The sequence below is a fragment of the Moschus berezovskii genome, chromosome 16 (genome assembly GCF_049115385.1).
Source record: "Moschus berezovskii isolate FMDL1 chromosome 16, NW_MosBer_1.0, whole genome shotgun sequence".
NCBI lineage: Eukaryota > Metazoa > Chordata > Mammalia > Artiodactyla > Moschidae > Moschus > Moschus berezovskii.
Genome location: NC_142475.1, coordinates 63,235,594 through 63,307,682, shown reverse-complemented (window position 1 = coordinate 63,307,682; position 72,089 = coordinate 63,235,594). Strand labels below are relative to the sequence as shown.

At 43.0% G+C, this 72,089-nt stretch overlaps 1 long non-coding RNA gene across 1 annotated transcript; it reads right to left on the bottom strand.

Moving 5' to 3' along the window:
- Window positions 1-26,293: 26,293 nt before the first annotated feature.
- Window positions 26,294-63,646, bottom strand: LOC129560441 (uncharacterized). Its single transcript, XR_008686765.2, has 4 exons — window positions 63,067-63,646; window positions 29,023-29,167; window positions 27,698-27,848; window positions 26,294-26,649 (listed from the first exon to the last, which is right to left on the bottom strand). It is a non-coding gene; the product is annotated as an uncharacterized LOC129560441 (long non-coding RNA).
- Between the last annotated feature and the right edge of the window lie 8,443 nt (window positions 63,647-72,089).

Here is a 72,089-nt window from a genome sequence, read left to right as displayed (position 1 = left end):
CAACTTTATCCATGTATAATTGACATACGCAAAGTGTATAGTCTGTGTTGAAACATGTATTTACACCCATATAAACGTCTCTACAACCAAGATAATGCTGATAATGAGCATATCAACCACCCTACAGTTTTCCTGTGTCCCTTGACAATCCCTTCCTCCAGCCCCTCTCTGTCTGCCCACTCCACCCTCATCTATCTCTAAGGGAAACAAAGACTTACTTTTTGTTGCTGTACGTTAGTTTCCATCTCTTAGAATTTCATATAAATGGAGTTAATCTTTACACTCTTCTGTGCGTGCGGCTTCTTTCAACCAGCACAATTATATTGATGCATAGATCAGTCATTCATTGAGTATATCAGTCATTTGTTCTTTTTATTGCTATGTGGTATCCACTGTAGGGAAGGATGTATCATGGTACGTGTATCCATTTGCCTGTCGATAGACACATGGGCTGTTGCCCATGTTTGGGTCTTTCAGACAAAGCTGCCGTGAACATTCTTGTACAAGTCTTTGTTGGACATGTGCTTTCATTTCTTTTATGAAAATACCCAGGGATAGAATGGCTGGGTCACATGACAGGTATATGTATTATGTTTTAAAGAGCTGCTAAACACTTTGCTTTCCAAAGTGTTTGTACTATATACATTTCCATCAGTACGGAAGAGAATTCCAAGTACCTCTGCATCCTTTCCACTACTTGCTATGGTCAATCTTTTTCGTTTTAACCATTCAATTATGTGTATAGACTTCTTTTTTTATTGGCATGTAATTGCTTTGAAGAAAGCTGAGTGCCGAAGAATTGATGCTTTTGAACTGTGGTGTTGGAGAAGACTCTTGCGAGTCCTTTGGACTGCAAGGAGATTCAACTAGTCCATCCTAAAGGAGACCAGTCGTGGGTGTTCACTGGAAGGACTGATGCTGAGGCTGAAACTCCAATACTTTGGCCACCTCATGCGAAGAGTTGACTCACTGGAAAAGATCCTGATGCTGGGAGGGATTGGGGGCGGGAGGAGAAGGGGACGACAGAGGATGAGATAGCTGGATGGCATCACTGACTCGAAGCACATGAGTTTGAGTGAACTCCAGGAGTTGGTGATGGACAGAGAGGCCTGGCGTGCTGCGATTCATGGGGTCGCAAAGAGTCGGACACGACTGAGCGACTGAACTGAATTGCTTTATAATATTGCTCGTTTCTACTGTACAGCAATGTGAACCAATTCAAAGTATACATATATCCTTTCCCTCTTGAGTCTCCCTCTCAGCCCTACCCACATCCTACCCCACTAGGTCATCACGGAGCACAGAGCTGAGCTCCCCGTGCTATACAGCAGCCTCCCACTAGCTATCTGCTTTACACATGGCAGAGTGTGTATGTCAGCCCTGCTCTCTGAATTCGCCCACCCACTCCTGCCTGTGTGTGTCCTGATGCTGACTCTTTGCACAGCTCTCCCTTGTCTTGTTCTGCGTTCTAAGAGCTCCAGCCATGCTGTGCTGTTGGACTTCTAGCTTCATCTCAGCTCATTGTGCATGCTGGGCTCTGACAGACTTCCTCCTCCCTGTGCGGAGGTCTGGAAACTTTCTCAAGGTAGAAAGGTGGGGCAATTACAGGGCTCATTTGAGCTAGAAACCAGATTTTTTGCCTCTTTGCCCAATATTCTTCATTTCCACACCATCTTTCAGGTATCATGCCCATTTTCTGATGTCCTTTGTTTAGCAAATCCTTGTTTCATTGTCTGCTTTTTGCTTATTTCAGTTGTAAAAGCAAATCCTATCACTGTTACTTCTATCTGGCTGGAAGTAGAAACCTCTTTTCTAGGGCCTTAAATTCTCTCTGGCTCTCTAAAGAAGCGACTCCAGTTTCTCTTTCACATAGAAGTATCAGTGACTCAAAGTTGCTTAAAGTATTACTGTTTCAGGGCACTTTTTATGTAAGGGAGAGTTCAAATTTTTACATCAAGTGATGATACTCTAAGGATGAAATTTAGGCATCTGTCTATGGGTATGAGATAATTATGTTCCCTCAAGAATACCACCCCAAACATGGTTATGAACAAAACAATACCCGTGAAGAATAAACAAAAGTCAAGAAGCATCTCATGAATTTAATAAAGTCAATTGACATTGATAACTCAATAAAACTTTATTGGGTACCACTTTTTGCCAGGTGCTTTAACAGGCAGTCAGGATCTTAATATGCCTGTCCTGAGTTTATACACTACTGAGTAAAGACTTTCATGAACAATGAATTATAATCATTTTAAGAAGTATAGGATTTGAATAAGTGTCAGGGTGGTTCCCAGGACTGACAGCTGGGAAATCTGCCCCATGGAGTCATTCAGAGACTCTGAGTCAACATCCATCTACATACCATCTCCATCTCATGGCTTCCAAGATCACACTGATCACTATCCCAGGCACCTGGAAGTGAAAGGAGTGTGGAGGAGAGCATCCAAGGAAGGTTCTTAGGGGCCAGACCAGGAAGTGGTGTGAATCATATTTTCTCAGTTTCTGTGGGCTACAGCCTCATTATATGACCAAAACCAACCACAAAGAAGATTGAGATATGTAGTCCTGTGAGCCCAGAAAGAAGAGATAACAGGTTTTGGTAAACTTCTATGAGAGTCTGTCATAGTAAGCATTTCTCTAAAATAAGTTTGTAAAATATATACATTTTTTGCTCATGAAAACAATGTTTTTGTTTAAAGATATTTGGTGCAGTGACTCTTCCTCAGCATTTGCTAAGGGACTAAGGCTGTCACGTGCATTTCAAATTAACTTATGGCCTTTCTGCAATAAAAGGCAGGTGGAAAGGAACAAGTGGAGTAAGGAGTGGTGTCCAGCTGGGCTGCAGAGGTATGCACCTGGGTACATCTGCTTCCTATCTTTTATAACTATCTGTAATTAGCAGCCTGTGACAAAGAAACAAAAGGCCTCCTTAGTGACGTGGCCCCAAAGCCACATCAGGGAAAAGAAGTGACAAACGTAGCCCCGGAGAGATAGCTGTTCCACAATAATCTGTAGCCTTCAGCATGACGTGGGAACAATGTCCATTTAGTTACTCTGAACCCTGACTTTAGGTCCCCATCAGGTCTTGTCTAATTGGCCATGTTACAGAATGATTTTGCTTCAGACTATCCCAGGTTTGAATCCCCGCTCCTCAGTTGCTGAACTTGTGATATTAGGTGAATTACTTAACCTCCCTTGAGATCCTTATCTGTAAAGCAGCGCTAACAAAATAACCTGCTCATCATAATGCAGCCACAATTAAATAAGTTTATACTTATAAAGTGGGTATATAAGCCATCTGGTATATACTTCTCAGATGGCTCAGTGGTAAAGAATCTGCCTACCCTTGAAGGAGAGGCAGGAGATGTGGGTTTGATCCCTGGGTTGAGACAATCTCCGGGATCCCCAGTGGAAACCCACTGGAAACCCACTGCAGAATTCTTGCCTAGAGAACCCCATGGACAGAGGAGCTTGGAACTTGGTGGGCTATAGTCCATGCGGTCACAAAGAGTCAGACATGACAGAGTGACTGAGCACGCAAGCACGCATGCTTATAAAACACTTGGTACAGCACCTGACACAATAAGAGTTCGGAGTAGGTCCTTGACTGTCTATTTTGTATATAGAAGTGTGTATACGTTAATCCCAAACTTCAAGTTTATCTCCTACCCCCACCCCGGGGGGATATGGGTCAGAGGTTGAGAGGCAGAGAGGAGGTCAGGAGCATTTCCAGTGGCAGTCATTGCAATAGTAAAGACTGGAAGCTGGATGGGGGTCCTTGTATCAGTGACTTGTAAGAAAGCTTGGTTGCAAATAATTTGCATCTTGGAAACTGGTTTGAAATAATCCTGGAGATGGAAGTGGGAAACCAAGATGTAGTCGCTTTGGGTCCTAGGGTTATCAGATAGTCCTGTCACTGTTCCTTTCCCATCTGGGGCTGCTGTTAATTAAAGCTTCCTCTTTGACCTGGAAGTTGCCATGCTGATTCACACCCCAGTCACAGGCAGTCTGGATTCCCCTCCGCAGGACTATTCTGGAAACCCCACTCCCCCAAGTCAGACACTTCAGCTGTCATTAGATGCTTATTAAGGCGAGTGAGTCAGGGTGGTGGCTTAAGACACAATTTCCACTCTGCTCCACATCCCTTTCCTCTCCCCTCCATGCCATGCTATTTCGAGCATACAAACTCACAAGTCTTTGTGGGGAGTGGAAGGGACATGGGTTCCGAGCTTCTAGACCTCCCAGAAAAATCTCCATTTGCAGTTCACTTCCTTGAACAGAGAGCTAATCCGCTCCGGGCTTCAGTTTCCTCAACTCAGTGCAGTGGTGTTAAAAGGATTGAATGGGTTTAAGCATAAAGGGCTCTGCATAGGATTTGGGGTAGGGTAGGTCTGCAGGAAGTGCCACGGGTGCCTGTGGTCTGACATGCGTGTCCCCTGATTTGCTCCACTTCAGGATGTAGTCCACAGGGCCATTTTGATGTGGGTATCAAGAAGGATCCTGGGAAACCATCTCCTCCTTCCTTCCCCCATAGCTGTTTGTGGATCATCCTTGCAAAATTCCTTTCTGTGGTTCTCTGGTGGTGGAAGCGAAACAGTTCAACTGCTCCCCAAACAGGAACCTTTCACAGCTTCCTGGTCAGCTGCCAGACCCCAGGGCTGGCAGGGCCACGTGAGTTGGTTTCTGCTTTGTGGATTTCACCCAGTTGTCCAGACACAGAACCTCAGGTCTTTCTTCACATCAACTCTTTGTTGACATAAACAGGCACCAGAGCAGGCACCCTTTACCTGGATGCCCCTCCTTAAAAACGGTGGGGTTGTCTGTGGAACTTGCTCTTGCTTCTAATTTCTAGATATGCTTTCAGACTCTGCTGAAGGTCTTATCCATCCAGCAGTCCCTAACTCTTTTTTTTTTTTTTTTTTTTGAGCACAAAATTCATATACTAGAAAATCCTTCAGGACAAATGACTCAGTTTTTTGAACAAATAGATTGCAAGGAAAAAAATGAAGAAAAGACTTGTAAATTTGTAGATTAAAAGATACTTTAGAGATACCTTAATTAGTGACCTATAGGAGCATAATTGAATCATGACTCACAGCAGGTTTTTTTAAACTTTTTATTTTATATTGGAGTATGAAGTGAAAATGAAAGTTTCAGTCATTCAATCACATCTGTAGCCTGCCCGCTCCTCTGTCCATGGAATTCTCCAGGCAAGAATACTGGAGTGGGTTGCCATGCCCTCCTCCAGGGGATCTTCCCTGACCCAAGGATCAAACTCAGATCTCCTACATTGCAGGTCGATTCTTTACCATCTGAGCCACCAGGGAAGGAAGCCCATCATGGAATGTAGCAGATTAACAATGTTGTGATAGCTTCAGGTGGACGGCAAAAGGACTCAGCCACAGCAGCGCCTGACTCTTCTATGGAGTTCCCGCCTTCTCTCCCTCCTGTTTCTCACCCAAACACCACCCCATTGGGCAGACACACAGGCTAGCATCTTCTTGCCTCTGGGACACCGAGCTGGTCCCCAGCCCGGGTACACGTTGACAGCCTGTTTCCTTCTTGTCAAACCCCCTGCCCATGGCGTGCAAAACCGTCCTGTTTTGTGCCCCATCCACCCAGGTATCTTTTACTAGCCTTGACTTCCCCATTGTTAGGAGACAATGGGCACACAGATGATACCCACAGGCGGAAAGAAGCACTCTCACTTTCCAAAAAATAGAGCTCCAAGGGAGGGAGCTGAGGCCATGAAATGAGAGTCATAAAACTCGCATTCCCAGCCCCACTACTCACTGGTTTTGTAATCCTGGGCAAGTCATTTAACCTCTCTGAGCCATCAGCGGTCCTATTTGAAAGGGTGGGGCCAATGCGGATTGCCCTGTTCCCTCCTCCCCCGCCCAACTCCACGTTTACTGTGAGAATCAAATGAGATAACGTCTGTGAAAGTGCTCTGTAACCAGAGCTGTTATTATATGGAGGCGACCCATTATTATTAAGAACTGGTTTTCCTGATTCTTCCAGCTCTCCCTCCCCCTCCATCCCCTCACTGGCTTGAGGCTGAGGCTCCCTGGAGGTGGACCTTTGGGGCCAGAAATGAGAAGAATCCCACTCTGCTTACCAAGGAGAGTCTTCTGAATTGCTGTGATTTAGGCATGTGGAAGCAAAGAAGGAGAAAGAAGTTCTGACACCCAGATAGTTCTTGGTTTGGCTTTTGAACATCCTAGTGGAAACTACCCTGTTAAGCTCCACACAGAATTCACAGAAACACCCTGGGTTTCAACTGGTTGCTCTGGAGTGAAGCTGTCTCTAAAGCCTCTTCTTCCAGGCCTGACCACCTTGGTCCACTCGTGTACCCTGATGAACTCTCTGAATGCCAGTCTCTTCATACTACTTCTTGGCTTGAACCCTACACTACGGGTCCCCATCGGCCTCAAGGTGAGGTCTTAATACTCACAGGGGCTCTTGCTGAGCTTCTCAGCCTTCCCGTGACCTCTCACTCCTTCATGCTTTACCCTTTAGTAGTTCAACTCTCACCTAGTATTTCGTTCTCTGTTACCACTTCCTCTTCCTGTACAGATCAGCCTAGATATGACCCATTTTTAAAGCTTACCCTCACTTGCCTTGATAAAGTGGGGTGCCTGCATGTGCTCCCATAGCATCTTGGTTTTCCCCTATAGTAGCTTCTCCACTCTTGACTATGGTCGTGTGTTAGGATCTGTCTTCTCCAGGAAGCCAGAAGCTCCATTAGGTCAGGTTCTACCACTGTCTTGGTCATCCATTGCAGTCATGGCACTAGTCCATAGTTGAGCAGTGAATGAATGAATTAATGGATGAATGATGTGTATGAGTATCTTATGGATTTGTGTCTGGAAGCGGGGAAGCTCAAAAATGTTAATAAATAACACAGATGTGCTCATTTTAGAAAATAATTAATATATTCCTGAATAAAGCATGCAAACTTTAGTATTGAGTGAAAGAATATTCTTGAGCCCAAGTCTGTTTTCCTCTAGAAGCCATTCTTTTAATCGCTATACTTGACTGCAAGGTTGCTTTTGTTTCTTTTTAACGAAGAAAATTCTTTTTGCCTAAAACATTTACTTATTTACTGATATTTATTTGTATGGACCGGGTCCTAATTGTGGCACGTGGGCTCTTCAATCTTGATCGCTGCATGAGGGTATCTTTAATTGCAGCATGTGAACTCTTAGTTGCATCATGGTGGGATCTAGTTCCCTGACCAGGGGTCAAACTGGACCCCTTGCATTGGGAGTGCAGAGTCTTAGCCACTGGACCACCAGGGAAGTCCCTGCAAGGGTTTTAGTATTAGAAAAATCTAGGTTTGAATCCCTGGGACTTACCAGTTGTGTTCACTGAAGTAAGTTAGTTTATCCCTAGGACTCTCTCTATTCCTTATTAGAGCTCTCTGTGAATTAAATAGGATGATGTTTGTAACATGCTCGGCTTTTAGTAGGTTCCTTACATTAATTGTAAGTTGACAAGTCAGAGACAGAGTTTAGATTTTCCAAATTTGGGCAATCCTAAAATGAAGACATTATTTTCTTCTATAACATCCTTGAAGAATGAAGGAAATCAGCATGAAATTGAGCTTCTTACTTCTTGGGGGAACTTGTCATTTCTTGAGGTAGATTAATTAATATGTCCTGTGACAATTGAGTTTGTGGAGAGTGCTTTTGCAGTCAGCAGAATTCTGCTGCCCTGTGGTCCTACTTGCTCAAGATTGTTAGAGAAAGTCTACTCATGGTGCCAAACGCACCTCCCCAGTCATCTGAGGACAGCTGTCCTGTTCCCATTCTTGCCTCTGCAGTCTTATTTCTCTCTGTAGAAGATACTAGTCAGTCCCTCCAACTGTTCTCAAGGAACAAAGCATTATCCACCAGTTCTATACAACTTTAACAATAATATCTAAAAGAAAGAGTTAGCAACAAGGATACTTACTAAAGCATTGATTACATTTGTGAAAAACTTAACCACTTAAATACACATGGTGGAATTGAATAGACTACATCCTGTTCACAGTTCATATGAACAAATAGCAAGAAGCCTTCAAGAATGATTGGAGGAATAAATGTTTATTGCCTTGGAAATATGCTTATAGTATGTATTGGTAAATGTAAAAAAAAGACAATTATAAACTAGAACGTCATGGATGAACTCCAACTTTGAATCATAATATTTATGAATTTATGGAAGAAAATCTAAAAGTATTTAAAAGGGTGAAAGTGTTTATATCTTGGGGCATGAGATTATGGGGATTTTCCTTTTGTTCTAAATTTTCGATTGGAGGAGGAAGTATAGCTTAGTGGTTATGAAAATGGACTTCAGAGTCAGGTAGACCTGGTTTTAGTCATTTTCTACCGCTTCAGAGCTTTGACACCTTAGTTTCCTAATCAGTAAACTACAGAGACTAATAATGCCTCCTCTTATGTGGATGAGAAAAGGATGAAGCTGGCTTTACTTCTGGAGGGAATTAGTGTGTGCCCTGCTAAGCAATCTCCTCGCACGTTCTTTATTATGAGCTCCACTCCATAAATGAAGAAACTGAGGCTCAGTGAGGCTAAGCAACTTGCCGTTGTGCTGCATGAAGGGGCTTAATCACTTCCTCCACTCTGCCTCAGTCCTTTCAAGGTTGTTCAAGTTCAGATTTGTTCTCCTGTCATCCACATCTCCCTGCTGACTCATTCTGGACCAATTTTGACTAAAACCCCCCGAACATTTTCATACCGGTCATGTCTCCTCTATCTTTTTTGTTGTGTTTTATCTTTTCTTTTTTGAACATGAATGAACTTATTATGGAGCAGACAGGTGGATGAGAAACCTGGGCATTCAAATCATCCCATGAACGATGAGGAAGTCCGAGAATAAGCCCTGTAATTTGGTAGTGAGAAGTTGCTGATCACACCGACTTCACACTCTGGAGCCCCAGGGGTAGTATTAATAAAATGCATGAGCTTTGCATTTTCCTTCTCAACGCATCTGGAAAGAGTGACTTCTGATGTGGGAGTGGGTGAGTGGAGAGGTCGGGAGCGGTCGAGGGAGGCTGTCTTTGGGCTGCCAGGGCTCCTGGGAGATGCTGAGGGACAGCGGTCAATGGAACTGAGCGAGGAGCACGAGGCCACCACAGAAACGGGGGCGCCTGGTGGTTCCGAGTTCTAACTCCTGCTGTGTCATCGGTGGCCTGAGATTGTTACCGAAGTCTCTGAACTTCATCCTCAAAACGCAGCCAGTGGTACATCGGTTCTGGAGGTCTGAGACCAAAATGAGATCACGAAAGACTCAACTTTGAGCCGGGACCAATTTCACCCAGCATCTTCTCTTCCTCGTGAGCCCCCCACTCCCACCTGAGGGATCTGGTAAATGTTGAAACACAAGACAATCTGTACACCCATAGGCTCCGTGCCTAGGGTGGGAAAACCATTCAGAATAGAAACTCAGAGTTGCAAGGGAGAAAGGCAGTCACTGAGGTCAAACTGGCCCAGATGGATCCTTTATCCTCATTTTGACAACTTCATTAATTAAAAAAAAATTCAAAATCAGTATATTTTTGTGGTTAAAAGAAAAATCAATCCAGGCAGGAGCATCTGGAATAAATAATAAAAATCCCTCTTGATCACCCTTCAATCCCATTCATGTCTCCAGAGAGAAGCACAGTGACCAGTCTCCTTGTGTGCTTTTCTAGGCATTTTGCTGGGGATTTGAAGTGTGCATTTGTAGGCATATATATTTCCTCACCAACGCCATGAATGTTCTGTGACCTGAATGCTTCACAAAGCTTTCACAGAGAGAATGAAATGCTGGCGAAGGGAAGGAAAGACTCCTCTGGCTCAATAGTTTCCCTATGACTTTTCTGTGTGGTGTGGGTGCCCCCCGAATGCAGAAATGGCTGGAAGCAGACATTCTACCTTCTCCACACGGCCACCACTTCACACTCTGGTCTTTGGGCTTCTGCTTTGGAGGTTGCCACCTTAGATCACATCTGTCTCTCAAGGGACTTGGGCCCTTTGGATAGAGTGATCCTTCCCCATCCAAGGGGAAATGAGACAGTCCCAGGAGGAAATAAGTGTCCAGATGACAAATTGCATGAGTCAAAGGGACTTGTGAAAATGACCAATATTATTTTAAAACATATACTGTCTGCAGAGGAGGAAGGCAGTTGCTTCTGCTTTGACTCTTCTTCTGAGAATGGGTAGAAGCCCTTCAGAGGTGATGTTGGATCCTGTACACTTTTTATTTTTTAATGGGTAGAAAATCATTTTACGATGTTTTGTTGTTGGTTTCTGTCCTGTGCTCAGTGGCTCAGTTGTGCCCGACTCTCTGTGGCTCCATGGCTGTAGCCCACCAGGCTCCTCTGCCCATGGGATTCTCCAGGCAAGAATACTGCTGTGGGTTGCCATTTCCTTCTCCAGGGAATCTTCCCAACAAGGGATCAAACCCGCATCTCCTATGTCTCCTTCATTGGCAAGCAGACTCTTTACCACTAGCGCCACCTGGGAAGCCCAGTGCAAGTCAACCATAATTATATATATCCCCTCTCTTTGAGCCTCCCTCTCTCCCCGCATCCAACCCTCACCTTCCCCTGCTGTGTCCACAGGTCTGTTCGTTCTCTACTAGGTTTATCATTACCATTTTCCTAGATTCCATATATATGCGGTAATACGTGATACTTGTTTTTCTCTTTCTGACTTACTTCACTCTGTAAAAGAGGCTCTAGGTTCATCCACTTCACTACAACAGACTCAAATGTGTTCCTTTTATGGCCGAGTAGTATTCCACTGTAGATATGTAGCATGTCTTTTTTATTCATTCATCTGCTGATGGTCATCTAGAGAGCTTCCATGTCCTGGCTATTGTAAACATTGCTCCAGTGAACATTGTGGTACGTGTGTCTTTCAGAATTGTGTTTTTCTCAGGGTATATGCCCAGTAGTGGGCTTGCTGGGAGCTCTTACTTTAACATGGTTAATATGTAAATGGTGATATTAGTGTTAATGTACCTTTTGGGTACACAGTTTTGGAGAAAGTTATTAATTGGGCTCAATCCAAATAGCCTGAGGGCTGTTGAGGGTATGACAAAAGCTCCGTGAGTTTCATTTTGCAGATTTCCCCACCCACCTCCTTCAGGATGTTTAGTGTGGAATCTGATTCTAACTAGTTTCCTGATTGCTGTTTATTGACATACTTCAATTGCCTGTATTCTTGCTGGCCATCTATTTATTCATTTGCTTATTCATCATAATGTTTTAAGTTGGTTTGATTTGCCAGGCACTGTGCTATGTGCTGTGTATTGATATGGACACAAAAGAGGATGCCATTGGTTGTCCTTAGAGCTGCAGCAGGAACAGACTTTCAACAGAGGGAATACTTGAGAAAGGTTTCAAAGTATGAATAGAAGTTTGCCCCACAAAAAAAGGTAAGGGAAGAACATTTCATAAGGGGAAGCACCATTAACCAATGGTGGAAATACAGGATGAGAGAGTAAGATTTTGGGTGATGAAAGAAAGTCATGGCCTGGACTGATTGACTCAAGTTGTTCCTTATGGACAAAATCCAAAATATTGATTAGAGAAAGACTTCCTTTTGCTCTAATTGAGTTCTAATGAGCCACTGATTTACTCAAGAAAGATTTACTCAGCAACTACTACATTCTTTGCATTGTGGTGGTGCTAGGAATATGATGTTGACCACTTCCTTTTGGCCATTTCCCCAAAGGCTCAGTAAATAGTATTAAAGTTTAACTTGGCAGTGATCACCCTTCTCTTCCGCCTATGACAAAGCATCTTTCCATTTAAGGGGCATCTATTGTGAGAATGGCATGAGGTTTTATGTTCTGGACAATGTAAGGGAGAATTTTAAACAGTTTTGTTGCCTTCTCAAAATATAAATTTAGATGTCAATGTAACTCATTGTTATATCTATTGACAATACATCGATATGATCAAAACTGATTTTGTGATAGACAACTCATAAATACCTTAATAAAGTTTATAACCATGCCTCTGAGTGCCATCACTTTGTTCAGCTCCCCCCCCTCACTTTTTTCCCCCACAAGGGAGAAATGACTTGGTTACACAATGAGTTTTATAGAGTGGCAGGAGAAACATAGTGGCTGGTGCCCAGGCTGCTGCATTCTGATGCCTCTACAAATAAAATGCCCACGTCACACAGTCAGTCCATAACCAAAACAACAGTGGGATCTGTCCTGAGGTCAGCGTTATTGCAGTCCAACTTCCTAACCCCTCCTACCTCCACCGCCTCCTCCCCACTCCAGAGGTTAAAGGACAACTAGCTCAATTCTTGACATCCTGCCTTTGGTCTCTCTTAGCTTGGTTGCCTCAGAGAAGGAAATGGCAACCCACTGCAGTGTTCTTGCCTGGAGAATCCCAGGGACGGGGGAGCCTGGTGGGCTGCCGTCTATGGGGTCGTGCAGAGTCAGACACAACTGAGCGACTCAGCAGCAGCAGCAGCTTGGTTGCCTGGTGTCTTCCCACCTGTCAGGCTTCCAAGAAGAGATGCTTCGCCTTCTTTCAAAAATCTTCTTTGAGCAGCCCTTTCACTTGCTACTCCAAGTGTCTCTTTGGTTGACAAAACCACAAACCCAGATGGGTAATTAGGGATTGAGGGCATCAGTGGTTTGGGATTTCTTTCAGCTAATTGCTGTCCTATGTGAAAGATTGCATCAGCTGTGACAGCTGGCCTGAATAATCATCCCTCTTTAGCAGCAAGTTTTCACCTTCTGTGTAGTGGGGGACTTCCAAGGCTATTTTGACTGGTGATAAATCTGAAAAGGTATTATAGATACCTCACTGGGTTGTTGTGAAAATTAAATAGGAGACAGCCATCAAGTTTTTGCCATCTGCCTCTTTACAGTAAGCGTTTGATTTTGGTTAGGTATTTTTGTCTTCTAGAATCTGTGTATCCTTGACCCTTACACCCTGCGCTCAACTCCACTACTCTCCGCTGCTGAAGGGACGAGGCCTGCGATGGCTTCCTTTCTTCTGTACTAGTTTTAGAGGTAGAAAGGAGGATGCTGTGATGTGTATACAGTTATTCAGAAGGCTCTGCCAAGCATTTGTTCTTCGCTGGCTGGAGCAATGAGCTCTGGAACACGCTGCAAGGTCTAAATGGGCTTTTATTTTGGGTACAAGGAGTTATGTTCTCATTTATACCAGTGTAACAAGGATTGCTACCTTGACTATTTAAACTGAGGTGGGAGGGGTGCATGGGCTGGGAGCAGAATGGGGAATTAGATGTTCTTATATGTTGATCTTAGAGTTCTTTGGAAATAAGGAATTGTAGCAGGATTTCTTTTTTTTTTTTTTTCCTGGGCTCAAATGGCCAAGTGCAAACCCAGAGAAGGAGGAAGTTAGTTCATATTCTTGCTTTCTTCTAAGGGCAAACAGATCCACTGACCTGTTCCCAAGGGCTCATTTTCCATCTCTGTTGGGCTCATCAGAGTGGGCGGTGAGTCTGCAAAGGCCGACGGGGAGGAAAGCTGCTGAGAGCTTACCTTTCGGGTCCCTGCCTTTTTCTATGGAACATGTCCTGGGCTCTGCATCTGGTCCCCTGACCAGTGTGTTTATAGTGGAGGCAGCCTGCTGGGCCATACAGGGGAGCTGCGGGGGGTGTCCAAGTTCACATGTCCCGCATTCCAGGCGAATGTTTTTAACATTGAGCAATAGCATAGCTCTGCCAGGTTTGGGTCTGTCGGATTGGAATGTAACCTAGAAGGAAAGTCCCGGAGTGATTCAAATGTTCACCTCCCCGCAACCTTTTCTTTTTTTAAAAAGTTCCTTTTAATTCTCCGATGACAAACTCAACCCAGCACTCTCACCGGCCCGCAGCACTTGTTGGTGTTGATAAGTCCGGCTTCCCAAGAGATAGGAATGCAAATCCGAATATTTTGTTGAGTCATGTGTACTCTGCGGCTCTTTCCCAAACATTGCATCAGACCCGTCACTGGCAGCTCCCAGGACTCTGCTGGATGACATTGGAGGTCCAGGAAAAGCTCTGTTCATTTCTCGAAAAAAAGAAAAGGCCACTCACTCTCCATCTAACGGGTTGTAACATCCTGTTCTTAAGAAAGCCGAACCCCTGGAGGGAGCAGAGGCACAACCGGTTTTGTAGATAAGTTTGAAAAATAGGGCTCTTGGCTTTTCCCACCCACTCTAGTCTCTTAGCAACAGGACAGCTGATGGTATCCACCCAGGGGGGGAAAAAACACACAGAACATGTGGGGGAGCCTGTCTGCGTTCTTGACTGCAGTCGGATTTATTTAAGCCTTCCTGCATTCTTGGGTATGGAGACCCAGGAGTCACGTCACGAAAGCATTCCCCTGCCCTTCTCGTGACCCTGCAAATGAGTGGATAGAGGACAATCTCAGAACGAAATGGACGTTCTTCCACGGCAAGAATTGGCTTTATCTGGGGGCAGGCACTTCCTTTGATTTGGGGGAGTCACCGTTTGAAAACTTGAGCACATTCATAGAGGGAGGTAGACTGGGGTGTGGCTTTGGAAAGAGCCCTGGACTGGTGGGATGCGAGTCCGGTGCCCCCAGCTCTCCTTTCCTTGGGATCCCTGGCAGGAAAGCTCTGATGCCCTCCCTGTTGGCTTTCTCAGCTGCAGAGTAAGGGCGTTGAATGGACATTCTCTCAGGTAACTTCTAGCACTGAATCTATGGTTTGAGTGTACACATGTGTGAGTGTACATTCACATAAACTTTCTGCTGTATCATGCACCCATCTGACTTTCTCTTTCTCTTGAGCTTTAGTGTTATTAAGTGTAAGTGATAGAGCAAGAATGTGAGGCCAGGTCAAGTCAAGCCTGAAACCCATATTTTTAATCACAGCCCTATACTTAGGTTATGCACACAGAGATGCCATGCGGTTGGTCTGTTATGTAATGTCTTGTGATCTTTCTGTCTATATCTATCTATGAATCCATGGGAACAGAACTGGAATGTTGCAGAGGATTTAGGCTTTCATGGTCAGAGGGATCTGGGTTCACATTCCTGCTCCATCTCTTAATAGTTTTGTGGCCTTGGGATTCTTGCCTGTGACATGAGGGTAACAAATCCTGTGTGACCAGGTTGCTCTGAGGATCAGGTAAAATGATGTCTTTAAAACACCTGGCCCACTGCCTGCTACATGGAAAGTGCTCAGTGAAAAGGGGATTGAGGTTGAAATATTGATTGATTATAGGTTTCTGGATGGTAGGAACTTACTTTAATTATTATATAACCCCAATATATTTTGTGGCACACAGGAGACGATTGTGTTTGCTGAGCCAAAGAGATCTCTCTCTCTCTATCACACACACACACACCCAAAAATGATGAATTTTATGACTTCATGTTGCTGGAACTTTTTGGTAGGGCTCTGCATTTTAGAGCACTAAATCATAGCTAAGATAACCCATATGATTTAGTTGCAGTTGGCTGTTTATCACACAACTTGAATGTTATTCAGTCATTTTCAAATATGAGCAGTTGCTTTTCGAAGTACTCTTTTAAAAGAGGCTCTCTCCTTGTATCTCTCTCGGTCTCTGGGTCTCTCTCTCTTTTCTGCTGAGCTCTTCCTAGGTGGCAGGCACTGGGCCAGTTGTTTTACATTCATTTTTTTCAGCTTTACTCCTAATGACTCTGCCAAATAGGTTTCGTTATTCCCATTTCACAGCTGAGCATCTTGAAGCTCAGACAGTGTCTCACCTACGACCACTGTTAAGACCACATCTCTCAAGTGGCAGAGAAAAAATTTGAACAGAGATCCCTCTGACTAGTAAAATGGGGAAGAGAGAGATCAGTTCATATTTTGTCTTAGTTATGAAGCCCACTCCCTCGGGGAAAAAGCCATCTGTTCCCTTATTAATACTAGAGAACTCCAAGCATGCACTGTACCTGGCTGTGCTAACTCCATTATATATTATCTTATTTAATGCTATTCACAATCCTGAAAGGCTAATCCTTTGTTATTAGACCTAAATATCAGAGGAGGTAATTATTGAGCTGCAGATAGATTCAGTCAGTTCAGTTCAGTCACTCAGTCATGTCTGACTCTTTGCGACCCCATGGACTGCAACATGCCAGGCTTCACTGTCAGTCACCAACTCCCGGAGCCTGTTCAACCTCATGTCCATTGAATCGGTGATGCCATCCAACCATCTCATTCTCTGTTGTCCCCTTCTCCTCCTACCTTCAGTCTTTCCCAGTATCAGGGTTTTTTCCAATGAGTCAGTTCTTTGCATCAGGTGGTCAAAGTATTGAAGTTTCAACTTCAGCATCAGTCCTTTCAATGAATATTCAAGGCTGATTTCCTTTAGGATGGACTGGTTTGATCTCCTTGCAGCATAAGGGGCTCTCAAGAATCTTCTGCTAAGCCCAAGTAACCCAGGCTACACTTGGCATAACTGGGAATTTAACTTAGGTAGTCTGACTACGGAGTAAACTCTTCTCACAAGCTCATCTACTTGTTTTGTTAGTGTCTGTGAGGGCAAGTGGACTCCATTACTCTTGGGAGCATTATTATAGCTTCTGTAGAGTTTAACTTCTGTTCTTTTAGGTGATGCCCATCACCAACCTCTCCTTATCCCTGAGAATAAACAGTGGACATTGAGGGAATGGAAGCTTTAGAATGGTAGACTTATAGATTTTACAATACTGAAAGATTTAAGAGATCACCAAACTCAGTGGCTTCTAACCATGGGGCATGAGCTGTTTGGCGGTGGTCCAGAGGATCTTCCTGACCCAGGGACTGAACCCAGGTCTTCTGCATTGCAGGCAGGTTCTCTGTTGGCTGAGCCACCAGGTAATTCATGATCGATATTTACAAAGTGAGATGAATAGAATGGAAAATATAAACTGTATTGCACTGAGGGTGAAATAATGTTGAGAAACAACGGATTTACTGATCTGTGTGAACCTGTGTTCTGGTCATTGTGCAAAATACATTCCTTATTGAGGGTCATAAGTAACTGTCAGACTTTGAAAACACTGATTTCATCCAGTGGTTTTTAAATTTTGTTCCAAGGATCCCTCAGATACTTTAATGGAGATGAGCAAAGTGGAGTAGGAGGAGCTTCAAGAATATCACTCTTACAGCTAAAGTAGTCCCATGTTTATCTGTTTTTCATGTTGAATTTTCATAGAATAGTTTATCTTTTTAAAAAAGGACTCTGAAAAAAACAACTGAAGAGCCAGTGACTAACCATTGGAACTGTGTTGTATTGAATGCTGATTCATCCTTGTGTGACTTCACGTGGTTACCAAGCACCGTGTGCAGAGCCAACGAGATGGCTGCCACTGAAACACGCAGAAAGATTAGAAAACATGATCTTCCCCGTCTCGAACTTGTTGAAAGAACCAATTGTTATAACAACAACCATTTCTTACACCAGATATGGTAAAAGGAGTACATGATGATGATGTTCAGAATTTGGTGGGTTCTTTGAGGTGGCTCAGATGGTAAAGAATCTGCCTGCAATTCAGAAGACCCAGGTTCGATCCCTGGGTCAGGAAGATCCCTGGGAGAAGGGAATGGAAACCCATCCAGTATTTTTGCCAGGAGAGTTCCATGGACAGAGGAACCTGGTGGGCTACAGTCCATGGGTTGCAAAGAGTCGGATACGACCAAGTGACTAACATTTTCACTTTTTGAAAAGTTATACAAAGGATTGTTACAAGAATGGTTATGGAAGGATAGAAGCTGGCTAAAGCAATGGAGATGAAATAGGAAAAAAAAAAAGGATTATACTTTAGTTCAGATCATCAGCATGAACACAATTGTAATATGAATTTACTTGATAACAGTTTATGACCTCAAGTCTGAACTTGTTAACTGATTTCTAACTCTGTAAGTCAGTACAGTAGTGCCATGTAGACTAAAACCTAAGGTCAGCTTGCCTACATATCATGTGTTCATGGACACATGGTATAGAGGACCCCTGTAAAGAGAAATTGATTACCCATGGCCAATGTACTTTGCAGCTTTCCCCATGTTGGTAAAGTCTGTTTCGCTTCTTCTTGATTTTGGTGGACCCTGTGATTTGCTTTGGCGAATAGAATGTGGCCAAAGTGATGTGTTGTCTGGAACCTACTCCTCATGCATGCTGCCTAATCTGGAGCCCCTGGAGCTCTGATACAGGCATGTGAATAACTCTTGATTATTCTTCTGGAGGAGGGAAATGTAAAAGAGACCTCAGGTGTCCTAACCAAGGTCATCCTGGACCAACCAACCTCTAGCCCATCTGCCAGCTGATGGCAGACACGTGAGTGAGCCCAGATACATTCAACCACATTCAGCCCAGACCAGCAGAATTGCCTAGCTGACCACCGCAAGAATGAGCTATTAGTAGTTTTTGAAGTGTTTTGTTAAGCAACAAATTCTTGCAGATGCACTCACTCTCCTGCTCTGGCAAATCCATGCTTGGAAGACGCATCATGGCCACATCTGATCGCCATCAACGTTAGCTAGAGATTTAACACACTAGAATTTGCACAGGTTGGAGCAAGGAGAGGGTTTCTGAGGACGTACCAAATAGGGAATGAGGAAGCTTAATCTGGAAAGTGAGGGTATTTGTAGGAACATATGCTCTACCTTCTGAGATCTGACATTAGTGGGAGAAGTGGGATGAATTCTCTTTAACGTCTGTGGTTGCGATTTTTATCCCACTGCATCTATTCTTGCAGTCGCCTTATGGTGGGCAGAGTGTTTGTTCTCTTGAGCGCTATGTTTGAGCTCGGGTTTGGATGTGTAACTTGTTTGGCCAATGAAATGGAGGCAGAAGTTATAGTGTGCCTCTGGAGGAATCAGTCTCCTGTCCTTCTGTTATCACCACCAGAAGAGAATGCTGCTGGCCCACTGGTCCCAGAGGAGGATGAAAGTCATGTGAAACAGAGCCTCCTGAAGCCTGCAATACAGTCTTTCTGGGCAACCCATATATTCATAAATGAAAGATGAATGCTTACTCATATGCTGGTATGGTTTCCTATCGATTTTTACCCAGTCATAGGTGACCAGAAAGACTTCAGAGATTAAAATTAGAATCAAGGAATGGTTGCATTGGGGAAGCAGTCTTCCACTGCATTTAAAGATGGGTATCTTTGCTGAGGAAAATGAACTGTTCCAAAGTGAAACACATGGTTATATTAGGAGTCTCCTATCCATGGGCTATTTGATCATCAGGAAACTGTACACGGTCTTCTTAAGTTTGAATGGGGATTGGACTTTCTTTCAGAGTGACTAAGATGCTAAGAAGTTTGGGAAATGATTAGCTGGTCATTTCATCTATGTTTCAGCAGAGAGGGAGGACCAGCAAGAGGGTAAGCGTGTGTGTGTGTGCGAAGAAAGTGTAGGTTAGGAGCAGCAGTTGGTGTGGGAAGCTGCAAATGCCCCACCAAGGTGTTGACCTTTGATTTAAACCAGGAGCTTGAAGACCTTGTTTTTCAACTGGGAGCCCCTCCTACTTACATCCAAAGACCCAGTTTAAGTCCAGTTTTCTCTCTGGGAAATTTTCCTGACCTTCCTAGTCTTCAGAGACCAACTTATCTCTGAGCTCTTCATCTCGATGTAGTTCATATGCTGTCTTAGCCTTTTCCTTGACTTTTTCAGGCTAAGATGGTGGATTTCCATGTGCTCACGTAGTGTTTCCTCAAATTAAAGAGCTTGCTACTCTGTGCTATGGTCTTGTATCTTTCTTTAAAGCCATGTGTTGGTTGAAGTCAAGGAATTTGGCTTATCCATTCTGGTGCCCCCTCTATGTACCATGGAACCTGGCACACTCTAGGGCCTCAGTAAATATTTCTTGGATGAATGGATGTAGATTCCTTTCATCTTTTTGACAAACTGAACTCCTGAAAGGCAGTTAGTATTTACATTTCCACAGTGCTTCAAGGTCTGTGCATTTATTCATTCAACAAATATTTGATGAATGAGCCTTATCCTGACTTACAAAGCCTTGTGCCATCTGGCTCCTATCCATCTCTTTGACATGATTTTGTGTGGCTCTAACCCTCATTCATTCACCTGTTCAAGCCATACCGGGCTTTTCTTCTGTTCTTTGTATTTTTAAAGCTCCTTCCCATCTCAGAACTTTTGCAGTCTCTTTGTTTGCAGTCTCCACCCATTGCTCTTCTATGACCTCCTCCTTCTTGTCATTCAGCTCTAGCTTAAAGGTCTCCTCCTTCAGGAGTCCTGTCCTGAGTGTCCAATCAGTGATACCACCTGCCTTTCTGTCACATTCTTCAGTCCAAGTTCCCTACATGACATTCATCTCTTTCTGATAAATAACCTCATCCCTTCTTTCCTTCCTTCCTTATTTGCTTGACTGATTGTCTCTCTTCCAAAACATAAGCTTCATAATAATAGGTACTTTTTAAAATTCTTACTTCTCTATTCCCAGTGTCTGATAACTGTGTCTTAAATGGATGAATGAATGAACACGGATTCAGCAAATTTAATGAAAAGAGGACTGAAATTTCACAGTTTTGCTGAACGAATGATCAAAGTACACATGGTACAGTAGAAAAACCAAAACCAAGCCAGTGAACACTAGACACAAACAAAACACTGGAGTGCACATAGCCCACTGATGCACTGACGCCTCAGCTTCCTTTGTGAGATGAGGATAATGACACCTGGTTCGGCACAAGCCTTAAGTGAGAGGAGGAGGGGATGGCACCCAACATCATACCCGGCACGCAGCAGGTGCCCCATGAATGGTGTTCTCTACCTTCCCCCTCTGATGTGGCAAATAAAATGCATTGAAAAGCTTATATTGGTCTACCTGGATGATCCACTCCAGAGAACTGAACTTCGATTCCAAACATGGCTCCTAGGCTTAAATTCAATTATGAAAATGTTTCTGGTGTTCCAGTGTCGACAGTGGAGGTGGAGCTGATTATAATTCATTTGTGAACCACGTACTTTGAGTCTTGAAAGCCTTGGTGAACCCGGGAGGTCTCATTAGTTGCTGTTCTAGGGCGGCGTGATGTGGAACTATGTGATAATTGGCCGTAAGCCACTGAAAAAGCCCAGAGAGCCAGGAAATGATGTAGACGGGGCTGATCATCAGCAGAGGTGCTGTTGATAACTGCTGGTGTTACCTGACACGCCATCCTTGGAGAATTAGTCCTTTAGCTTAAATCGTTGCCTGATTAAAAACAACAATTTCAGCAGTCACTTGCATGTTAATAAGAGTTTGCCGAATAGCATGGTTCCATTCTATTAATAGGCCTTTATATAGATCTCATTCAATTCTTACATCCAAAACAATGGTGGTTTTGAGTGACCAGGGTTAAGCCAGGTTGAGTCTGTGTATTGGGGTAGTTCTTTCTGGAGGCTGGGTGGCTGAGCGTCTCGGGTGTCAGGTCCCACTGAAACCCAGGAGAAGGGGCAAGTTTGGCCAGTGCAGGGGCAAGGGCAAGGACAATTACACAACAGAGCTCCCAAAGTGAACTCATATTTGTTTCCAATCTGTTTTTCCTCTCCCCGCTCCACCTACACAGATGTGCTCTTTAAATATTTATTTGCCCACCTTTGCTGTGTGTGGTAGACTTGATCCCTTTGAAGGTGTTTACTAATTAGATCAGGCTGGGAAGTTGGGCAACTTCAGATGTATTTGTCCTGTGTAAGGTAGACCCCGGGCACAAGACTCCTGAATAGCTCCAGGGAAGTCAGTTGCTCGCTGACCCCACCCCACCCTCCACCACCACCCCCTGCCTACTTTCTTTATTGGAGGAAGTCCTAATGATTGCTCAATTAAGCTAAATGACACGGGCTCTTTTTCTGCCATTAGCTTCTGACACAATTCTGAGACAGACATCAGAGAGCCTGGAGCCGGAAGGCTAAATGCTCTTAGCGAACACAATTATGGATCAGTTGCATGCTGGGCTCAATTTGACACCGTCCACATGCAGTTCTTACTCAGTGACACAGCATCCAGGCCACACATATTGACTTGCATCTGATCTTGGCTTGAAAGGAAAATCGCTGCTGCAGGAATTCAAGTTCTACAGACCCTCAGGTCACTGGCCTCAAGTACTTAAAAATAATATTTGCTTCAGGAGAATCTGTGCTCATGTATGAGTGGATGTGTTTGAGGGGAGATGAGCAGGGCATGTGTGTATGTTTGGGCATATATATCCAGTTGAAAGAGCTTTTAGAAGAGATGATACATGTGGTGAGAGGGACAAGTCTATTATACTGGGTCTAAAGGCAGCCTTGGTCTGTGGTTCAGGGTTATTTGATGCTTTTCAGCCACTTCAGCTATTGTCACTATTCTGATAGTCAGAGAGAGGTGAACAGCTGATGATGACCATGTGGGATGTCCATCTGTGATCTCAGGGGATCCACTAAGAGATTCTTGCCTCAAACATCTTAGCTTGTTTCAATGGTAAGACCAAAGCACTTCCCACTTTCACATCAGTGGCAAGAAGCCCGAAAATATGCTGGGATCAATGCCTGTCAACCTGTGACAAAGATGTAGGTGTCCCTGGGCTTTGCTTGCCCTAGCCCTCCTCTCTGTTCTGCAGACTCTTGCACACATGTCTGTCACAGTCCAGAATCCAATCTCTTGGCATGTTCACCGGGAGGCTGGGAGCACCTTAGCCTTGTAACCTCAGCACCTCACTCTATTCCTGGGTCAGCAATGTGTATCAGATGAACTGACGTTACGAAAGAATAAAATGGAGAGCAGAGACCCCAAAATGAGCATTGGATGGAGAATCATGGGTGGGCAGGGTGGTGCAGGGCAGGCCAGTGTTCACCTGTCCCTGTGAGATTTGACTTTACATTTGGGGGTGGGGCGGTTTCCCTTTTAATCCTTGTGCTTCCCTCAGGTTGTGTGCGTGCTAAGTTGCTTCAGTTGTGTCTGACTCTTTCCAACTTTATTCACTGTAGCCCACCAGGCTCCTCTGTCCATGGGATTCTCCAGGCAACAACACTGGAGTGGGTTGCCGTGTATCTCTCCAGGGGAGCTTCCCAACCCAGGGATCAAACCCATGTCTCTAATGTCTCCTGCACTGGCAGGGGAGTTATTTTCCACTGGAGCCACCTGGGAAGCCCAAAAGAATAGCTGACTCATTGGAAAAGACCCCAATTCTGGGAAAGATCAAAGGCAAAAGGAGAAGGGAGCAGCAGAGGATGAGATGATTAAATAGCATCGCCAACTCAATGGGCATGAGTTTGAGCAAACTCCAGGAGAGAGTGAAGAACAGGGAAACCTAGCTCTAGTTCATGGGGTTGCAAAGAGTCAGGTGGGACAGCGACTGAACAAGAACAGCACTATCAGGTTGGCTCCAGTTCATTCTGTTCCTTGATGCAACACTTCGGTTTGAGTAGGGATAAACCTCCTTCTCGTGATTGTGTCCTTTGGGAATAGAGCATAGTATTTAGAGCTTCAGTCTTGAGTGTTCACTGGAAGGACTGATGCTAAAGCTGAAGCTCCAATACTTTGGCCACCTCACGCGAAGAGTTGACTCACTGGAAAAGACTCTGATGCTGGGAGGGATTGGGGGTGGGAGGAGAAGGGGACGACAGAGAAGGAGATGGCTGGATGGCATCACCGACTCGATGGATATGAGTTTGAGTGAACTCCGGGAGTTGGTGATGGACAGGGAGGCCTGTCGTGCTGTGATTCATGGGGTCGCGGAGAGTCGGACACAACTGAGCGACTGAACTGAACTGAACTGAGGGCCATAATACCTGAATTTGAATCCCATTTCCACCATGAACACGCTGTGACCTTGTGACCTTACTTGTCTCTCCATAGCCCTTCATCAGTACCCTCAGTGGTGAAGTGGAGGGAACACCATTCTTTCTTTTACTTCTCCTTTTGACTTGTGGGATCTTAGTTCCCCAAGCAAGGACTGAACCTGAGCCTATTCAGTGACAGCATGCCCTCCTAAGCACTGGATTCCAGGGATTTCCTGATACAGTTATTTCTAAAGGTTCTTACGAGGATCACAAGAGACTCTGAGTAGAGGCCCTAGGAGACTATCTGGCTTCACGTAAATGCTCAGGTGGTTTAGCAGCTAAGTCGTGTCCAACTCTTGCGACACCATGGACTGTAGCCTGCCAGGCTCCTCTGTCCAAGGGATTTTCCAGGCAAGAATACTGGAGTGGGTTGTCATTTCCTTCTCCAAATGCTCAGGAATGGTAGCTATTCCTTCCTGCGACACAGGGATACTCCCTCCCATCTCACCTGTAGCTGTGGGGAGCATTGGGTACTAGACACAAAGCACCTGGCCCTGTAAATGTAGTGATTACTATTGCTAATATTGATTCCCCAGAACAGATCAAAAATAGAAAAGCACTTACAACCTCCTTAGGGGTTGTGCAGAGAAAATTCAGCACTGGAAATACCTGGACATTCTTCTTCCTTAACTAGTTCATTCTCTAGGGTTACGAGTCTTAAAAACTTTTGAGGACCATGTCCCAGAGACAAAAGATCCAAGGAGGAAATCTCTACTTTTAATGCTTGATTTCCAAGAGGTGCCCTTTTTTTCCCTCTGGAAAATGGACAGCAGGCGGGATGGCACTCACTTCAAAAAAACCCAAAAAAACCCTCTCTCTTCTATTCAGGGGCTTTAGAGTTACCTAACTTTAGATATGCCAAATCTTAGGGCAGTGCCATTACTGTGGGCACCAGGCTATCCCAGTACCATCATCCACAGTTTTTTTTTTTTTATTTACTATATTCATAATATATGCACTTAGGAATATATGACTATTTCAATGTGTTGTATTTTTGAATAAAAATGCAATACGAATCCAACTATTATTTTTAAATCATTTTTCTCCACTTAAAAATATATCATAAACTTCCTGCCAGGTCAGTGAAAAAACTTTTATACTATTTTGAATGAGCACTGAATATTATATAGTGTGAATACACCACAATGTTCTTACGTGGCTCTGTGGTAAAGAATCCACCTGCAATGCAAGTGACACAGGAGACGCGGGTTTGATCCCTGGGTCAGGAAGATCCCCTGGAGAAGGAAATGGTATCCCACTCCAGTATTCTTGCCTGGAGAATCCCATGGACAGAGGAGCCTGGCGGGCTACAATCCATAGGGTTGTAAAGAGTCGGACACAACTTAGCACATGAATATACCACAGTGTGTTCAACAAATCCCTGTTTATAGATACATGGGTTGCTTCTCGGGGGCCCTCATTAAAAATGACTCTGAAATGAACATCCTTATCCTTTAAAATTTTTGCATCTAATTTTTAGTATAGACTAACCCACTAGTAGTGGCATGTCTGGTTTAAGGGGAATGTACTTTATCACACTTTTGATAAATGCTGCCTAGTTGTCCTTTAAAAAAAGGCTTTACCAAGTTCTTCATCAAATAATAGGGCTTCCTTGGTGGCTCAGTGGTAAAGAATCTGCTGCCAATGCAGAAAAAGTGGGTTTGATCCCTAGGAAGATCCCCTGGAAAAGGAAATGGCAACCCACTCCAGAAATGGACAGAGAGGCCTGGGGGGCTAGTCTACGGGGTCACAAAAAGGGTCAGACACGACTTAGTGACTGAACAACAACAGCCAGCTGTTTGTGGTGTTAAATTGAAGCACGTTTTTCAGATCAGTTTCTAAGTCACTGGTGGAGGGTAGCTCAGGATCATCTCCTGCTCGTTGGCAGAACCTGGTGAGTCTGAATGAATCATGACAAGGCCTCCCAAGACCTAGCAGACACAGAAAAGAGTTTGAACAACCTTTCTGTTGAAACTTTATTAGAGGAGTGATGGCAACAACTGGTCTTTGTGAAGGCGACTTGGCCGACAGCCTGTACTTCACTGTGTCTCGTAAAGCTTTTATGAAATCTCTGTCATCCCCTTGGTAAGAAGGATGTTGGTCACAAGGAATACACCATCTATGACTTCTCCCAGGTTTCTGATCCTTCCAAGGAGGGAAAGTTAACGTTTTGGGGGCTCTTCCCAAGAAACCAAATTGCTAAAGTTATGGGACTTCTTCCCAGTGGTCAGATCTTGTTTGATGAGAATTACTGTAGCTTTGTGTCATTCTATATTGACTTCCCTGGTGGCTTAGATGGTAAAGCATCTGCCTACAATGCAGGAGACCCGGGTTCGATCCCTGGGTTGGGAAGATCCTCTGGAGAAGGAAATGGCAACCCACTCTAGTACTCTTGCCTGGAAAATCCCATGGACAGAGGAGCGTGGTAGGCTACAGTCCATGGGGTTGCAAAGAGTCAGACATGACTGAGTGACTTCACTTTCTTTCTTATGTCATTCTGGGGCTGGTGGGCTTGGGTGAGAAATCCCTGACATCTGTTGGAATTTGATGACTGAATGGCACAGAGAGGAGAAATGGAGAAAGTAGATGTTTATTGACTCAACACAGACTTGTTAAAAAAATATCAGCTGCATATATAAAATCTCTTTGCATTAAAAGAGAAAAAACAAAATTACTAACTCTCAGGAGAGAAAATGATTATCACTCACTGCTATTTCTCCTAGGTAAGCAGATGATTATACATACCTACGTCAAAGAGAAAAGTTCAGCATGGGTTCGAGTATGGGTCCTTGCAAGGCACAGCCTACCATGGATTTTCCGACATCTACCGACGAGACTTCCTAGGATTTCATCTTTCTATTTTTCTCTTCACCTACTTTCTTCTTTTTCCATATGGGAAAATAGAAACAAAGAAACAACAAAACCAACCAAGATTTAGAATCAGTTTTCCTGGAGTCAAGTCCCCAAGCCTCATTTTTGCCCTCAGCAAAGTGGGCATAATAAGATCACAGGTAAATTGAATATCAACTACCCAGTCAACAGAAAGGTGAAACATGAACTCTGAAGCTTAGCATGTACTCATTTTCATATATTTTACTTTCTGCTTTTAGAAATTCTGCTTCTCCTTTCCTTCTTCTGACCCAGTCTCTGGTCTTCCAGAGACATGTATAGGCATATTTAGCTCTGCTGGTAGATATATGGGTTCTTGAATTTTGAGGTTATTTGAAGACTCCCTGCCCATCTCTTCTTGGTGTAAACTACTGCTCAGGAAATGATGCTAGAATCAGAATAAGCCTCTTTTCCTTTTATGACGTCTTTTTCACTGCTTCCAAACTTTCCATATAGCTTTTCTATTTCTACTTATATCATGTAGGCTGCTATTGTCATAAGTGGTGTTTTTTATTCTTTTCTCTTTCTTTCCTTGTCAGAACATCCTATACAAGGTATTCTTTCATTCCTTCACTTAGGAAACATGTATCAAATACATGGTTCTGAGCACTGTAGTTGGTGCTGGACTTGTCCCTGACTAGTCCAAATGCCTCCTTCAGATTCCCTTAGCTTTTACTATAAATGCCAAGCTCCTTTACCTCGGATTCAAAATCACTTATATACTTATTGCAGTATCTTTTTTAAATTATCTCACTCCATAAAATTATCACCTCTCAGCTCTGGCTGGAACAAGCTCTCTCTCTGCCTTTGCATTTAGCATTATCTCTTCTAGGATGCTGTCCTATCTCTCTTTCACTTGTTGAAATCTAACCTTTAGTGGAGAGCTCAGATGTTAACCTTCTTGAGTATCCTTCCTGGGGACCCTTGTCACTTCATATCTGAACCAGTATAATTCAAATTAGTAGTGACCTTTCTAAGCATATAGGAAGACAGTGAGATTTCAAGGTGTTTGAATGAAAACAGAGAAACATCCTGGCTTACACCTTCTTGCATCCTCCATAGGATCTAATAATACAGTGTCTTGGGACATTCCTGGAGGTCCAGTGGTTTTGACTTTGTCTTCCAGTGCTGGAGGTGTAGGTTCAATCCCTGGTCGGGGAGCTAAGACCCCACGTACCTCATGGTCAAAAAACTAAAACATAAAAGAGAAGCAATATTGTAACACATTCAGTAAAGACTTTAAAATACTAAAAACACGCCACTTAGACCAGTGTACTGCTCAACACACACTTGTCTATTTATTGTTTGAATCATATAATAAAACACATACACCAGAAATAATGCTCCCAACAGTTTATTACTTTCCTCTCATTTTGGGGGATGATGTCAGATGTTAAGTTGGTTCAGACTCCTAGCAAAAGTGTCTTTTGCAACTTGGTTGCCACAGCTTCTTAATTCCTCTTCCATCAAAGACCTCTTGCTTGGAAATTCATGTTACCTGGTCTTGCCCAGAGATCTTGGTATCAAGTAGAAAGAGCTGCAGTTTTGCATAGATGTCAAGGTCTGGGTTGTAATTCTAACGGTGAACTGTGTAGTCTTGGAAAAGTTATCTTGCCTCTCTGAGTCTCAGGTCCCTCTTCTACAAAATAGAGTGAATAAGAACTATTGTAGGCCTGTTTTGAAAATCTATTGTGATAATATGTGTATATAGTACTTACTCCCTTACTCAATTCACACGAGGTGCTTATTAAATTATGGATAATGCTGACATGGACCATGAATGATAGAGTGCTCCACATCTTCTAGGACATTTTGGAAGAACCATTGGATTTATAAGGATGCATACCAAACTGACGTGTGGTGGGCTCTCTTGAACTTCGTTTTAGGGAGCTGTCCAGCACCCAACCTTCTTCTCTATTGGTACAGCATCTTTTCTGTAGTCTTGTCGCAGAGTAGGGGCCTCTGCCTCCCACAGATCTCAGAGACTATACACTCAACCCTCATCCTTAAGCCACCAGAGCTGAGTAAACATCCAGGCCTTGGTCCATTAGATGCTTCTGAGGCCTGAATTCTCAGATTTGGGATCCCAGCTGTATGACTCTTGCTTCTGAGGTTTCAAAGCTAAATGACCCCTTAGAATTCACCGACAACTAGGTCAGCTTTGATGGTTGTGTTCAACTGCATTCTTCCTTTTTCCTCTAAGATCATTGTTGCGTTTTCTCGTCCTTAATTATCCACACAATTATGATCTTGTTCTCTAAGCCTCTTGTTCTGTGAGTCTCTGATAAACTTCCAGTAAAACCCGTCCCCTCTCCCCTGTTTCTTGTCTATATGCTCCTTGAAACCCCTCGCTGACAATGACATACCTGTGCAATTCAGGCACTTCATTTGCTGACAAAGAATCCATGGGGCATCAGACTGATCTTTGATCCCATCCCTATGATGGCCTGGTGGGCTCTTCTGCTGCCGTTGTCTTTGCAGCTGGGCCCCGTTGTTTACTTTCTGGGAATCCTGAAAATAGAAAGGATATTGGGTTACTCTCTGGCTTAGCCACTGGCTTTCAAATCACCTCTCTTCTGTCTTTATGGGGGGCACTTCTTGTCTTGAATTATCACCACATTCCAGTCTTTCTCCCCTGCTTTTAGAAGAGTGGCTCAGCCAATGAACTCTGATGCCTCTTCTTTCAACACCTGAACTTGTCTAGAAACATGGTTCTGAAGAATTTATTTACAGGGGAGCAACAGAGAAACAGACATAGAGAACAGACTTATGGATGTGAGGCGAGGGGAGGAGAGGGTGAGGTGTGTGGAGAGAGTCACATGGAAACTTACATTACCATATGTAAAATAGACAGCAAGCAAATATGGTTCAGGAAACTCAAACAGGGGCTCTGTATCAACTTATAGGGGTGGGATGGGGAGGGAGAAGGGAAGGAGGTTCAAAAGGGACGGGATGTATGTGTACCTATGGCTGATTCATGTTGAGGTTTGTCAGAAAACAACAAAATTCTGTAAAGCACTTGTCCTTTAATAAAAAAAAAATGTAAACAATTTAAAAAAAAGAAGACATGGGTTGATAATCTTTATGTAAGCCAGTTCATCTCCTTGTTCTTCAGTCTTTCCACCTACAAACTAGGCTATGTAGCCATGAGGGTCAGTTTGAGGAAGAAATAAAATGACTGTCATGCTGGGATCTTTGCAAAGTAAGACTGATGTGGTGATATGAATATTTTTCACAGTAACAGTGACAATAAAATCAATGGTGAGAATATTAGGAAGGATTGGATGGGTTTTGGGTTTTGGCTGTTAACTGCTGAGAACTGCTCATTAAATAGCAGTGGGGGGCTGAGGGTTGGGGTCAAGATACTGTTTTTCTTAATCAAGTAGTGACCTCTTCTGGGGAGAGAAAGAGGCAAGCAGGGTCTTAACACCAGGGGACTTTTTGAAAACATTTGTACCAAGAAAAGCAATGATAGAGTAGATGGTCCCCAGAGGGAGAATCTTTCAGCGTAGATATTTGCTCTGTGCAACCAAGTGAGGACAACGCTGAATGAACTGAAGCTGAACAACATTTGCCCAGCAGCCTCGTCTGGAAGGACTCTCACAGAGCTAGTGAAACCTTATGGGTCCATTGGATGCACTATGGTGAGACAACTGGTCACACAAGCTGCCCAGATCCAGGAAGCCAACACTAGCCTTTGGGGAGAATGATTCAAAAAAGGCTCAGATGAGAAATGTAACTTTTGTTTTTGAATATCTATCTAGATAAAAAGAGAAGTACTAGTTCTGATGTAGGAAATAAGGTTCAGAGAATAGCGAGGTCTAGAAGAGCAATGAATTTTGCCCAGTGGTCCTTCTTTGGGAGCAGGAAAAAAGCAAGTTCTTACTGAAGACTTGTCAGCTGAATTGAGGATAAGGAAACCAGGAAAAGCAAATGTCACCATATTCATTTGTTACTTCAGGCTCTTGGAAGGAGGAAGAAGGAAAACCTCCAGGAAGCCATCTTAGCAACTCCAGTCACCGCTGTTTTCCTCTGTACCGTGTACTTAAAGGACTTAGGCTGCACTGGATGATGAAGCATTTGGTGAGCCAGTCTGTACTGGGCAGGGTGCTGCATGGCACGTTCCTGAGGACACAGGTCATGGCTTCTACTTAGACTTATGGGTGGCAAAGTGCAGGGTTGATGGAAATCATATTGTTCTACCCCTTCTTGAATAGGATTGGAAGAACTGACTCAGAGAGGGGAGGGAACTCATCCAAGTACAGAAATATAGGGGCAGGGCTTCCATTAGAACTATGTCTTCTGATCATTTTTTCCTTCCCATTAGCAGTTACTGCTCTTCTCCTTCTCTCCAACACCCCACTTCATACTAAATCAGCAAGTAAAGTTAATAATACTCACATACTAGATGGCATCACTGACTCAATGGACATGAGTTTGAGTCAACTCTGGGAGTTGGTGATGGACAGGGAGGCCTGGCATGCTGCAGTCCATGGGGTCTCAAAGAGTCAGACATGACTGAGTGACTGAACTGAACTGAACTAGATGGATTAGGCTTCTCTGGTGGCTCAGTGGTAAAGAACCCGCTTGCCAATGCAGGAGACCTGAGTTGGGTAGATCCCTTGGAGAAGGTAATGGCAACCCACTCCAGTATTCTTACCTGGGAAATTCCAGGGACAGAGGAGCTTGGCGGGGAATAGTCCATGGGGTTGCAAAGAGTGGGATATGACTTAGTGACTGAGGATGCATTAAATGGATTAATAATATGGTTTGTTTAGTTGCTAAGTCATGTCCAACTCTTACAACCCCATGGACTGTAGCCTGCCAGGCTCCTCTGTCCATGGGATTCTCCAGGCAAGAAGGCTGGAGTGGGTTGCCATTTTTTTCTCCAAATAATATGGTAGCTAAAATTTATTAAACAGCTACTACATGGTAGCCTATGTTCATTCATTTATTCAGCAAATATTTATTGACCACAATGTGTCAGACACAGGGGACACAGTATTAAGTCCTCACCCATTGTAAAAATATCAACCACAAGGATGAAACTAAAATGATGCAATACCTGAAGGCCAGGGATCTGATGCTGTAAAAGGAGGTGGGGCGATCAGTCCAGGAGAGCTTCTCAGTAAGTGGCCATTCTACTCATCTAGCTGCTCAGACCTAAAATCTTTGGACATCTTGTCTCCTCTCACTTTCTTACACTCTACATCTATCTATCTACCAGCCAATCTGGTTGGCTCTGCATCTGCAATATTCCAGAATCTATTTGTCAGACCACCCCTGCCTCCATCTCCCTTCTTTCAGATGTCCCCTGCCTTTTGCTTGTTTCATTGGGATATGGTTTCTCTGCTTCCACTCTTGCCTTGTGGTCAAATCTATTCAGACAATTCCGGGTCACACACATGTTTAAGTCATGTACAGCAGGACTTCTCAGAGGCTGTCATATGCTAATCAACATAGTGAAACTCTGAGAGGGCATAGTACATACAGCCTAGTCCAGACATATTTGGCCCCAGAAAATCTTTCTTATAGAGCATCTCACACAGCTGCAGGTTCATGGAAACCATTCTGGATAACCCAGAAAAGGTCAAGGCAGATACAGTATGTAAAGTATTAATATTTTCCCATGTGACATAATGGGAAATGGAGCCACTCACAACCATTTGGCTGAACTGAGAGTCAAGTTGACTGGGTTTTAGCCACAGTTAACTTTTTCTGAGCTGTGTCTCCTTGGGCAAGTCATTTGCTTTCTCTGAGCTTGGGTTCCTCATCTGTGAAATGCAGATAATAATTCCCATCCTGTCTACTTTGCCAGGCTATTGAGAGAATCAAATGGGATAATGGACGTTAAAGAAAAACTATACTGACCCCCAGCTCCTGACTAAACTAAACCAAAACAAAACCCAGTACCACTACTGTGCTACTGTGGATGCCTAGAAAAACATTATTTCCTGTTATACCACTCTGCACTTAATCATAATCAATGAACAACAAATTAACTTTTAGTTTATTTATTTGAGTGACCAGGAATAAAACCCAGGGAGTTGCTGGCTGTTGGCTAGACGTCAAACAAAACAAAGAATTAATTAAAGTTAAGGCTGTGGGGAGTGCCAGTTTGTGACATGCAAGGAAGCAGGCAAGAAAAGCCAGTTGCCTGGACTGCATAGTCAGAAGAATGAGAAGAGCGGGGATTGTTATAAAAGGCTTGGGAGATAAGAAAGCCTGAATGAAATGCTGTAGAGAGACTATGAAACTGCAGTGATGCCGATAAAGAATGAATGGTCACCTCAGCTAGTGGTGGTGGCATGGCTCCCCTCAGAGTCACTGGAAGGCCCTGGGTGTGGTCACTCAGTGAGGGTCAGTGAGGTAGTGTGGAGACTTGAAGCTGGCAAAGTTCTGTGGGTCTTTGTGAAGTGCCTATTCAGAGGGCCTGGTTCATGCCAGGTCACCAAGCTCTGATGATGTCCCCTTCCAGATGCTGAATACTGCCAGCTTCTCTTTTTCTCCAGGGCTTTTGGCAGTGATTGACCAGTGACCTTGGTCTCAGGACTCTGATCCCCCAAATTAATTCATCACATCAAGATGCATTTGTTGAGTCCAACCCAATGATGACAATGATGATGATAGTGTTATTGACAACAATAAAAAGTACAGCATCCATCTGGCAGCTTAGAAAGGCAATATCAAACCCCTCTGCTGTCAGCAGGAAATGAAAATGCCCATCTCGAGATGCCTAGGAGGGGACAGAAATCACCCCTGGTGGTATGTGCAGAAGGCGGGGTGTGTGTCAAAGGTAGGAAGGGGCTGCCCCTTTAACAAAAGAGGGCTGAGAGATTTGAGTGAAGGTGTTCATTGTTAGCTCTGGGCATTTCTTAATGGCAGCCAGTAGAGCTAATTCTCTGATAGTGTCATCTCCCATACTTCCATCTCAATACATACACGCATCTCCTTGAGCCTCTACACAGACGTCTGTCCCTGCACAAGAGAAACTGCCTTAAGAGCCCATGGTAAAACCTCAGTGCTTTATATTTTCGTGTGTGTGCTAAATCACTCAGTTGTGTTTGACTCTTTCCGGCCCTAGGGACTATAGCCTTCCAGGCTCTTCTGGCCATGAGATTCTCCAGGTAAGAATACTGCAGTGGGTTGCCATGCCCTCCTCTAAGGTATCTTCCCAACCCAGAATCAAACCTGCATCTCTTACATCTCCTGTATTTGCAGGCAGGTTCTTTATCACTATTGCCACCTAACAGTTTTGTACATAAAAGAATCATTAGACAGTGCATCTATCAGTTTTGCTGCATAACAAAGAACTCCCTACTCTCCAGACCTCAGTGATTATAATAACTAAAATTTATTTTCCTTTCATTTTACATGGTGCCTACAGTCATCATGGGCTTCCCTTGTGGCTCAGCTGGTAAAGAATCCAACTTCAATGCGGGAGACCTGAGTTTGATCCCTGGGTTGGGAAGATCCCCTGGAGAAGGGTAAGGCTACCCACTTCAGTATTCTGGCCTGTAGAATTACAGTCCATGGAGTCACAAAGAGTCAGACACGACTGAGCGAATTTCACTCAGTCATCATGGGCTCTGCCTGGGACTGTGGGTTGACTGTGAGTGAGTTCCGTAGGCTTTCTTGGGATCTGTGACTGCATTGGAAGAACAATCCCAAGGTACAATGGGCTGGTTGGGCAGAAGGCAAGAATCTAAGAAAGCAACCTTAGGTACGCAGTCATGTTAGACTTTTGCAGGGTGTGCCTCACAGTCCACTTGCCAAACAAATTCAATGGGCCAAATCTGACAATAGAATTGGGAAATTCACTTGCCCTGCAGGCAAGTTTTGTAAGGGTGTAGATGCACAAACCTTTTACAGAAGGATGAAGTGTAATATAGACCATCACAGGAATATTCTGAGCATGCAAATTCCAGGGCCCTTCTCCAGCTATTTTAATTTATTAATAATAGGCCCGATTAAGTAATAACAGTAGTAGTAATAATAATAAAAATGATGCCTAACATTATGCTTGCCTGTTATGAGTCTGAGACTGTATTAAGTACTTGAATGCTTGATGCAGCTTAACTTAATCCTACAGTCTCTCTGTGAGATAAGAACAAGGATGATCTCCATTTTCCTGGAGAAGAAACAGAAGCTCAGAGAGATTCAGAAACTTCCCCAGGTCACACAGTTCATAAATGGTGGAGTGGGCATATGGATCGGTGGAGTGGAACTTCAGAGCCCCAAGTCTTTTTCAGTTCCCCAAATATGCCCATCTGTCTCCGGCCTCAGGACCTTTGCAGTTCCTTTCACCTCAGCCTGTGTAACATTTCCTCCCATTCATTCCCTTCAGTTCTCAAGTTTCAAGTGGAAAGGTCACTTCCTCAGAGAGGCTCCCTGACCTCTGCCCCTGACTGGCTCACTTTGTGGGTCTCCTAGGTTTTCTGAGCCTCTTCCGACCCTCTGTACTGAGGCGACTCTCTCAATGGACAGCACCACCTCCTTAGTATCACCTGGCCTCCTAACACCTCAGGCTTTCTCCTGAGGATCACCTGGCCTTCCTCAGGGAAGGCAGGAGATGAGAAGGAGCCAGCAGACGAGTCTCTCTCCCTTCCTTCTCCTGGATGACTTGCCACGTTTCCCCTGATGGCCCATCATCTGAGCCATTGGCTATATTTTTCCCCGGACTGTTGCCAGCTTAGGTAACATCACCTCGCATCTGCTTTCCCTCTTTCTTGTCTTGCTCTTCCTTGCTTTTCCCTTGTAGCCCTAGTCTGTACCTCCCAAAAGAGCCTTTAATTCAAAGGACAGAGGAACCGGCAGGCTACAGTCCACTGGGTGACAGAAGAGTCAGACTCGACTCAGTGACTAAACAACAACAACAACGGGGTAAGCTTTACCGCAGGCTCTGCTGCCTTGAGAATTCAGCCTAAGGGACTCCCTCTTCCTGCCTGCCCCTGACCCCTCTTTTTCTTTCTCTCATAGCTTTTCTCACACAACTGGTAATCATATATAATATATACATTAATGTGGTTATCTATATAACATCACTTTCTCTCCATCCCCCATAAGTTCCGCAAGGCAAAAATTATGCAGGGTATTTTGTTCTTGTTTGTTTTTGGCCCTGTGACTTGCAGGATCTTAGTTCCCCAACGAGGGATTGAACCTGGGCCCCAGCAGTGACAGCGCACCCATCTCCTAACCACTGAACAGCCAGGGAAGTCTCAATGTAATGATGCAGTGGTTTTTCTGCTTTGTTCTCTTCACTTGGCGCACGCCCAGCACATAGCAGTTGATCAGCAACTGTTAATAAATGAATGTACACGTCTAGGCTTGAGTCCTCACTTTGTCCGTGTTGCTTTTTGGCGGTTTACTAAGGCTCAGTGGTGAAGAATTCACTTGCAATGCCGGAGACTTGCAGGAGACATGGGTTCAGTCCCTGGGCTGGGAAGATTCCTTGGGGAAGGACATGGCAAGCCACTCCAATATTCTTTTCTGGAAATCCTCATGAAAAGGGAAGCCCGGCGGGGTACAGTCCGTGGGGTTGCAGAGAGTCGGACACGACTGAGTGACTCAACAACAGCAACAACAACAGTTCTCTATGCTTCATTTTCTTTCCTTTTTGGAAAAATGAGACTGGGTTCCTACTTCAGAGGTTCTGAGACCTAAATGTACCTAAATGTTCAATAAGTGATCGTCACTGCTGATAGACTTATACTAGGTTCACCATCAGCAATCTTTCTCTGTAAAGGGCCAGAGAGTAAAGATTTTAGGCTTCACAAGACAAATGACCTGTGTCCCAAAGACTCAGCCCATAGCATGAAAAGAGCCATAGACAATATCTAAACAAATAGGCTTGGCTGTGGTCTAATAAATGCATATTTCCAGGTGATAGGCTAGATTGACCATCATTGTAGTGTTGTTGTAGCTGGTCAATCTCTGCAATAAGTAGCCTGAGCAGTGTGAATCTACAAGTTTGTAGTAAGAACATCAACAGATTGCAAATACTCGTGAACCTTCTGGGCAAAGCTTGTCTCTTCATTTCTTTCCAGTGTTAAAACAACATGCAGTCTTTTCCTGGCAGTGACAGTGTGCTTTCAGGGAAATCTGTGTTCTCAGAGTTTCTGTTTGTTGATAATATTTCTTTAACACATGTGAGTGATAAGAGTCTTCCCACATATTTCCCCTGTGACTCCCTTTTCCCTGATAACAGTGTACCTTCTTTACCTACCTCCAGAGCTAGTCTGTGGTGAGAAAACTTGGGATTTGGGAGACTGGAGCTTTGCTTGTCTGCTTAGTAGAAACTTCAGTTATGTGGTAAATCTATTTGGAATAAGTGGTTTCCTAGAAAAGAAATAGATGACTCACTTGAAAAAAAAAACTTAACCAAGTCTTGGGAAGAGGGCAAATTTTTATATATATTAAGTATATAAAATGGGGTTAGGAAAAGTTGAGTCTCCTTTAAAGAGACCATTAGTAGTTTTTTTTAGGACTTACGATGTGTCAGGTATATGGGAGGAGAGCCCAGACAGTATGATTGATGATTCATCCAGAACTGAGTGGACTGTAGTTACTTATAAGAAAATTGAGGTACTATTAACAGAAGAAGGGGGAAGGGATGTTAGAGGTTAAGAACTATAGCCGATGTGGGTGAGTAGGACATGGCTCCCCACCTTAATCCTGTGAGTATCAGTTGTGCTGAAGAAAACAGTTATTGTGAAAAGCACCTTGTCCATCACCTGGTACAAAATAGAGTTGCAGTAAAGGGATGTGTCATGTTTTCATGTTTCTCTATTGCAATTATGTATAAAACACAGTGCTCTGTGCATCCTAAGAAGAATTAAACCCATCTGAGTTGATGATATACTTGCTAGACACTGATGCATGTCGCCTTTTGATATCACTGAAGACCCATGCTCTGTACGTCTTTCTGTCCTTCCATCTTTAGAGTTTTGGCCATGACTTTCCTCATGATTTGCAACATGGATGCCTCAGCTTCAAGCATCATGTCTTCCTAAGACATCATCTCAGATGAGACTGAATGTATTAGGGAAGGAAAGTTTCCAAGAAGGCCTCCTGTAAAATTCCTTATGTGCCACTGACCAGAAGTATGTCACATGTCCAGCCCCAGATCAACCTCTGGCAAGGGGAGTGCAGCAACCATGATGAGCTGTGAAGAAGCATGATTCATCAGCTAAGCCTAGAACAGGAGCAGGACATGGCTATGAGACAGGTGGTACTTCCTTTGGCATCTCTCTTTGCTTTTCATGGCTAGAGAGGGTATCTGTTTTGTTCACAATTCTAAAGCGTGATCTAAACCAGACGCTCATTGAATATATTTGTTGTGGAATTAATAAATGAATGAATTAATACATTATGACCAGATTATCCTTTTTTTTTTTTTTCATTTATTCTTCTCATTTCCTCATTTCTCAGAGTCTGGCAGTCCTGGAGCTATTCTTTCTGTCTGAAGATGAGCCTTCCTAAATTTGGTAACTTGGTAAGAGTTGAATCTAATGTATGACACTGTCCACTTGCAGTCTTTGGTGCGGGTTGATCACTGTGGTCAAGGAGAAGACAGGGAGGTTGAATCCTCTAGTGCATTCAAGGACTTTATGCCCAGGCATGACCAAACCATTCTCAGCAAAATGGGAAATCAAGATACACTGTTCCCTTTCATTTTCTCTCTGGGCAGTTTCTTATGGCTTTTCAAGCTCCTTTGTTACAATGTGAACAAAATTACAGAGATCTGAAGAAAATATTAAAGAGAAATGGTTTGAAATCTCCAAGCACCTTGCAGACATTCATTATCAAGCATTTATTGAAATAATTATTAACATCTTCCATTGAGCTCATAGCTCAAAATGTCTAAACACCCTTTCTAGGTATCACTTTGTTCATCCAGCTTGAATGAAACTGTAGAAAATAATTTTTTTAAAAATAGGCAATTTTCCTGGATTCTTCACGATTTCAGTCTTGTTAACCCCCATGGTTGGGCCAAAGGTTTTACGCTTGATTCTGGAGTATCCTTGGGATGGAGATAAAATGATAGTTCACTTCAGTTCAGTCTTTCAGTTTTGTCTGACTCTTTGAGACCCCGTGGACTGCAGCACACCAGGCCTCCCTGTCCATCACCAACTCCCGGAGCCTGCTCAAACTCATGTCCGATGAGTTGGTGATAGCCATCCAGCTATCTCATCCTCTTCTCCTCCTGCCTTCAATTTTCCCAGCATCAGGGTCTTTTTCAAGGAGTCAGTTCTTCACATCAGGTGGCCAAAGTATTGGAGTTTCAGCTTCAGCATCAGTCCTTCCAGTGAATATTCAGTGTTGATTTCCTTTAGGATTGACTGGTTTGATTTCCTTGCAGCCCAGGGGACTCTAAAGAGTCTTCTCCAACACCACAGTTCAAAAGTATCCATTCTTCAGTGCTCAGCTTTCTTTATAGTCCAACTCTCCCATCCAAACATGACTGCTGGAAAAACCATAGCTTTCACTAGACAGACCTTTGTTGGCAAAGTAACGTCTCTGCTTTTTAATATGCTGTCTGGGTTGGTCATAGCTTTTCTTCCAAGGAGCAAGCATCTTTAAATTTCTGGCTGCAGTCACCGTTGCAGTGATTTTGAAGCCCAAGTAAAGAAAGTCTGTCACTGTAGCATTGTTTCCCCATCTATTTGCCATGAAATGGTGAGACCAGATACCATGATCTTACTTTTTTGAATGCTGAGTTTTAAGCCAGCTTTTTCACGCTCCTCGTTTGCTTTCATCAAGAAGGTCTTCAGTTTTTTTTCACTTCTTCACTTCTTCAAGAGGCTCTTTAGTTCTTCTTCGCTAGAATGATAGAGTGATTGTCTAATCTGAGTTGAATCTGATCTCTATCATTTATTAACTATGATACATTGGGTAAGATCTTAACCTCCAAGCCTCAATTTTCTCATTTGCAAAATGGGGGCAATAAGTGAGGATAGTTCTGGCACATTATTTGCAACAAAGTAAGAGCATCAGTTCAGTTCAGTTCAGTCACTCAGTCGACTCTTTGTGACCCCATGAATCACAGCTCGCCAGGCCTCCCTGTCCATCACCAACTCCCGGAGTTCACTCAAACTCACATCTATCGAGTCGGTGATGCCATCCAGCCATCTCATTCTCTGTCATCCCCTTCTCCTCCTGCCCCAAATCCCTCCCAGCATCAGAGTCTTTTCCAATGAATCAACTCTTCGCATGAGGTGGCCAAAATATTGGAGTTACAGCTTTAGCATCAGTCCTTCCAATGAACACCCAGGACTGATCTCCTTTAGAATGGACTGGTTGGATCTCCCTGCCGTCCAAGGGACTCTCAAGAGTCTTCTCCAGCACCACAGTTCAAAGGCATCAATTCTTTGGCGATCAATTTCTTCACAGTCCAACCCTCACATCCATACATGACCACTGGAAAAACCATAGCCTTGACTACATGGACCTTTGTTGGCAAAGTAATGTCTCTGCTTTCTAATATGCTATCTAGGTTGATCATAACTTTCCTTCCAAGGAGTAAGCGTCTTTTAATTTCATGGCTGCAGTCACCATCTACAGTGATTTTGGAGCCCAGAAAAATAAAGTCTGACACTGTTTCCACTGATTCTCCATCTCCCATGAAGTGATGGGACCAGATGCCACGATCTTAGTTTTCGGACCAGATGCCATGATCTTAGTTTTCTGAATGTTGAGCTTTAAGCCAACTTTTTCACTCTCCTCTTCCACTTTCATCAAGAGGCTTTTGAGTTCCTCTTCACTTTCGGCCATAAGGGTGGTATCATCTGCATATCTGAGGTTATTGATATTTCTTCCGGAAATCTTGATTCCAGCTTGTGCTTCTTCCAGCCCAGCGTTTCTCATGATGTACTCTGCATATAAGTTAAATAAGCAGGGTGACAATATACAGCCTTGACGTATTCCTTTTCCTGTTTGGAACCAGTCTGTTGTTCCACGTACAGTTCTGACTGTTGCTTCCTGACCTGCATACAGGTTTCTCAAGAGGCAGGTCAGGTGGTCTGGGATTCCCATCTCCTTCAGAATGTTCCACAGTTTATTGTGATGCACACAGTCAAAGGCTTTGGCATAGTCAAGGAAGCAGAAATAGATGTTTTTCTGGAACTCCCTTGCTTTTTCCATGATCCAGCAGATGTTGGCAATTTGATCTCTGGTTCCTCTGCCTTTTCTAAAATCAGCTTGAACATCTGGAAGTTCACAGTTCACGTATTGCTGAAGCCTGGCTTGGAGAATTTTGAGCATGACTTTACTAGTGTGTAAGATGAGTACAATTGTGCGGTAGTTTGAGCATTCTTTGGCATTGCCTTTCTTTGGGATTGGGATGAAGACTGACCTTTTCCAGTCTTGTGGCCACTCCTGAGTTTTCCACATTTGCTATCATATTGAGTGCAACACTTTCACAGCATCATCTTTCAGGATTTGAAATAGCTCCACTGGAATTCCATCACCTCCACTAGCTTTGTTCATAGTGATGGTTTCTAAGGCCCACTTGACTTCACATTCCAAGATGTCTGGCTCTAGGTGAGTAACCACACTATCATGTGATCATAAGATCATGAGAGCATAATAAATGCTAACTCTTATTTGCTCTTGCCAACGTGTTAGGGTCTTCAGTCTGCCATTGACATGAACGCCTTTCACAAAGACAGCTGTCCATTTGTCCTATTTGAAAAATAGATTGGAAACCCCAATGCCAGTCCAATAACTTCAAGGCAAAGAATGAATTGCATTCCGGGCATGGTGCTGGGCATTATATGCAGAACATGACAGGACCTTTCAAGTTGCTGAAAATGACTCTGAACATGTAACTAAGGGTGGTTAAAAACTACCCATGGAGGTGATGTCTATTTGTTTTTTGAAATGAATTTCTTTGGATTGAGTTGGTTTATCATTTCAATCAAAATGGCCACTTCACGTTGACTGAGTTGACTGCGTCTTGCAGTTGAATATGAAAGATGTAATTATGTGATGTGGCAGCTTGGAGGACGCAGGCGACCAGGGACTGGATGATGTGGGCCTTCGTCACGCTCTCCACTAACACATGGCCACTTCAGCAAGTCACCTCATCATTCTAGGACCTCTGACTTCTAAAGGGAGAATTTAATTTCCACCTATACAACTTAGCTGGTTATTGCAGAATAAAGATGAGATTTTGTTGTGGTATCTACTATTATGGTTATGGTCTTCCCAGGTAGCTCAGGTTCGATCCCTGGGTTGGAAAGTTTCCCTGGAGAAGGGAATGGATAACCACTCCAGTATCCTTGCCTAGAGAATTCCATTGACAGAGGAGCCTGGTGAGCTACAGTCCATGGGGTTGCAAAGAGTCAGACATGACTGAACAAGTAACATTATCGTTTTTATTATTGTGGTTATTCAGTGGGATCTGAGAGGAGAGGTTCCTGAGATGCTGGAAATTCCTTGGGTCAAGGACTATGAGAACACTTGCCCTCCTTTTTTCAAAAAAAATTCTATTTATTTGTTTGTTATTTTTGGCTGTGTTGGGCCTCTGTTGCTACATGAGCTTTTCTCTAGTTGACGAGAGTGGGAGCTACTTTCTAGTAGCAGTGTGCGGGCTTCTCAGTGCAGTGTCTTCTCTTGATTTGGAGCAGGGGTTCTAAAGCTCAGGGGCTTCTGTAGTTACAGCTCCTGGGCTCGGTAGTTATGGCGCATGGGCTTTGTTGGTCCGTGGCATGTGGGATCCTCCTGGGTCAGGGATTGAACCCGTGTCTCCTGTATTGGCTGGCAGATTCTTTACCACTGGGCCACTGGAGAAGCACAACACTTGCCCTTGTACGATCAGTTCTTTCCAACTTTGTATAAAATCCACACCAAATGTTAGGAGGAGCTATTAAAAAATGTCTCTGACTCGATCACTTGGACGTCTGAAAGGACTAATGTGGAAGTCCTGGGTTTGAGAAGCTCATAAGAGGACAGGAAGCGATGCCCGAGAGGTTTGCTGGAGGAAACACGTGTGGAGAGAGAAGGAGGAAGCAGAAGGAGGCAGGGAGAGCCTTCAGACCCTGATGCGGATCCACACCTGTGACAGGAGGGGAAGAAGGAAGAACTGCAGAGGGAGAGTCTCATGCGGGAGTGCGTTTCTACAGACCCTGATGCGGATCCACACCTGTGACAGGAGGGGAAGAAGGAAGAACTGCAGAGGGAGAGTCTCATGCGGGAGTGCGTTTCTACAGACCCTGATGCGGATCCACACCTGTGACAGGAGGGGAAGAAGGAAGAACTGCAGAGGGAGAGTCTCATGCGGGAGTGCGTTTCTACAGACCCTGATGCGGATCCACACCTGTGACAGGAGGGGAAGAAGGAAGAACTGCAGAGGGAGAGTCTCATGCGGGAGTGCGTTTCTACAGACCCTGATGCGGATCCACACCTGTGACAGGAGGGGAAGAAGGAAGAACTGCAGAGGGAGAGTCTCATGCGGGAGTGCGTTTCTACAATCTAGTATTTGACCGGCCAGTGGGAGTGCTTGAGCCCAAACTGTTCAGGACAGCAGTTCCCTGTCTTGCAGAAATGGGCTCCTCTTGCCATCCTCATTCATTTGCAGAAAGCCTCTGAGGGGTGTAGTCTTAGCATGAATGCAGTAGTGGACCCAGCAGCGAGGCATTCAGTCGACGATGCTTCCCATCAGAGAAAACCTGAGTACTACGTTTTCATGGCTACCTACCAACTTCTCAGGGGTTTTCTCTTTGAAACAGAGATCTTAAGGAGTTTGAAAAACAAACCCAAATGTTTGTGGTAGTGGAGGTTTTGCGCCCTGAATCAACGTTCCATCCTGTCCTAGGACTTTCACTTCCCACTTTGTTTCAGCTAGACGAAGCATGTTGTAAACCCCACCCAGGTTTGTAGAGTTCCTCATTTGACAATTTTTAAAAAATCTGTATGTGAACAAGTCACATGAACTTCCTTTGTTTCACCTTCGCAATGAATTAGGATTTATGCTCTCAGAGTTTCATATGTTTCTCTACACATTAATCGTTCTTTCATATGGAAAAGGTTCACTGAGGTCACTTTGCTTTTCTGCCTTCAAATCTGACCAGATGGACCCAAAGGGTTTGGTCAAGAAGCGCGAGTGTGCATGCTTAATTGCTCAGTCACATCTAACTCTATTCGACTCCATGAACTGCAGCCCACCAGGATCCTCTGTCCATGGGGATTCTCCAGGCAAGAATACTGGAGTGAGTTGCCATGCCCTCCTTCAGGGGATCTTCCCAACCCAGGGACTGAACCCAGGCCTCTCACATTGCAGCTGGATTCTTTATCATCTGAGCCACCAGGAAAGCCAACCATCGAAAAATATGTATGATAGAAAGAGAGAATTGTAAGGGGATCATTCACAGATGATGTGTGTGTGTGCGTGTGAGTCACTCAGTCATGTCCAATTCTTTGTGACCCCATGGACTGTAGCCCACCGGGCTCCTCTATTCATGGACTTGTTCAGGCAAGAATACTGGAGTGGGCTGCCATTCCCTTCTCTGGGGGAACTTCCCAACTCAGGGATTGAACCTGAGTCTCCTGCATTGCAGACAGATTCTTTACCTTCTGAGCCACCAGGGAAGCCCCACCAATGATGAGAGGGAACATTGGAAGTGTGTAGGGTTTACTGCACTTATAGCATTCTTGAAATATGTAATCATCATGGCACACTGCCTGGGTGATCTCTGAAGGACTGCGCAAGAATTTGGCATTCTAGAGTCATAGAAAATGGTTGTGTGTTAGATGTTTGAGCTTCCCTGGTGGCTCAGGTGGTAAAGTGTCTGCCTCCAATGCAGGAAACCCAGGTTCAATCCCTGGGTTGGGAAGATCTCCTGGAGAAGGAAACAGCAATCCACTCTAGTACTCTTGCCTGGAGAATCCCACAGACGGAGGAGCTTGGTAGGCTACAGTCCATGGGGTCGCAAAGAGTCGGACACGACTGAACGACTTCACTTCACTAGATGTTTGAACAGGGGTTCCCTTCTTTCAACAGAAAATCAGTTATTTTTCCCATTAAAAAATTGTATTGATGGGGATTGTGGCAGAAACTAGTCGGACACTCCTCAAACCTCTTCCTCTTCTTTCTGAGCATATCATATCATTAGATGAAATTTCTTGTCCTCCTTTTCGTTATATGTGATTGTGTAATGAAGTCACAACCAATAGTAAATGAGCAGAAATGGTGACTATCACTTTCAGATCTGCCATCCCTGGCAGCAAATTCTCATGTTCTCTCCCACTTTTTGTCTGCTGTCTGGATGCAGAGGGTACAGTGGAAACTCCAAGGTATTAGGAAATGTCAGAGCCACTGAATGAACAAGCCAGCGTCTCTAAATAACTCCAAATAGAATAAGATGTTGCTGGGGAGACTGGTGGGCTGCCATCTCTGGGATCGCACAGAGTCGGACATGACTGAAGCGACTTAGCAGCAGTAGCAGCAAACCCACATTGGACTGGAAATTGAGTGAGAAATAAGTAATTATTGAGTGAAGTGGCTGAATGTTTGAGTAAGTCTTATCGAGATCAAACTGAGTGCTTGGGAAATTTTTGATGAAGAATCATGCCAAGAGAAGGGAGACCTGGCGGAAGGTCAGTGAGCTCAATTTGACAAGCACTGTTTGAAGGATATCTTTAATTTTATTTTCAATCAGTGCATGTATACATGCATGCTAAGTCACTTCAGTCATGTCTGACTCTTTGCGACCCTATAGACTGTAGCCTGCCAGCCTCCTCTGTCCACGGAATGCTCCAGGCAAGAATACTGGAGTGGGTTGCCATGCCCTTCTCCAGGGGATCTTCTCGACCCAGGGATCAAACTTGAGTCTCCTGCGACTCCTGGATGGCAGGCGGATTCTTTACTGCTGAGCCACTGGGGAAGCCCTTCAATCAGTGCAGGGAATCTATTCTTTTCCCTGTGGGGAGAGGTTTTGATCCCTGTCCTAAATGATCTTACTTCAGTAGAGGGAAAAAGTCAGAGTCACATATTTTTTTTAAGTTTTTATTTTGTATTGGAGTATAGCTGACTAACAATGTAGTGATAGTTTCAGGTGGACAGCAAGGGGACTCAGCCATACATATCCATGTATCCGTTCTTCCCCAAATTCCTCTCCCATTCATGCTGCCACACAATAACGAGCAGAGCTCCCTGTGTTCTAGGGTAGGTCCTTGTTGGTTACTCATTTTAAATATAGCATTGTGGACACGTTGATTGCCAACTCCCTAACATGCTCACCTATTAAGTCATACTCATTTAATTGACTCACACTTTTGAGTTCCTCTCACGTCAGCACTATGCTAATAACAGGGATGTAAGAATTAAGGCACATCACCTGTTCTCAACAGGTTTCACATTCTCCTGGGAGAGGAAAAGTGACTGCAGTGGGTGGCTAAGCGCCAGCAAGAATGGAACCACCAGTGATATGGAAATTCAGTAGGAGAAAGCAAGTCACAGAGGCTAGACTAATGGAGAAAGACTTCTCAGGGCCACGGACTTCAACTCATGACTCATTCAGTGGGTTTTGAATGATGGCTTTGAGGAGCGATTCAGATGATTAGGATGACAGAATGAGCAGAATGGGCAGAATGAGGCTTTGGTGTCTGGCTAGCTGGGTGCTGTGGATCTGAGCCCGCTTCCTATATAAGAGCTGCTAGAGAAGTGCCTGTGTCTCGTCACCTGCAAACTGCTGAAATGGAGGGGGCTCACCTGCAGGGCTGAGAAAATCATAGAGCAGCAGGCCTCAGTCAGTCTCTTCTGAAAGGATCGGATAGAATACGCATTAGGTTTGCAGGCCATGAGGTCTCTATTGTAGCTACTGAACTCTGGCACTTCACTGTATTACTCCTGCAGATGTGTTTCACCCCTGCATTAATATGTTGCAACCCTAAATACCCAATGTGATGGCATCTGGAGGTGGGGCCTTTGGGAGGTAATTAGGTTTAAATGAGGTCATGAAAAGAAATGCCAAAAAGCAAAATGGCCGTCAGAGGAGGCCTTACAAATAGCTGTGAAAAGAAGAGAAGCGAAAAGCAAAGGAGAAAAGGAAAGATATAAGCATCTGAACGGAGTTCCAAAGAATAGCAAGGAGAGATAAGAAAGCCTTCCTCAGCGATCAATGCAAAGAAATAGAGGAAAACAACAGAATAGGAAGGACTAGAGATCTCTTCAAGAAAATTAGAGATTCCAAGGGAACATTTCATGCAAAGATGTGCTCAACAAAGGACAGAAATGGTATGGACCTAACAGAAGCAGAAGGTATTAAGAAGAGGTGACAAGAATACACAGAAGAACTATACAAAAAAGATCTTCATGACCAAGATAATCACGATGGCGTAATCACTCACCTAGAGCAAGACATCCTGGAATGTGAAGTCAAGTAGGCCTTAGAAAGCATCACTACGAACAAAGCTAGTGGAGGTGATGGAATTCCAGTTGAGCTATTTCAAATCCTGAAAGATGATGCTGTGAAAGTGCTGCACTCAATATGCCAGCAAATTTGGAAAACTCAGCAGTGGCCACAGGACTGGAAAAAGTCAGTCTTCATTCCAATCCCAAAGAAAGGCAATGCCAAAGAATGCTCAAACTACCGCACAATTGCAGTCATCTCACATGCCAGTAAAGCCATGCTCAAAATTCTCCAAGCCAGGCTTCAGCAATACATGAATCGTGAACTTCCATGTGTTCAAGCAGGTTTTAGAAACTGCAGAGGCACCAGAGATCAAATTGCCAACATCCGCTGGATCATGGAAAAAGCAAGAGAGTTCCAGAAAAACATCTATTTTGGCTTCATTGACTATGCCAAAGCCTTTGACTGTGTGGATCACAATAAACTGTGGAAAATTCTGAAAGAAATGGGAATACTTAGACCACCTGACCTGTCTCTTGAGAAACCTGTATGCAGGTCAGGAAGCAACAGTTAGAACTGTACATGGAACAACAGACTGGTTGGAGTACATCAAGGCTGTATATTGTCACCCTGCTTATTTAACTTATATGAAGAATACATCATGAGAAACGCTGGGCTGGAAGAAGCACAAGCTGGAATCAAGATTGCCGGGAGAAATATCAATAACCTCATATATGCAGATGATACCACCCTTATGGCAGAAAGTGAAGAAGAACTCAAAAACCTCTTGATGAAAGTGAAAGAGGAGAGTGAAAAAGTTGGCTTGAAGCTAAACATGCAGAAAACTAAGATCATGGCATCTGGTCCCATCACTTCATGGGAAATAGATGGAGAAACAGTGGAAACAGTGTCAGACTTTATTTTTCTGGGCTCCAAAATCACTGTAGATGGTGACTGCAGCCATGAAATTAAAAGATGCTTGCTCCTTGGAAGGAAAGTTATGACCAACCTAGATAGAATATTAAAAAGCAGAGACATTACTTTGCCAACAAAGGTCCGTCTAGTCAAGGCTATGCTTTTTCCTATGGTCACGTATGGATGTGAGAGTTGGACTGTGGAGAAAGCTGATCGCCGAAGAATTGATGCCTTTGAACTGTGGTGTTGGAGAAGACTCTTGAGAGTCCCTTGGACTGCAAGGAGATCCAACCAGTCCATTCTAAAGGAGATCAATCCTGGGTATTCATTGGAAGGACTGATGCTAAAGCTGAAACTGCAATACTTTGGCCACCTCATGCGATGAGTTGACTCACTGGAAAAGACTCTGATGCTGGGAAAGGTTGGGGGCGGGAGGAGAAGGGGACGACAGAGGATGAGATGGCTGGATGGCATCACCAACTTGATGGACATGAGTTTGAGTGAACTCCGGGAGTTGGTGATGGACAGGGAGGCCTGGCGTGCTGTGATTCATGGGGTCGCGGAGAGTCGGACACGACTGAGCGACTGAACTGAACTGAACTGATAAGACAAAGAGTAGAATTCTCTCTGCTGTCCACCGTGTGAGGAAGACAGTAAGATTACAGCTGTATATGAGCCCAGAAGTAGGTTCTCATCAAGCACTGAATCTATTTGCATGTTAATCTTGGACTTTTTTGTCTCCTGAATCATGAGAAATAAATTTCTATTGTTTAAGCCACCAGTCTAGGTATTTTGTCATAGCAGCCTGAACTAAGACAATATGGAAATATTCTAGACAATAGGTAAATGAATAGTTATAGCTGTATACTAATGAAATTTTATTTACGGACACAAAAATTAATTTCACATTATTTCTATGCACAAAACATCATTATCATTTTGATTCCCCCCCCCAATCATTTAAATTGTAAAAATCACTCTTAGCTCTTGGCTAAACAAAAACAGACAGAGGATGAGAAAGTTGGATGGCATCAGTGACTCAATGGATATGAGTTTGAGCAAGCTCTGTGAGTTGGTGATGGACGGGAAGCCTGGCGTGCTGCAGTCCATGGGGCTGCAAAGAATCAGACACGACTGAGCCACTGAATTGAACTGAACTGAAACCAAAACAAGGGGCTTGCTGCTCTTGATGATTTGGTCCACAGATTGCAGTTGTTGTATCGTAGTGAAACATATTCCCAAGGTGAACTATTATCATTGTTAACCCCACTTATCAGATAGGAAAATGGGCTTCAATGCATTCACAGCAGACCTGGACAAGAATGTCTGCTGTGTGGCTCTTCATCAAGTGTTCTGCCCAGTCAAAAGGGAGGAAGGCCACAATTCAAGGTACCAACCCTGAGTTCCTTCCTCACCTCGGATTTGTCTCCACTTATCAGCTCTCTTTACATATTATTTTTAGAATGCTCAAAATGGCAGCCCCTGAATGCAGAATATCCAAAACAGAAGAAAAAGGAACTAAGATGAAGGGAAACACCTTTTTCAGTGAACGTTATTTGAGTTCAGCTATGCATCCCAGGACAGAAATGAATGAAAATTTACCCAATGATATGTGAGCATGAAGAATTAAACCAAATTTTGTTTTTGTTTTTTTACTTTGAAAAACATTTTTGACTTTAATCATCTGTGTCTTGCTTCTCTCCCTTGGCTCAGCCAGCTTCTGTAGCAACCCTTGTCCTCCTTCTTTTCTGGGAACAATGGATGTTTCAAATAAAAATAGGTGCAAATCACTGTGTAAGTAAAATGAATAAATATGATGTACCTGAAAACAGTGCTTAATTTGAAGTTGATTTCTTCCCTTAGCCTGAGGAAATGCATTTGTGTGTTGCCTTGGTTTTTTGAAGGTTTCCATGTACAGTTAGCTCATTTGTATTTTGCAGGTTTTTTAATTGTAAAAAAAGGTGTTTGCATGCTCTCCAAATTTACCATTTCTCCTTCTTCCACCACAGAATAAATCAAAAGAATTGTATAGTCAATGAATTGTAATGAACTTTCCCTTAGCCAGTCTCCCTGCCTACTTCTAGCTTTTATTCAAGCCGCATTCAGGTCATCTTTCAGAAACACACACATTTAACATCCTTAATGGCCATGGGATGAAATTCCAGTCCCCTCCCATGGCATGTGAATGACTCTACTATCCGAAGCTTTCTTCACCTTTCCAGTTACATCTCTTCTCCCATTGTGAACTCTGCATTCAAGTCACTCCACAGTTTTCAGAAGAGTCCATGCTTCCTCACACATTTATGTTTTTGATCATAGTTTCCTTGAAATTGGACGCTTTCCACCCAAGAATCAGCCTCCCTTGAGCACAGGCCAGAAAGAACAAAGGATGCAATTTGAGGAAGTCCTCTGGTCACCAGATCTCTGTTTTTCCTCACTGTTTTCAAACACCAGTTTCCTCTACCATTTTGAAGAATGAGAAATCCTAGAATGGGAGTACCACTCCGTGTCCATTGTCAAACGTGCTGAGCATCCTCTGTGTAGTGACTGATGGGAATACAGCCATGAAGCATCCTTCAGCAAACCTACAGCTAGCAGGGAAGACAAGGCCAGGCCACGAGTTCCCAGAACACCAGGCAGGAAGTTATAAGGAGACTGTGTATAAATAGACGGTCCCATACAAAGCTCAGAGGAGGGGAAGTCTATATTAAGCTGGAGCAATCAGAAAAGACATTTTGGAGCATTGGCTGTGTGATTTGGACCTTGAAAATGAGAATGATTTGAAAAAGTGAAGATGGTTCAGGAAGTGGAAGCGTGTTGGTGTCAGAGTTCATTCTGAGCAAAGGCAAAGAGGCAGAAGAGAGCTGGGCTTTCAGAGAGAACAAAGAGACCCAGCTTAGCAAGTGCAAGGAGGGGCAGAAGGAATCAAAGAGGAAAGGTGGATCAGGCCTGGTAATGGAGGGGGCAAAGGTGTTTGCTGATAACTCACCTGCACATCCCCCGACAACGAGCCTACAGTAAACTCATGAAGCTTCTCTTCTGATTCAAGTTAACAGAAGAGCTTTCCTGGCAGGGATACTCCAGAACTTGATCAGAAAGCTACTCATCAGCTTTCAGATGATCAGCATGGTAGTGTCAATGCCTTAGAGTTGTATTAAAGTACTTTTGTTCATTTTGGACTTCTATTGAGTTTATCAGAAACATGTACCCTGAAATGAGAGTTAGGGACCACTTGCTGATAAGACCTCAATATTAAACAGAAAAAAACAGAGAAATGTCCAGTGTGTATGTGTATTCATCTTCTTGCAGAGAAATTGTAGAGCTTTGCTAACATCATCTCTTGAAGCTTCCGTGCTCCCAGATGGCTTTTAAAGGTAGGAATTACAGATACATGGGCAGGAAAAGAAAATTCTACGTGGGAATGAAGATAATCAAAGAATTACCTTTATTTGGACATTTTCTGTGTAAGAGAGTACTACATTGGCCAGAGATGAACCTTGACTCTGGGCTGATCAAACTCTAATTATATAGATCCTGAGTCCAACCACCTGTCACAGCTTTTCTCAAACGCTAAGTGGATGACTTCTTATTTCTTATCAACAAATCTTTTCTAGGCCCCAACTAGGCATTGAGGACTGTGCTGTCTGCTAACATAGGTAGAGACATGAAATGAAATTAAAATAGTCCTATTTCTTGAGGTCCTTGCAGTAAACACAGATGCAGAGGTCTTTCCAATCAATGTATCAGATAGCAGTAAGCGCAGGGTGACAGGGAAACCCTGCGGAGGAACATCTCCTTAGCCTGGACTAAAAGATTTTGAGAAGAGTCAGGGAGGACTGACTGAAGGAATGTACTATACTGTACATCAGTACAATTAGAAACATCTCTTCTGTTGGTCCAACTTTAAAATCACAGCATCTCAAAGCTCGTTATCCTCGAAGTTAGAGCACCTATCAAATTTAATTGTCATCCCTTGCTTAACTGTCTTAGCTATGGTAAACTTCAAAAGACTTCTGCTGTTTCTATTTTGTGCAAAACTTGTCTCCACCTCATAACGGTATTTGACACCTCATAGGTTCCTATAAATATAGGTTGTGTGTTAAGGAAGAAAATATTCGCATGGGAATTTTCACCCTCCCTCTCCAAGTGCTAAGGGGAATTCTGCTATAACATTTGATGCATTCCTAACTCTGAGCCAAGTCTAGAAGGAAACAACAAAAGAAAGAAAGGCATGTTAGGATGTTGGACCAAAAGGAACTTGGAAGTTGGCTGATGCTATTCCTCGTTTCTGCAGATAGAAAATTGAAATTCAGAGAAGTTGTATTGTAACTGTTAGTGCAAGGTCACCCGGTTAATTAGTAGCAGGGTGAGTGGAAACATCAGGTATGTGATGTGCAGCTCTCACTTCTTTCCTGTGAGTCAGATGTATTTTTCTGTCAGTTACGGGTATGTAAAGAGGGAAGCACAAAGGATTCTGAAAAGGGCTTATTTCTTTTGCCAGTGTATAGAATACTCGGATTCTAAAGGAGCCTCATATTGCAAGGAAGGCTTTGTTTAACAGAACATTTTATATGATAGGATGATGTTCTACAAAACCCCCAACTTTTAAAGGATGCTTTCTTCCGTGCTAAGCAATTGCTTCTGGCAGGAGCATCTTCTACTTTATAAAAAAGACCTCTTCTCCTGCTTTCATCTGATATCTCAGGAAGGGCCCAGAGGGAAACGTTGAGAACTCATGCTTGTTTGAGCTGTAATATTCCCTTGAAAAGTGAAGCTTGAAATCCTTTAGGAATTCCAGTGTTCTTTCAAAATTGATTTTGACACCGTAGAACTACATCCTAACTAACTTCTATGCCAAAGTATATTGTGGCTAGTGGTTGGAGAGTTGAAAGAATATTTAAAAAATAAGTTTCATATCAAGAGCAGAAAAATAAATGATTCATATGCTGTGACCTGGGGATTGTCCTTAAAAATAATTTTCTAAAGTGGTTATTGGAAGAAATTATGAGAGGAGGCTTTAATTGAAGGCTATGGGATACTGTCCTAATAGAAAAGATTAAATAATAATAAAAAAAAATAGCACCAGGGAAAAACAAAATAAGAAAACTTTTTATTGTGTTGTCAACAATAGAAATCCATGATTTCTAACATCTATTAAGCACTCACTATGTGCTGGGCCCTGCTGTTTAAGCCCTGACAGGAATTAATGCATCTAATCTTTCCAACAACCCCTTGAACAGGGTACAATTAATATCCTCATTTTAAAAAGAGTGAAATGAGGCAGAGAAAACGAATGTAACGTGCTGGAGGTTACAGTCTAGGTAGTGGTGGAGTTCATGTTCAGACACAGGGAGTCTGTCCCCAGAGTCCACGTTTCCTTTTATTCTCAGAGCTAAAAATTTTAATACTAAGCTAACATGTGTCCTGTAGGCATCTCTCATGATCCCAAATTCCACTTAACATGAATTGACAGGTACACACACAAATATTTATGTATAAGGATGTTCAGCAAACCATTACTTCCAGGAATGGAAATTGGAAACAAACCAAATACTGAGCAATTAGGGATGTATTAAGTGCTCAGTTGAAAAATGGAAAAAAGAAAGCAAAGCACAAAGAAGAAAATGAAATCCCTCATAATCCCTATGCTCTGAAATAACCAGGAAGATATCTCTGTGTTTCTCTTTCCAGCTTTTTTCTGTATTTTGTTTCTGATACAAAATTGGGATCACATTGGATATATTGCTTTATAATTTGACTTTTCTGTGCAGATAGAATTATAAATTCTTTTCAAGCTGTTATTTATTCTTCTATCACTTATTTTAATGGCTTAAATAAGTTCCTTTATTTGCACATATCATGATTTATTTGCACCTTTTATTGTTGGATCTATACTCTTTTAACCATTATTCTATGATGCCTCAGTGGATGGTAACTCATTGATCACTGAAAGTAGTCCAAGCTCTCTAACTTCGAGTTCAAGTTGCCTGATTTGCCCTAACTATTCTAACTTAATCTTCCTGTGTTTCATAATTCACTAACCCTGAATTATAGAATCATTTGTTCTAGAAGTGTAACTGCGTATCTCTTTTAGCACTTGAGCAATTCGTCTTAGGGCATGAATATACCTACCTAATGATCTAGCTATATTCTATGAGACAGAGAACTTCTTGCCGCAGAATTTCTACCTGAATCCTCTTGTTAATTCCACGTGGGAGAATTGTGTCTTACACTTAGTAGATGCTCAATAAGTGTTTATGGGATAAATGAAGGCCTTATGTATTTCCTTTTAACAGTGTAAGATAGTACAAATTCAAATATCTAATGATGGGGGAAAGCTGAGTTTGAACAATTAAAAGGAAAACCATGACAAAAGAGAAAATGTCTGAAAAGAAGCGGAAATATAAATTCTGAAAAACCAGATCTCTTCCTGCCTCTTCCATCTCTCTGTTCAGTATTCCTCCACATTAGTCTAACTTCTCTGAATGGTTTGCTGCTCACAAGCCTACGCTTCTCAGCCTCCATCTCTGAGAGTTTCTGCATCTCTTTGTATTACAGTATATAGCAGATTAGCCGGAGCCCAGCTGGGGCTCAAGGAATGGTTAGTGAATGAATGATAAATGGGTAGACTGCAAGACTTAGGTCCTTGGTCTTGACATTAGCACTATTATTCTCCTATTAACAGATTTTCTTAAAGAGTTCTCCCGGAACCCACAGGAATACACACACACACGTTGTGGTGATTATAATAGAAAAAATATATTTAGCCTTATTAGTAATGCACAGGCTCAGCAAAATGTCAAGTTTTTCTAATTTTGCTAGAATGAAATCAATTTAGTGGAGCAACATAACCTCATGCTAATTAGAAGCTCTAACTGGCATCTTAAGAAAACTGTGAAACATTAAAATCACTTAAAATAGCATTTGAAAAAAATGGGTACATGATCTTTTAAAAACTTTCAACCTGTTGGGATAAAAATAATTGGTATAAAAATGAAAGCTTCTTAAAAAATTGGGATTCAGTTTTAATGTTTGTAAAATGGAGATTGATCTCCTAGGTAAATCTCAGATATTTATATCCTAGGTACAGATTAAAATTAGCTTCGTTTCTATCTTTGTCCACTGTTATACCATCAGAAGGTCAAGGTCTCATCTCTTGGTGGATTTTCAATTCCTGAATCAGGAATTGGGCTACACTAGCCACTAAACAAATACTTGTTGACAGATAATTGAACAAGCTTTGAACACTTTCTGAAAAGGAAGAAAAGGAATTATATCCCAGGATATAAGTGAACCATTTAGGGAATAATGATGAGTTAAACCATATTGACTTTTGCAGAAGGGAATGGTGAGGCCACTTGGAAACACACAATTTGCAAGTTGAATACTGCATTGCTGGTGGAGGGAGTTAGGTAGGGATTCAATGAACCAAGCATCTCTTTGGGAATGGTCACAGACAGTAGAAACAAATAGGTAGAAAATTTTCAAAAACACAGATAATTATTACTACTGATTTTAACTATTCATCCTTGCTGCCCCAAGTCTCTTTCTTTAGTGCATGAATGAAGAAATAAAAAGAGCAGGACCCATAATGACTGAAGAGTGAAAGTGAAAGTCACTCAGTCGTGTCCGACCCTTTGTGACTCCATGAACTACACAGTCCATGGAATTCTCCAGGCCAGAATACTGGAGTGGGTAGCCTTTCCCTTCTCCAGGGGATCTTCCCAACCCAGGGATTGAACCCAGAAGCAAGAACTCAAAAGATAGAGTTTGCAATATCAAAAGATAGAGGATGATGATGACAAAGGCAACAATGCTTATCAACGCTTTATGATCACCTACTATGTAAAAGGGACTTCCTTGATAGCGCAGTTGGTAAAGAATCCACCTGCAATGTGGGAGACCCTGGTTCGATTCCTGGGTTGGGAATATCTGCTGGAGAAGGGATAGGCCACCCACTCCAGTATTCTTGAGCTTCCCTTGAGGCTCAGCTGGTAAAGAATCCACCTGCAATGCGGAAGACCTGGGTTTGATCCCTGGGTTGGGAAGATCCCCTGGAGAAAGGAAAGGCTACCCACTACAATATTCTGGCCTGAAGAATTCCATGGACTGTACAGTCCACAGGGTCGCAAAGAGCTGGACACAACTGAGCAACTTTCACTTTTACTATGTAAAAGACACCTTACATAATGGGGAAGGACATAATGGAAGGAGAGAGGATGATAGATTAAGGGGATTAAATAAGATTATTAAGTAAAGTACCTTGCTGCTGCTGCTAAGTCGCTTCAGTCATGTCCGACTCTGTGCAGCCCCATAGACGGTAGCCCATGAGGCTCCTCTGTCCCTGGGATTCTCCAGGCAAGAACACTGGAGTGGGTTGCCACTTCCTTCTCCAATGCATGAAAGTGAAAAGTGAAAGTGAAGTTGCTCAGTTGTGTCCGACTCTTCGCATCCCACGGACTGCAGCCCACCAGGTTTCTCCATCCATAGGATTTTCCAGGCAAGAGTACTGGAGTGGGTTGCTATTGCCTTCTCAAAGTACCTTGATCTAGTAGGAATCAATCAATATCAAGTCTTCTTTTCACTCATTAGGATCAAACAGACCTCTATTTGAATATAAGTGTACCAATGACTAAGTATATAACTCTTGGCAAGTTGCTTCACCTCTCTGAGCTCAGATTTATTACCTATAAATGGAAAGGAATGCCTAGTTCACAGTACTATTGTGAAGATTTAATGAAATATTAAATACAAAAGTGATTTGTTGGACTTCCCTGGGGGTTTAGTTGTTAAGAATCCACCTGCTAATGCAGGGGACACGGGCTCCATCTCTGGGCTGGGAAGATTCCACATTCTTCAGGGTAACTAAATCTGTGTGCCACAACTACTGAGCTTAGGCTCTAGAGCCTACATGCTGCAACTGCAGAAACCTGTGTGTTCTAGAATCTGTTCTCTGCAATAAGAGATGCCACCGCCGTGAGAAGCCCATGTACCGCAACTAGAGAGTAACTCCCACTTACCAAAGGGTAGAGATAGCCTGCAAGCAGCAATGAAGACCCAGTACAGCCAAAAATAAATAAAATTTAAAAAGAAGTCATATGGCTGCTATCCAAAAGTCTACATGCAATAAATGCTGGAGAGGGTGTGGAGAAAAGGGAACCCTCTTACACTGTTGGTGGGAATGCAAACTAGTACAGCCACTATGGAGATTCCTCAAAAAACTGGAAATAGAACTGCCATATGATCCAGAAATTGCACTCCTGGGCATACACACCGAGGAAACCAGAATTGAGAGACACATGTACTCCAATGTTCATTGCAGCACTGTTTATAATAGCCAGGACATGGAAGCAACCTAGATGTCCATCTGCAGATGAATGGATAAGAAAGCTTTGGTACATATACACAATGGAGTATTTTTCAGCCATCAAAAAGAATGCATTTGAATCAGTTCTAATGAGGTGGATGAAACTGGAGCCTATTATACAGAGTGAAGTAAGCCAGAAAGAAAAACATCAATATAGTATACTAACGCATATATATGGAATTTAGAAAGATGGTAACCTTAACCCTGTATATGAGACTGCAAAAGAGACATAGGTATATAGGACTCTTTGGGACTCTGGGGAGAGGGTGAAGGTGGGATGATTGGGGAGAATGGCATTGTAGCATATATATTATCATATGTGACCAGTCCAGGTTCGATGCATGATACAGGATGCTTGGGGCTGGTGCACGGGGATGACCTGGAGGGAGGATACGGGGAAGAGGGAGGTGCGAGGGGGGTTCAAGAAAGGGAACACATGTACACCCGGGGCAGATTTGTGTCAATGTATGGCAAAACCAACCAATATATTAATGTAAGGTAATTTGCCTCCAATAAAATAAATTTAAAAAAATAGATATAAATAATAAAATACAAAAAATAAAAAGAAGTCATTTGTTAACTGCCACACAAATATGATATTTCAAAGGTTATCTATTCGTATTACTCAACAATTAGATAAGATGTGTGCAAACAAGCATGATGAGTAAGCAGTGGGTATTTGTGTAAGAGTAGGAAGGAGAGCCCACCCCACTCCAGTATTCTTGCCTGGAAAATCCCATGGATGGAGGAGCCTGGTGGGCTGCAGTCCATGGGGTTGCAAAGAGTCGGACACAACTGAGTGACTTCACGTTCACTTTTCACTTTCATCCATTGGAGAAGGAAATGGCAACCCACTCCAGTGTTCTTGCCTGGAGAATCCCAGGGACGGTGGAGCCTAGTGGGCTGACATCTATGGGGTCGCACAGAGTTGGACACGACTGAAGCGACTTAGCAGCAGCAGCAGGAAGGAGAGCCACGTGGTGAAAGCTGAGTAGCTGAGATGAGGGAAGAGAACTAAAGGCTTCCCTGGTGGCTCAGATGGTAAAGAATCCACCTGCAATTCTGGAGACCTGAGTTTGATCCCTGGGTTGGAAAAATCCCCTGGGGAAGGGAAAGGTTACCCACACTCGTATACTTACCTGGAGAATTCAGTGGACAGGGGAGCCTGGCGAGCTACAGTCCATGGGGTCACAAAGAGTCAGACATGACTGAGTAAGTAACACACACACAAGAGAACTAGTGGGGACCATTAGTTTTCTTCCCGCCATTCCTTCCACCTCTGCCCTTGATAACTCAATGATAAGTCATAGGATAGAACCATCCATTCATATCTTAGGTCCCTTGTACTTTGCAGGTTTATCTTTTTTGCCTCAACACAGTGAAATGACTGCCACACCTTGTTGAAATTTTTATCCAAGCCACAGAAGAAAACAATGAAACTGAGTGACTCAGGAAGTAAACCCATGACCTTCGATTCAGGAAACTGGTGCACCAACCAACTCCCAGAGATGGAATATTCTGCACCAGCATCAACAGATGTATAATCAGAGTATACATCAACATCTGCTGCTGCTGCTGCTAAGTCACTTCAGTCATGTCCGACTCTGTGTGACCCCATAGACGGAAGCCCACCAGGCTCCCCCATCCCTGGGATTCTCCAGGCAAGAACACTGGAGTGGGTTGCCATTTACTTCTCCAATGTGTGAAAGTGGAAAGTGAAAAGTGAAAGTGAAGTCGCTCAGTCGTGTCCGACCCTTAGCGACCCCACGGACTGCAGCCTACCAGGCTCCTCCATCCATGGGATTTTCTAGGCAAGAGTACTGGAGTGGCTTGCCATTGCCTTCTCCGTACATCAACATCAACAGAATATAAATCAATATCTCTGCTTTCAACAAAGCCCCCATTATAAACGCAAGTTCATTTACTCTGTATATTCTGGGGGACAAATGCTTGGTGTGTTTAAAAAGGTTATCAGAGAACCAGGAAAATTGCCTTATGCCTTCAAGTAGTGCATGCTTCAGTGGGGGAGTCAGGCTTATTCATGAGAAACTGTATCATATATTTAGAAGAACAGAAAAGGACCCTGGAAGAATGGAGGGATTGCTGAGAAATGAAGTCCTCTCATTTGATCATTACATTCTAGAATACATGTCATGTCCCCTGCAAAGTCATCATTAATTCCTCATAAGAATGATCAACAGATTCATGATTCTCCAGAGAATATACTTTATTATATTATTATAAGGTTTATTTTATTATTGCAAAACTAATACTAATGTACCTTCTTTGTAAAAATTTTTAAAAAATAAAAATAAAGAACCATAAAAACACAGAAAGTTTCATGACCAGAAATGACTGAAATTACACTTTGGGTATTTTTTTCTACGTATTTACTTATTTTACAAAAATAAGATCACACTGTGCCTCTTTGTAGCCTTTTCTTAACTTGATAATGGAGCTGAAGAATCTTCATAAGCATTTGCCTACAAGTTCATTTGAATATCTATTATCAATGTCATGACTCTATTATGATGGTGATGTGGGCTTCGGGATTGTTTCATTTTATTTTTCCTCAGCATCCAGGACAATAATGGATAACAGGATGTTCTTACAATCACAGAACATTAGAGAGCTCAAAGCTCCCTCAGGCATTGTCTAGTTAATTTCCTACTTTGCAGAGGGAAAATTGGGACTCAACATGTAAAATGGATTGCAGTTCAGGTGGTCAGAAAGTTGTAGAGCCAGAATCAGAACCAAGTGACTGGACTGCAAGCACAGAGTCCTTTCATTACAAAGTCCAGACTGAAGGCAAACCCATCATCTGTGAAACAGACATGCAGTGAAAGAAGAGGGTAAACTTTGGCAGGAGAAGTTTGGGGAGGAGAGGTCTCTTGTGGTTTCTTTGGAACTTTCAGTTTTACTTCAAACCCTGAGACCCCAGAGGTTCATAGAGGGGTGAAGTTGCAGCATGAGGTATGGGGAGGAGGCAGCTTGAGGGAGAAACTTATGAGCTCAGGTTTGCAAAACCCAAAGTTGTACAATAGCTCAGCTCCAGCCGACACCCTGGAGGATGCAGCGAAGGCCTAGCAGAGTGTATGGCCACCCAGAGTCTCCATTCTGGTTTCATATTATATCTTATTAATCCTTCAGCACTGGGCTCTGTGAAACCAAAAAACATTTCGGCTTTGCTCATGGTTGGGAATGATTTTTCAGTTTTCATTCTGACAACCCAGGATGTTCTTTACTTCCTGGAATCACTCACCAAGCCTCCTAGCTATGGAGGGAGAAAAGAGGTGCTCTGAAAACTTCAGACCGTGGTCAACAGTGAGTGAAGAGCAAGGAATGCTGGGAGTTCTAGACCTGCTATTGAAATGAAACCATTGTGCCGATTCCTCTTCATAGTTCCGCTGGTGTGATTGACCTGAAATGTACATGTGCTGTGCCACTCCTTGCCTAAAACTTTCCATGGCCTCAGGGAAAAGTTCATGTCCCTTTGTGAAGCATGCAAGACCCTCTACAACTTGACATCTGCCACCTCTGTCTCATCTCTGCCATTCTGTCTTTGGCAACACCAAACTCCCTATGGGTTCCTGTACAGAATCATCGTAGTTTTTCATCCAATTTCTACTTTCCCGAATGCCCTGCCTCTTCTTTCATCTGTGGTTAATCTCACTTAGCTAGATTTTGTATTCTTTGTGTCTATCTGTTTGTGTGTGTGTGTTAGTCGCTCAGTCGTGTCTGACTTTTTGTGACCCCATGGACTATAGCCCACAGGCTCCTCTGTCCATGGAATTCTCCAGGCAAGGGTACTGGAGTGGGTTTCCCTTCCCTTCTCCAAGGGATCTTCCTGACCCAGGGATCGAACCTGGATCTCCTGTGTTATAGGCAGATTCTTTACTGTCTGAGCCACCTAGGAAGCCCTCTGTTTACTTCAATAACCCAAAAATTCTGTAATCTGTGATAATGTCTGAAGTATTCTTGATGGTTTTCTGTCAAATAATTAAACTTTTATCTTAAATCTTATGCTCTCATCTAGGATCAATGTTATATCACCCAGTGACTTGTTCTAGGTGAGATCAAGAGCATTCAGCATGGTTTGGCCATAGACTAATGGCATATTCCAAATCACAGGACACCTGCTAAACAGGCAACATTAATAAAGCAAGGAGCATCAATTTGCCAGACTTGAATCTAAAGAGGATCCCATTGCTTATTTTTCCCAGCTGCAAATTATCTGAATGGCATACACAGTTTTCTCTAGCAGTGCACTTAGAATATTTACTTAAATACTGGCAGTGATAAAATGGTGGGAAAGAAATTGCACATTCATCAAAAGTAGGCGGCCTGATAGAAGTGCATAAACATGGTACTCATCTCAAAATTAAATTACCATGTGTACATGGTTTGGCTTGTCATTTATGTACTTGTATATTTATATACCCATCATCCTTAATCACCTACAAGAATGAATAAGTGCATTTAAGAACAAATGTTTGCAACATAAGCTAATGGTTAATTGAAGATTTCTTCTTGGAGGAGAGAGCTGGAAGACAATAGCAGATTAGACAAAGACTTTTTAAAAAGAACAGCAAGACTTGCTCATACCATCCAGATTAACTTTTACTCATCCTAAAGGAAATTCCTGCTGGGAGATGCCTCAAAATTATTATTTTGAAAGCATGCCATACCCAGCGCAGAGAGACAGCTGAGCGTATCAGAAAGAATTTAGCATTGGGAAACTTCAGGACAACTCCTTGCATAGCCTTTTCTGGGTGTGTGATCATAAGAAATTCATGTAACTTCTTCAAGCCTATTTCCTCAAATTTAATTTGGGGATAATACGGCAGCCTTGCTATTAGATTTGAAAAACACAAAATACATGAGCTTTCGTTGAGGTGCTAATAAAATCTCATTTGCATTAATATGTTATTTTTCTCCTCCCATCTGTATCTTATAAAAATCAAGGTCATAGAATCCAAAAATACTACTGCCACTAATGCTATTAGGTGCTACTATTATGACAATAACAACAACGGCTACTATTAGTTGATAATTACTGAGAATACTTAGACCTGCATTGTTTTAACATTTTACATGAATAAGTTATTTAAGCCTCTTAAAATGCTTCAGAAGTGGCTACTATTATTTTCTCCATTTTATAGGCAAACAACTGGAGACCAGAGAAGTTAAGAAACTTGCCTAAGATCATACAGTTGGTAATTGCAAGACTGGGATTTGAACCCAAGCTTAAACTCCATAGTCCTAGCAGTAAGAATTATGCTTTCTTCCCTGTCTGAAAATAATTGTGGGGCTTCCTGTTGGCTCAGTGATAAAGAATCTACTTGCCAAAGTGCAGGAGACACAGTTCGATACCTGATCAGGGAAAATGCCATGTTCCATAGAGCAACTAAGCCCGTGCAGCACAACTGAGTCTGTGCTCTAGAGCCCAGGAGCCACAACTACTGAAGGCTGCAAGCCCGAGAGCCGATGCTCTGCAACAAGGGAAGCCACCACAATGAGAAGCCCACGCACCGCACCTAGAGAAAAGCCCGTGCAGCAACGGAGATCCAGCACAGCCAAAAAGAAATACATCATCTATTTCTAAAAATTAAAAAAATGAAAATAATAGTAAAATTAACTTACAGTTGGACAGCTCTTCATTTTTTCATAGAGATAATCTCATTTTATCCCTCCAGCAGTCCTTTGAAATAGAGATTACTATCTTTTACAGATAGGAAACTTGGGTCAAAAAGATTAAGGGATTAGACCCAACTCACCTTGCTCCGGCACAGGAAAATCAGATGGACTGCAGACTTCTCCCATCCTGTTTCTGTCTCTATTCTGCTTTTGCAATCACCTCCTCATTGAATATGCCTTCCACAAAGACCCCAGTGGAGTCCTGGTATATTTTTATTTGTTTTGAAAACTCTATTCTCTACCATTCTTTGCGACCCTATCTGTGACACGTGAGACTGTTTCTACAAGCATCACGTGGTTCTGCAGAATTTAGGAGTTACAATGGACTTCCAGCCTAGAATTCATCAGAATTTAAGGGAGTCACCCTGAGAGAGTGAATCCAGTCGAACTGGACCTCTGATGTCAAGGTTACCTCCTCCCCAGACCCTGAGCTCAATGCTCAACCACACTTCCTCTAAGGGAAACACAAGCTCATCCTTAAACAGAGTCTACACTATGTCATTGCTCTCTGCAAATGTTAAGCATGAGCTCTATTCTCTGTTGTCTTCAGTTTCAAACACTCCATAATCTGGCCTTGATTAACCTGCCTCCACCCGCCAGCCTGTTGTCTCCCAGTTATGTCATCTTCCTTTGCACTGACATAGCACCTTGAGCTTAGGATGTTCCTTCAACTAGAACTCTCTCTTTTAACCCTTGTCTTGCCTAACATTGTCTCAAGCTTATATGTGACCTTCCACGACCCCCTAAACCATGCCTCTGCTCTTCCATCTCATGTAATCTCTTTCAAAAAAAGATATTCTACTTATTTTAGCATTTGTTGCATTGTCTTGAGAGTGCCTGTTTAATTGTCCATCTCCTGAAGTATATAATGAGCTCTGTGAGGGCAGCAGATTTTGGTATCTTCTCTAATGTCTGCACATAGTTGCTCAATAAATCACTGTTGATTAAACGCCTCTGAAGTCACCAGATATTGTGAAAGAATTTGACTGATATCCTTTCCTTCTAGACTGTGAGTTTTCTGAAGACATTCTGCCTTATTCAACACTGAGTCTTCAGTGTCTAGTATGGAGAAGGTACTTGGTAAATGAGGAACTGACCAGAATTTCAGATCCTCAAATCCTGCCCTTCAGCCTCTCCATAACCTGCCATGCCTTTTCTGAAATGCCTTGCTCTCCACCAACGCTTCATCTTCCATTTTCTCTTTATTTCTAATGCCTTCATTTGTGGTTTGTTTTATATAATTTGTTGTTGTGTAGTCAGTAAATCATGTCCACCTCTTCAACTCCACGAACTGCAGCACACCAGGCTTCCCTGTCCTTCACTGTCTCCCAGAGTTTGCTCAAACTCATGTCCTTTTGAGTTAGTGTTACATAATTTTAGCAATTGCTTATATTATTTGCTCTCACTTTTCCTGTGTTTTATTTGTTCATATCCCTCCCTTGCTAATGAAAATAAGTGTAAGCATAAATGGAATCATACTTTTTTTGTATGATTATAACTTCTACCCAGCTTCCTTTTCATATTTCAAATATTATATCTCCATCAGTGATAAATACCCACATTTAATAAGCTCTTAAAATGTACTGCTTGAAGGTGTTTTTCAGACCAATTATGTTGACCTGCACAGTAAATGATATTCCAATGGGAAGTAGGCACTGGGGAAACTGAGTCTTAGTAAAGCTATGTCTTATCCAGATGAATGAGAGAAGCAGAATTTGAATTCAGAGCCCATGCTTTCAGTCGTTTCTATCTCTGCACTAGTGATAATTTAGAAAAGAATAGGAACAATAAAAATACTATTAAGGACAGCCATAATTCTGATCTCCTAATACAGGCATCTACTACCACCATTTAGGGACATGGCTTTTCTGTTTCTGCATGTAGTATGCCGCCTCAATGAACATGGCTCATAGCAGGCCCTCAATACATTAGTTACTATTGAGTAATAATTCTGACTTCAGAACACCATCAAATAATGACTTATTACTACATGAGATATAAGGAAACATATGTACTTTATTATATTATTTTTTGACCACACTGTGTGGTATGTAGGATCTCAGTTCCCGCACCAGGGATTGAACCTGTGTCCCCTGCATTGGGAGTGCAGAGCCCTAACCACTGGGCTGCCAGGGAATTTCTACCATACGTATTTTAAAACATCACAGCTTTATTTTTTATTAAATGATAAATGCTCATGATAAAACTGTTTTAAAGAATTTTTTTTAAAGTATGAGCAAGAAATCAGCAAATCACTTCAAAATGCCACCAACAAGAGATAACCAATATTAGCTCTGGAGGATATCATTCCAGACATCCCTGTGCATAGATAGATGGGTTGGAAGTACGTAAAGCTACTTAGGTGGATAAAAGGTTAGTAACTAATTACAGATGATAACGCTTTTTCAAATAAAACGTTACATAATCTCACCTGAATGTAACAAAAGAAAAATAAACTGAAGCGAAACTGAAGAAATTGCTGGAATTTCGATCATGTTTCTTTCTTACTCCTTGGGCAGTGATACTATTTCCTCAAATATATAAGTTACGTTAAAGCAAAAACTTCATGAAACCAAGGAAGTTAGTTTCATTTTTTTTCCCTTTTAATATATGTCTTTCAATTTTTCAGGCAATACTAATTAAAAATAACCTCTTACTATAAAAGATAAAGTGTTTTTTTTTTTTTTTTGAGAAACCTCCATGCTGTTTTCCACAGTGTTATTGATATCACACATCTTTTCATGAACCTGTTGACCATCTGCATTCCCTCTTTGGAAAAATGTCCATCCAGGTTTTCTGCCCATTTTAAAATCAGGTTATTTGTTTTTTTGATGCTGAGTTGTACAAGTTATTTATGTACTTTGGGTATTAACCTCTTGCAAACATTTTCTCCCGTTAAAAACAGAACTACTATATGACCCAGCAATTTCACTCCTGTGTATATATTCAAAGAAAAAAAATAATGAATGCTAATTCAAAAAGATGAATGCATCCCAATGTTCATAGCATCAGTATTTACAATTGCCAAGATATGGAAGCAACCTAAGTGTCCATAAGAGATGAATGGATAAAGATGTGAGTGCACACGCATGCACACACACACATATACACATACTCCATAGAATACTACTCAGCCATAAAAACAATGAAATTTTGCCATTTGCAGCAGCATGAATGGACCTGGAGGACATCATGCTAAGTTAGAAGTCAGACAAAGGCAAATACTGTATGATGTCTCTTGTCTGAGGAATCTAAAACAAACAACAAACTTATGAATATAACAAAAAAAGCAGCAGACTGACAGAGAGATCAAACTAGTGGTTTCTAGTGGAGAGAGGGAAGGAGGGAGGGGAATATGAAGTAAGGAATTAAAATGCACAAGCTATGATGTATGAAATAAGATTTAAGGATATATTGTACAACACGGGAATATAGCCAATATTTATAATAAATGGAGTACAACTTTTAAAAATTATAAATCACTATATTGTACACTTGTAACATATAATATTATATGTCAGTTATATTTCAATAAAATAAAAAAGATAAATGATTCATCCTCTGATACTTTCCCCTATCTCCTTTCCTTTGCCCTGATTTTTGTTTCTTTAATAATTTTAAATTTAAAATGATTGATTACATGTTCCGTTCAACAATCAAAACTTTTGCTGTTGGACTGTTGTTTATTCTTATTTAAATGAATATAACCCCTGTAGTTTGTTCTTTGAACTATGTCTTCACATTACAGGGGTGTGTGTCTGTGTGTTTTAATAAATTTACTTTGAGATTTGATTAGTCTTGCGGTGTATTTTCCAAAAGGGCTCAAACAGTTCCTCAGTTCTTCCATGTTTCAGAATACCTTCAGTTTTAATATTCTTAAGTTATGTTTGCTCCCTTACTCAGGACTTTGTGGGAACCCATCTGATTTCTTCTGGAAGAATATGGTTGTGGTGAAGTCTGAGACTACCTGGAGCCCACCTCACCCCCTTTTCATCTGCCTGGAAAAAAATTTTCCTCTACAGATAATGTTGATCTGAATAAGTTCAGTGCCTCCTTGTATACTTCACTGTTGTTTTACTAATATATTAATTTCTTATGATTAGCAGATTTAGTATTTTTCTAATATCTCAAATGTATATGAAATGACACTTCTGAAACAATCCCATTTTTTGGTTACGCTCTTCAAGAAATATGAGTGATCTTTATGTGGGACAGCTTTGAAGTCTTTATTTATCATCATCTGTAATTGATTTATTCATGTATCTTTTCCTTTTTCATCACTGTGAGGCTCTAAAACCTTTTCTTTTTGCTGTTGTTTGAACTTTCAATTGCACCTAGCCTGTTCTCCACTGGTTTACATTTATTTATTTGATTTGTGCAGATGCTGCTTTGACCCTCAAGTGTTTCCTTAACCTGATAATCTGCCTTTTTATCCCAGCATATTGCTTCATCATCTTGTTTTTGAGTCTTGTATAAATGACTTCATGCTGAGCTTTTTATTGTACTTTTGCAGATCGTCTTTCCTTTCCCTTTTGTGTTCTAGAATGCTTGCATAGTTGAAATGCCATTTTCCTCCCTATTTTCTCACACTTAGCATGGAGTGCTCTGTCCAGAACTTCAGTTTGCTCTGATCCAGTGTGGAAAGACGCGATTGTTCCCTTTTGACTTCATTTATCCTTGGAAGGAAAGTTATGACCAACCTAGATAGCATATTAAAAAGCAGAGACATTACTTTGCCAACCAAGGTCCGTCTAGTCAAGGCTATGGTTTTTCCCATGGTCATGTATGGATGTGAGAGTTGGACTGTGAAGAAAGCTGATCACCGAAGAATTGAACTGTGGTGCTGGAGAAGACTCTTGAAAGTCCCTTGTACCGCAAGGAGATCCAACCAGTCCATTCTAAAGGAGATCGATCCTGGGTGTTCATTGGAAGGACTGATGCTAAAGCTGAAACTGCAATACTTTGGCCACCTCATGCGACGAGCTGACTCACTGGAAAAGACTCTGATGCTGGGAAGGATTAGGGGTGGGAGGAGAAGGGGATGACAGAGAATGAGATGGCTGGATGGCATCACTGACTCGATGGACATGAGCTTCAGTGAACTCCGGGAGTTGGTGTTGGACAGGGAGGCCTGGAGTGCTGTGATTCATGGGGTCGTGGAGAGTCAGACACGACTGAGAGACTGAACTGACTGAACTGATGATTGGGTGGTCTTGTCACTTTTATATATTTACTGATTTTCGGCTCTGCTTGGTCTTCATTGCTGTGCGCGGGTTTTCTCTAGTTGCGGTGAGCGGGGGCTACTCTCCAGCTGCGCACAGGCGTCTCACTGCAGTAGCTTCTCTTGTTGTGAAGCATGGGCTGTAGGTGCGTGGTCTTCAGTAGTTGCAGCATGTGGGCTCAGTAATTGCGTCTCCTGGCCTCTAGAGTGCAGGCTAAATAGTTGTGGTGCTTGGGCTTAGTTGCCCCATGGCATGTGAAATCTTCCTGGCCTAGGGATCGAACCTGTGTCCCCTGCATTGGCAGGCAGATTCTTATCTACTGTACCACCAGGAAAGTCCTGTCTTGTTACTTTGAGTTAAATTGATTGGGCTGGATGTTTCCTTTTGAACACGCTTCTGGAATCTGAGGATTCAGGGCATGCGGTGAGAGCTCAGCTCAAGCTGCTGGTTGAACCAACACGGGTTTTCCTCTAGAATCTCACAAAGTACCCTGGACTGGGGACCATGTCCAGGCATTTAGATGTCCCCCCATTCATCCCACCATCTCAGCATGAAGCCACAGAAAAAGCTGGTCCCTGGTGACTCTTTCTGTTTCTGCTGAGTCCTCTGCACCTCATCAGTATTTTATTTTCATTGCAAGCGTGATAACATTTGTTCAACATTATTTATCATATTGTGTCCCTCCCCTGCTCAAAGTCCTCCCAAGGCTCCCATCTCACTTGCTTAAAGCCATTTGTGTTGTTCAGTGGCTCGATCGTGTCTGACTCTTTGCGACCCCATGGACTGCAGCATGCCAGCCTTCCCTGTCCTTCACCATCTCCCTATCTCAATCACTCAAAGCCACAGTCCTCCAGTTTTTACTGGATCCTTAGTGTGATGGCCCCTGGCACCACCGTCCTATACTTTGCCTCCCTTGACTTAAACCACAGTGGCTCTCTTGCTGAACCTCAAGTGTGCCAGGTTCACATCTTCCTGAAGAAGCTCCCAGCAGGGGTTCTCCCTGCCTAGCTGGCTATCTCCAAGATAGCCTCATGACTTTCCCTTCCATCCCTCAAGTCTCAGCTTAGATGTCGGGATGTCAGTGAGGTCTTTCCTAAAGATGCTCTTTCATACGGCAGGTAACCGGGTGCTCCATCCCCCTTCTCTGACTATGGGGCTCAGTCACCTTGCCCAGGAAGAAGCGTGTGGGCTTCTAGGTGAGAGAGAGAGCTTCCTTCTGCAAGTTGCATGACTGGCTGTGAGACATGAGACTTCAGAGACCCAACTGGGGCCACTTGGCAGAGAGTCTGAGAGCCCATGGCTGGGACAGCCTGCAGAGGCTGAGGTGCTGAGTGAAAACTAAACTTGCAGTTTGAAAGCGTCTGTGAAGAAATTTACAAAATTATTCCAAACTGAACTAAAACTTTGCCACCTTTTTTTTCTCCTCCTCTGTGAATACGTTTTCAACCAGACTGGGTAGAAGAGAGAAGGACAGGCCACCATGGATGTCAGTTTGGAAATATACATATTTTTGCCGCTTTATGATAACAGGTGCTTGGAAACTGAAAAAGTTCAAAGTAAACTTCTGCTGAGTTCTGATTCAAAATGGTAGCTGGCTGAGAAGCTAGCAAGAAACTGAGCATTTCAGTTCAGTTCAGCCATTCAGCTGAATGAAGCTGAGCCATTCAGTTCTTGTTAAAACCATAGGTGAGAAGGAAAGCTAAGACTGAATGAATATAAGTATGGACATCAAGCAGGGAAAAACGGAGTGAGATGAATTGGGAGACGGAGATTGCCGTATATACAGTACTATGTAAAAGGGCTTCCGTGGCGGTTCAGATGGTAAAGAGTTTGCCGGCAAGGCAGTAATCATACCCTGAGTCAGGAAGATCCCCTGGAGAAGGGAATGGCTACCCACTCCACTATTCTTGTCTGGAGAATCCCATGGACAGAGGAGCCCTGTGGGCTACAGTCCACGGGGTCGCAAAGAGTCAGACACGACTGAGCGACTAACACTTTCACTTTCACTATGTAAAAATAACCAATAAGGACCTATTGTATAGCCCAGGGAACTGTAGAGTGCTCTGTGGTGACCTAAATGGGAAGGAAATCCAAAAAAGAGGGAATATATGTATACGAGTAGTTCATTCACCTTGCTGTACAGCAAAAACTAACCCAGCATTGTGAAGCTACAGCATGTGCGTCCGCGCATGCTCAGTAGTGTCTGACAGTTTGTGAGTCAGACAGGACTAAGTGACTGAACAATAACAACAGAGCGCCACCTGGGAAGCCCAGCCTTTAAAAAAATAAATAAACAAAATTAAAATTAAAAAAAAAAAAAGAGCCTGAGGACAGAAGGTAGAATGGTTCACAGTGTTTATGGAGAAGATGGATCTGGATTGGGGACCGCCTGTCTTTACTCTACCATATGGCACTCTGTTGCTTTCCTTCATGAAAATATTCTACTCTGGAGGTTTTAGAAGTATTATCTCTCCCTTTTCTCCCATTTTCCCCAGTTCCGGTAGGTGCTAGGAAATGCTGGAAATCACAGGAATGGAGTCACAGGAATACTGGAGTCACGGGAAATGCTGGACAGAAAACAGGGAGAGATGGAAGTAGCCACAGGGAGGCAAGGGACCCTGCCAAAGCCTGCAAGTAGCTACCTAGTCGTGGAGTCTTGGGTGGCCTCCGCCTGGCAGGAGTGGGGAGCTTGTTCCTGGAGGCTGAGCAAGAGGAAAGCATATTCAAAGTCTCTCATTGCAGAGGAGAGCCAGATATGGAGCAAGATGTGGACTAAACCTGTGAACATACATTGTGGATTGGAGAAGAGCATTTGACCCCCAGGGCATGCATGGAGCAAATACTCTTTTAGATATATTTTATTTATTTATTTGGCTGCACTGGGTGTTAGCTGGGGCACATGGAATCTCCCATCTTTCTTGGGGCATGCACGATCTTTAGAGTGATAAGAACTCTTAGTTGTGGCATGTGGGATCTAGTGCCCTGACCAGGGATGGAACCTGGAACCCTGCACTAGAATCGCAGAGTCTTAGCCACTGGGCCACCAGGGAAGTCCCGCAAATCACTCTTCCTGCCTTTAACAAACACTGGCAAACCAACATGGTCCTATCCGAAGATAAGTAAAACCAACAATATCATTATCAACAAAAGAAGGGGGGATTGAAAAATCTTGCCACAGGAAGGTAGATCAGGTGGGAGGACTAAGGCAGAGAAATCCAAAGAAGAGTTTATCGTAGAATCCAGATGGTCATTTCAGAGAACTGTATGAGGCTCGCACAATCTGCCTTCAGGTCTCTCTGCAACAGAAGCAGCGGTGTCTGGACAAAAGATCTGGAGGGGAAAAGGCAAAACAATTATACTGAGGAATGATGATGGGAGGAAGCAAGAAAAATATATGTGCTTGATGGCTGGAATGAAGTCCCTATGAGAGGCAAGGAAGGGCAGTATCGCTATTTCCTGCTGCATGAAAGTTTACCATGGGTGTGGAGGACATGTCTGAGGAAGTCCCTCAGAATTTAGGAAAAAGGAGACAAAGTGTTGCAAGGATAACGATAAGGGAGATTTCAGAGGTGTCGGCCAGAAAATGTACAGTTGTGTGACACCAGTGTTTGCGTGCTCAGTTGTGTCCGACTATTTGTGACCCCATGGACTGTAGCCCACCAGGCTCCTCTGTCCATGGGATTTCCCAGGCAAGAATACTGGAGTGGGTTGCCATTTCTTCCTCCAGGGATTGAACCCTCGTCTCCTGCATCTCCTGTACTGGCGGGCAGATTCTTTGCCACTGTACCACCTCGGACACCAGTATTGCTAAACAAAAGGGAGAGAAAGCCCACAGAAGGCAGAAACAAATCACCCTGATTCAGGAAAGCACAAGGATAAGA